Below are 72089 nucleotides of genomic sequence, written 5' to 3'. Positions count from 1 at the left end.
TGCCAGACCCACCTGGCCCACTACTTGCGCGACTGGTCCGCTCTACAAAGATCCCAAGCCAAATGAACTGAGAACTCCCTAGAGGGAGTGAATGGCCAAAATGGATGGTCAGGGTCAGAAGTTAGGTAAAAACCTGCTTGAAAAATGAAGTCAATCACTTCTTGGGGGAGGATTTTGAGAACTGTCGATGGAGGCAGAAGGCCGATCTTGCTTTGGAACCGGTTGATTTTTAGCCTACGCAGGTCAGGAGGGATTTGAATGCCTTTTATCTGGAGAAGGGGACCGAGCCCTATCCAATTTGAGCTCCATAAATTGCTCTCACCAAAGCCTATTTGCTGTTGTGTGGACGCTTCCAACAAAGGGACAAGTTGCTAGATTTTTTTTCCAGATAGGAGAGGCGAAGGCTAACGTATGTAGCTGGCCACAAGAATTGTGGTTGTGGTCGTATTTAGCCACAATGAAAGTACTCCACAGGCTGTGACTGTTTTTGATCTTGATGGCCCAGGCCATCTTGAGCCTAAAAGCCTTCATTATATCTATTAGCTTCCTAACTCCCAGGCTACCTTCCTCTTTGGGATGTGATATCATCTTCCAACTCCGCCAATGGAGTTTGTGTCTGTCGTCAGACCATCCCCATAGAAAATTCACCAATCACTTTTCCAGGGAGGATAACACCTGCAAAGGGAGATACGTTGCTGTAAGAGAGTGGACTAGAATACTGCCTAGGACATTTTGAATCAGCACCGTTCTACCAGCTTGAGAGAGAAACCTGGCCTGCCATCCCGAAATTCTGTCATCGACTTTATCAATGAGAGGCTGAAAGGCTGAGGCTTTTAGCCTACCGATCGCAAGGAGAACTCCGAGATAAGTGAATGGGGGGGATTCAGCTGGCTCTTTTAGCGATTCCGTTGGCTCTTTCGATAGTTCTAATTCTAGCTGGTGAGAGTGAGTTTACATAGACAAAGGAGCTTTTTTTAAAGTTGATGGTTTAACCGGAGGCCACCTGGTAGTCGTCTAGGAAAGCCTTCATGGCCCTAATCGATGCTAAGCTGCCATTGAGGAAAAGCAGCGTGTCATTTGCGTAGAGAAGATGAGTGATAATTGGTCATCCTCTTCTCAACTTGAAAGGAAGGACAATCACTTGGGCGATCAACGCTTTTAGCTCGCGGCTCAGGACTTTAGCAGCTAAATGAAGAGGGCAAGGGAGAGCGGGTCTCCTTGCCAAAGGCCCCTGGAAGACTTAAAGAATCCAGTCACCTCTCCATTAATCAGGACCGAGAACTAGATGCTGGCCCAGCAGTTTTCCACCAAGCCTACCCACTCTTAACTGAAACCGAACCGAAGCAACACATTTTAAGAAATCCCCAATCCACCTTGTCGTATGTTTTTTCCATATCTACTTTCATCACTAGATTTCCTCTTCGGATCTTTCGATTAATGTCACTGAATAGCTCCTGGGCTAGCGCAATATGCTCTGCTATGGGACGGCCTTGGATGAAGGCCCCTTGTTCTAGGAAAATCAGGGAAGGTAGAATAGTGCTCAACCTGATTGTTATGATCTTAGCGATGATCTTATAGAGACAGTTGCACAGACTAATCGGTCTAAAGTCTGAGAAACTTTTAAGCGTAGCAGACTTGAGAATGAGGCAAATGAGAGATGCATTTATTACACGCGGAATTGCCCCACCTTGGAAGACATAGATTACTGCTTGGAGGATGTCTTAGGCGATGATATTCCAGCACCCCGAGTAAAAAGCGCTGGAGAAACCGTCTAGCCCTGCTGCCCCATCTATGGGGATGGAAAGCACAACTTGGTGAACTTCCTGCATGGTAGGAACGACCAACAACTTGGCATTTTGCTGCTGAGAAATCAAATGCGGTATGACCTCCATCAGCAAGGGCTGATCACCACAGGAAACCACTGAAAACTGCTCAACAAAATGCTCCACTGCAAAACATTTGATGTTCTTTGGATTGGTTATAGGGTCCCCTGATTGTAGCCTATTACTTCTGATTTCAGCCCTTCTCTGCTTCTCCGTAGCGACAGCATGAAAAAAGCGCATGTTCCTGTCTCCCACATCCAACCAACTGACCCTGGATTTTTGCTTCCAGAAAGTCTCTTCCATGATCTCTAATTGGCTAAGCTTGGAAGAGATAGTCCTGAGATTCGATTGCAATTCACTCTGCATCGCAGCGTCATCTTGCTGGCCCTACATTCTGTTTTCTATCTCTGCCAGCTCCCTTTCAGCCCGAGCTACCTGCAAGGTGCAATCGCCAAACACCTCCTTGTTCCACTTTTTCAGGGCCTCCTTAACTCTCTTAAGTTTGAGGAGAACATTAAATAACGGGTGGGCTGAGGTCTTTGCTTTCCAGGCATCCTGAACCACCTGTTGGAACGAGCCATGTAGCAGCCACATACATTGAAAGTGGAATGGCTTTAGACCACTACGCAGCGTGGAAGGGAAATCCAGCAGGAGGGGCACGTGGTTCGAGTTCACATGGGGAAGGTGGCTTACGTGGAAACTAGGAAATGCAAAAGACCAGTCCGCATTGTTAAGCACCCTGTTAAGCCTAGCCCATAATGGGCCTGCCCTCCTTAGTTGTTGTACCATATGAAACGATTCCTTGAAAAACTTGCATCAATTAGACCGACAACATTTATAGCATCCGAGAATTCTCTCATGCTAGCCCTGTCTGCCATTCTGCAGCTTCTTCTTTCCTCAGCAGTTGTCATCGCATTGAAGTCACCACAAGCTACCCAGGGACCTTGAATTGAAGCAGAGATGTTGGCCAAAGAGTTCCATAGAGATCTCCTTTGGATCCTATCGCAGCTAGAGTACACCACTGTCAGATAAATCATCTGCTGAAAGTTTGGGATAGTAGCTGCAAAAGAGATTAATTGGTTAGTTGAAATAGAAACTGAGAGGGAAAGAAGGTCCTTGAAAGACCCAAAATTTCCCTCCATTTGCGCCATTGGAGAAGGAGCAGTGGAAGCCAAGAGAGAGGCCAGTTCCCACTCTCTTATCTTCTCCTATCATCGGTTCTAAGATGGCAATGATAAGGGGGTTGTACTTCTTTATCAGTCTCTTTGTGGTTCTGATAATGCAAGCATTGCCTATCCCTCGAGCATTCCACACTAGTATTTTATCCATCAGTCCCACATCTTGTGTTAACGGCCCTTCTGTTTAATCTCCTTAATCTACATTTCCATGAACCTTTTGAATATTGGATCTTTAGTCTTCTTCTGTGCGTACGATCGGGTTCCTTTGGCAAGGTGGACTACTCCTGGGATACTGTTGTCATAGAGATAGGTAAAACATGGCCCTGAATCGACTTGAGTTATCCACCCATTCCTAGGGTGATGTTAGATTTTGTTGCTAGCCTTGCCATAGTGTGTTCATCTAAGCTTTCATCCTGATCACTGGGAGGTCTTATTACCAGGGAGAAGTAGGGTGAGAGGTCCACTTCTAAGCATCATCCGCCTTGGTCAGGGGTGAGGATAGCTAAATCTGTTGGAGCAGGGGATGTTGGTGGACTATTGTCAGCTACAAGCAGGTGGGGGATTGAGGAGTGAGTCGGATCAACTTAGGGCTAACTCGACTTGATCTAGTTTTGAAATAGGCCTAACCCGAACTCAACTCGACTTAGTACTGAGTCCAACATGCGTGAACCGATCCGAGTCCGGGTCTGGCCTGGACTTGAGGGACCAAGTCCAACCTAGTCAAAAGTGTTACGCCCCAAACCCGGAAATCAGATTCACAGGAATCCCAATTGCCGAATCCGATGCTGACAGCCTCCGTTGTACCCCATTCTTGGCTCCTAGTGTCCATACGCCAGATTCTGATCCTAGGGTCCTACAAGGAGGGGTTTTTTTTTTGTACATTTAACTCATAATAAGCATAACCACAAAATTACCCAATTCACAAAGGCAACATCATCATCACATATCCATTAATATAATCATTTGAGTACAATGCTGAAAGGGAAATAAATAAATCGAAAATCAAGCACCAGAAGACCGCTGCACGCTCCAAGCTCAATGCTGTCATGACTTAACGCCACTCGCACGCATCTATCGTGCATAAGCTTATAGAAAGCTTAGAGGGTGGTGTAAGTGTGTGTACAAGGTAAGTGTCGAGTATTCAATATCAGAGTAATCAGATTAAGCGGAAGTACTGACAAGAGCATGAATTATCATAGTAAACAGAATATTAATAAGATCATAAATCATACGATAACAGAGTAAGCGAAAATATGGACAAGTCCATGAGTCAATTAATGTTAGAATATGTAATGTAGAACAACTATGCAAATGGAGAATCATAGATAGCCAAATATCAGATGCAATACAACATACATTCCTGATGAGTAACACAAATAGCGTCAGCCGTACCTAGGCCATATAAATGCAGAGACACAATAACCCAAAATGCTGTATGCTGCGGATGTTATGCAATATGCGGTGCGAATGGAATGACCATACTGGAGTGTGAAGTCGGGATGATAGTACGTAGTATCGCAGGCTATGGGGTCCATCACAAGGGACTTCTATCCAAACCAGTCCCATACCTAAATTTGGATAGGCAGATTCAATGTGGTAAACTCCTGATCTCAAGTTAGTCGTGCGCCCCAACCGAAATCCTGGTCATTGCGAAGGCACATGTAATAAATAGTTGCACACCACCAACCCGAGTGGATAGTGAATGAATGAATGCATGAGTGAGTATGTAACTCCTGCTCACTAAATCCACATATCAGTACAGTTCATCTCTGGGATCATTACCGGGGTTTAGTACACTCCAAATGGCACTGTCGCTCTCACAGCCGCACAATCCAAGTGAGCGTAAGAAACCTCACTATCCACCTGACTAATAGTCTGTCAATACCTATCCGGCACGTCGATAGCGGACCCATTCACGAGCTGGTCAAACTCAGCCTAGTATTGCCCCCTATCCTCGGGCGGGTAAGGCCACACCCCCTCCCAATCGACCACGACACAGTGGGAGACATAACCTCGTGGTATTCGGCACTCGGGCGCTCATGTATCTACTCGGTCTCGACGTTGGGGCGTCTCCTGACCACGGAGGTTTAGGAATTTTCACCCAGGGACATATATGGTGCCCGTATGCTAGAACTAAATATTTCCGGTGTCCCATTTGGCCATCCATGATATGCATGTGGAGGCTACGACCTTGGTGTCGCTAGGGTGTACAGTAATCATAATGCGAGATGTATGAGTCATACGATCCAGTCATGCATCAATCCTATGCATACCGCGTGCTCATGTGAGATAACCTCCGCCTATCAGGGAGTCTCATAATAACATGCTCAATGACATATGCAATGATCAACCACATCTCATGACAAACATGCGTATGGGCATGTATCACGATGCTAAGTTATCACATACTCATAATCGGTATTAACAACCGGCATCGACAATCGATCTCGACAATGTGGACATTTAACCAACATTACCCCCAAGGAATGGCCCACATAGAGTCAAACATATAATGATCCCATGGCCTCACACAAAGGCCTGATATACAACACAGTGGGTCTTACTCAAGGGCCACATATACACAACAGGCGGGCCCTGCTCATGGGCCTCAAATACACGACATGTGGGCCCTACACATGGGTCTCAAATACATCAAATAGGCCATGCATCATGGGCCATGAATACATCACAATGGGCCTTTCTCATGGGCCTAACATACATCATAATGGGCTCTATCGCCTAGCCTTCAAATGCATCACAATGGGCCTCATCACATAAGCCTTATATACATCACATTGGGCCTTAAACATGGGCTGAATACACATCACAACGATCTCAAATACGGGCCATATATACATCACATTGGGCCTCAAACACGGGCCGAATGCACATCACAATGGGCCTCAAATACAGGTCGTATATGCATCTCATTGGGCCTCGACAATCGGAATCGGCCTCAACAATTGGCCTCGATGATCGATTGATAATCAGAATCGGCAAATCGATCACGTCAATCGGAATTAGCAATCGGTCACGACAATCAGAATTGATCGATAATCAGAATCGACAAATCGGTCACGTCAATCGAAATCGGCAATCGGCCAGGATGATCGGGATCGATCGATAATTAGAATCGGTAAATCGATCACGTCAATCGGAATCGGCCACGACGATCGGGATCGATCGATAATCAGAATCGACAAATTGATTACGTCAATCAGAATCGGCAATCGGTCACGACAATCGAAATCGATCGATAATCAAAATCGACAAATCAGTCACGTCAATCGGTATTGACAATCGGAATCAATCGATAATCAGAATCGGCAAATCGGTCACGTCAATTGGTATAGGCAATCGGTCGTGACAGTTGGAATTGATCGATAATCAGAAACGGCAAATCGATCACGACAATCAAAATCGGCAATCGGTCATGGTAAACGGCCTCGATCGTTAATCAGCAATCGGTCAAGTCAATCGGAATCGGCAATCGGTCACGACAAACGGCCTCGATCGCTAATCGACAATCGGCCACGATAATCGGAATCAACAGATAATCAGAATCAGCAAATCGGTCACGTTAATCGGTATCGACAATCGGTCGTGACAGTTGGAATCGATCAATAATGAGAAACGGCAAATCGATCACGATAATCAAAATCGACAATCGGTCATGGTAAACGGCCTCGATCGCTAATCAACAATCGGTCAAGTCAATCGGAATCGGCAATCGGTCACGACAAACGGCCTCGATCGCTAATCGACAATCGGCCACGACAATCGGAATCGATCGATAATCAGAATCGGCAAATCGGTCACGTCAATTGGTATTAGCAATCGAGTCGATAATCGGCGTCAGCCTCGATAATCGACACTGATAATCAGTAGATAAACAAAGTGGGGTCCATAGATGATCAGCCAATCAACCATAGTATAAATATCGGCACTCAACCGTGGTTATATCAAACTTGATAGCACGGAGTCATTCGTCTACGGTAAATGGGGTCCACTTATTTGGGTTAACCCACGAAGATAATAGGTCTAACAAAGCCTAAGGGAAGGTCACAATGAGGACGTCTAACCATCATTGCCCCTCAATGTAGACATCTAACCAACATGGCTCCCGAGGAGTGGCCCACATAAGGGATTTATATGTAACGTAGCGGCCACACATACATCGCATTGGGCCTTAATCATAGGCCTCACATACATCGCATTGGGCTTCATACAAGGGCCTCAAGTGTATCATAATAGGCTACGCCCATAGGCCTTGAATACTTCACAATGGACCATGTCACATGGGCCGAAAATACATCACATCGGGCCTTGCCCATGGGCCTTGAACACATCACAATAGGCCTCGCCCATAGGCCTCAAATATACCACAATGGGCCTAATACACATCACAGGTGTGCCCTGCACATGGACCTCATATACATAACACGTGTTTTCCCTCCAGTCTATTCATAAGTCATAAGGACTTGAACCAACCTGATGAACAAATATCATATTGGTCTAAAAATCTTGTGACCCAAAAGGGTTTCAATGGTAGACGTCCAATCTCCACTATTTTTGGCAGTGTGGTCCACTCGATAACTAGATCTGTCTTATTTTGGTCTCAAGCCTTAGACTGAGCTCACCCTATGGATAGACGGTTTGGATGTAACACATACATTAAGCACGGGCCCATCGTCCAGCCATCTGGATGGTGTGATACAAAGCATACATCATGGTGGGGTCCCAAACCCCCTTGCTTACGTCCCTGGTAGTGGAACCCACAGAACTTGCAGTCGACAGATGGTAGTGGGTCCCACCATCAAAAACAGATGGACGGCATGTGTAAAACACATACATCATGGCTGGGATCCACTGTCCATGGGCTGGACGGTGGATGCAGCGCCTCATCCAGGTGGTCCCACCGTCATGATGGATGGACAGTTAGATATAATACATACCTGGTGACCAGCCCACCGTCCAGAGGTCTGGACGGTGTGGATTTGAGGCACATGCATCTTGCTGGAGCCCACTGCACCGTCCAGACATTCTGGACGGTGGTGATGGAGGATACACGAGTTGAAGTGGGTCCCACCGTCTGGACAGATGTACGGTGGATAAGACCCATACATATGCGGTGGGTCCACAGAAACTGGTGACGTACTCACCAGCCACACCATTTTTCTCACGCAGGTGGGTCCCACGTGGGGCCCACCATATATATATATATATATATAAAAGTTATTTTATTATTAGTATTATTATTATAATTGTTATTTATTTTTTTAAACTACCCAGCGTCCAGGCAGATGGACGCTGGATGAAATACATTCATCAATGTGGCCCACCGTCCGAGCCATGGACGGTGAGGATCCACACGTGCAGCCATGGGAAGGCCCACTGTATTATGAACGGTGTGGATGCAAACCACACCCCATGGCCAGGGCTCACCTGGCCTGCTGACGCTGCAGCTGCCAGCTGCATGCTGGCTACCGTCCATCAGACGGTCTGTCTGTATGAAAACAGATGGACGGTGTGGGTGAAATCCATACAAGTGGGTCCACAGAACCTGGTGACTCCAGTAGGGATGTACACCAGCCAATCCGATTCCCATGGTAGGTCCCATCTCCAACGTGTCCAGCCCACCATCCAGCAAGCTGGACGGTGCTGGATGGCACTCAAACTTCACGGTGGTCCCACGTATTGGGCCATCATATATGGATCAAGGTGATATGTATTTTCCCATTCATGCGGGTTGTGTGATGACCCGGTCATGCGGACCCCGAATCGGGATCAAGTGGCCCACTAGTTGGTCGGCATGGGTAAAATACACCCATCATAAGTGGGCCATTCATCATAGAGAAAGAGAGAAAGAGAGAGAGAGAGAGGAGAGAGACATCGGCGAGGACAGAGGGGCCCCGCCACTATGGGCCCTCTTTGATACAAAGCCTACATCAAGGTGGGTCCCACCATAAGTGGTCCTTTACATCACAAAATGATAAAGAAATGAAGATCCAAGAATACCCACATTTGATCTCTTCTTCCTTCTTCCGCCAACACGATATAGAGCTTCAGGGAGATGATTTCAACGGTCAAGATGTTCTTTGGATGGTGGAGATGGGAGGTAGGAAGTGGGCCACACAAGCTCTCTCCCATGGAAGTTTGGACGTGGGTTGCTTGGAGAACGAGGGAGAGAGAGATGAGAGAGAGTGGTTGTAAGAGAGAGAGGGATGGGTGAGTGATGGGGTGATGGGTGAAGTGAGTGATGGGTGTACTTTATGTAAGAGAATGTTGACTTTGAGGGTTACTTGGGGATTGGGTGATGTGTACTTGACATAAGGTGTGATTGGTAGGATTGATGGGACATGATTTGAAATCTTTCTCGGGTTTGCAAATGCGCGGTATTTTTCCTCGAACTGAACGCGGCCCCCCATCTCCTTTCCCAGGAATTGCTTCGGCGTGCGAGATGCGGCATTGAAACCGCGGCAATGGTGCGGTCGCTAGGGTACAGGTCTCGGATCAAGCCAAATCAGATCCACGGAATACGACTCAGGGTCGTGCGCAACTGCTGATAATAGATCGCGGGTCGCCGGAATTCGACCGGGAGGACCGCGGAGACCTACAGAACGGTATGGTTTAGGATACGGGTCTTACAAAAAGTACGGAGTCGGTTCGAGTTGTCATCGATTCGGATCAAGAGATAAGGGAGGGAGGGAGTGGAGAGGAGAGAGAGAGGAGGAGGAGGGTGGTGATGGTGGTAGGTGGCTATGTTCACACGCCAAGTATAAGGTTGTGATGTAGTAATAAACTCGGTAAGACCAAGGTCGAATCCACAGAGACTGAATCTTGTACGTAACATGAAAATAACTTAAATTAGAACTAGGGTAAGATGAAATCTAAATCAGGTAAAAGGAAGGATATAATTGTGAATTTATTTAACTAAGACTAGTGAAATTCAAAGGTAGGAAACTATGGTGCCAAGGATCCACTTGTAGCAATTATGAAATTATCTTGCATTGATTCAAGAACACAACTGGAATCAGAGTCCTATTCTATCCAATTGGTAGGAAGAGATTTGTCAGATCTCTGAACTTCTCATGGGTTTAATCATCAATAGATAAGAATGACAAAGATTTGGAAGTGATTCCGTCACCTAACCATGCCCAGGAGACTATGGCAAACAACAACAATTTACCAATCTCACAACCAATCATGAGAGAATTGTGAAAGTTAGGAAAGGCTCCATCACCCAACCATGCCCATGAGACGATGGTGAACAATAGGGTTTCCAAGTTCACAATCTCAATACATGAAAAGAGAATATCTCAAGCTATTGCAGATCTATTGTAATTTGAGTCAAAACAAACCGTTAAAACTAAAAACATTCCTTCTAATCAAACTAGAATCCATGAGAGTTCAATAACCATAAATCAAAGCAAAGCCACCTTCCTAATCACGCTTCAAGCTTCACCTCTTAGCCCTAGCTAAGAGGCTTAGCTTATCACAGACATAATTAAGCTAAAAACAAACAAATAAGAAAAAGGAAGAAGGAGAAAACTCTGAAATCAGGCCACGCTCCACATTGTGATCTCTCTCCCTCTCTCTGCCTACCCCACGCCTCCACGGCTGCCCGTTCCACATGCAAAGGATGCCTCTCTCTCTCTCTCTCTCTCTCTCTCTCTCTCTCTCTCTCTCTCTCTCTCTTTCCCACGTCCTTTTATAGGCAACAATAGGTCGTCTGGGCTGGAGTTCTACGCAGCGTAGAGAAATCGCGAAACCGCAGCTCTGTTTCTTGTTGTGAAACTGCAAAGACAGTCATGCGTGCGGTGAATAGTTTGGAAATCTGTGATCAGATCTACTTGATCTGACTTCTTGGGGACGATTAGGACTCCTTTTCCATTTGGACGGTCAAGATCGTAGATCCGATCCTAACCATGATTGTAGAACGGCCTGGAACAGCCGGGTTTTACGGACGCACGTTCCTGCGTAATAGAGTGCGCTGATGTGTCCAGTGGGCCCCACAGTGATGTTTCTGGAAGAATCCACCCAGTCCATTGAATTCGTGGCGAAAACACAGCCGGGAAGGGGTGGTTTTGGTCGAGTTTTGGTGCGGTTCACTGATACTTTTCTTCCGCCGTCCATCCTGCGTTTCCCAACGATCTACATGCGTATACGTGTATGGGCCAAAAAGGAAAGCTAGGTGATGGTCACGTCTCCACTCTGTACATAATGGACGTTCCAGATTGCTGAAATGTGAGATGGGTGGGCCCCACTACACAAAAACGGTCGGCGTATGCAAAGACGTTGTTGTGTCTTGAAGTTTTTTTAGAAATAGTCAGTCAGCCATCAGTTTGACCAGATCCCATGTCCGGTGTGGCTCGCGTGCGCATGTGCTATGTACACGCACGTGAGCATTTGGGGTCCATCGTGATGTGTATGTAAAATCCACTTCTTCCATCCATTTTTCCACCATATTTAAGGGGTTGAGACCAAAATTTAAATATATCCAGATTTCAAGTGGGCTCCAGATCAGAGTTTTATGGGATGATATATCCGTTGAGCCACTTTCACAAGGATCCAATTGCTAAAATTTTGTGTGTACGGTTAATTTGGGGTCCTCAGGCCAGATATAAATTTTCGAGCCGAGAATATGGTGGAAACCCTGTGATCTTGCATTCTGGGCGATTTTCGGGCCCGTTTAAACCCAATCACTTGATCTTGTTGAATTTTTGGCATGTAAATTCCTCGATCTTGGTCCCCGGGGTCAGTCCCTTGCCTTGGTGATTTTAGAGCATTAAATTCATACTTTTAATACCCTTTTCAGTCCAAGCTCTTTAAATTCACCTTGTAACAAAAATACGATTAAAATAGGACATTAAGCATTATTATGTTCATAAAATCAGGTAATAATTGGGGTCTAATGTACAATATTTAACCCTCAATATGCTACTAGGTTTGAAAAGGAGGGAGGTAGTGGAGAGGAGAGAGAGGAGAAGGGTGGTGATGGTCGTGGGTGACTACTGGGTTTGGAAGAGGATGGAGGGAGGGAGTGGAGAGGAGACAGGAGGAGGGTGGTGATGATCGTGGGTGGGCGGGAGTGGAGAGGAGAGAGAGGGGGAGGAGGAAGAGGAGGGTGGTGATGGTGGTGGGTGGTTGTCAAGCTTGGAAGAGGAGGATGTAGGAGGGAGAGAGAGAGAGAGAGTTTGGGATTAGTTCGGGGTTGGAGTTAGGTGTAACATATAGGATTTTATATATATATATATATATATATATATATATATATATATATATATATATATATATATATATATATATATATATATATATATATATATATATATATATATATATATATATATCCGAATCTGAGTCAAGTCGGTTTCGGATCGAGTCAAGTCTGACCGGATCGAGTTTCGGGTCGAGTCGGGTCAAGTTACTGGGTAACTCGAACTCAACTCGGTTTGAATTCAGATTGCACGAAGCCTACTCAGTTCGGGCCAACTCACCCATTCGGTTAAAGTCGAGTCAAGTCTGAACAAGTTGAACGAGTCGAGTCATCTCGTGCCCAGCTCTAATGGTGGACTCATTGTGATGTATGTCTTTTACATCCATACCATCCAACAATTTTTTTAGCTCGTTTTAAGGCATAAGTCCAGAAAATGAAGAATATATAATACTCAAGGGGACTACACCGCAACAAATAGTGAGAATTGGAGGCCTATAGTACGATTACTTCTTGAGCCACAGAATTTTGTAATGAAGCTGAAATTTGTGTTTTCCCTGCACACAGGTCTGTGTAACTTTACGAACAGGTTATTTAAAAATGAAGCAAATCTAATGCCTAAGTCGACCACACCACAGGGAATAGTGGAAATTAGAGGCTTATAGTACGATTTCTTCTTGGGGCCACCAAATTTTTTAATGAAGACGATATTTGTATTTTCCCGGTAAATATAGGTCTGTGTGACTTTATAAACAGGTTAGATGGCATGGTGGGCCCTATAAAGCTTTTACTAGTGACCATTCAATCACCACTATTTTTTGTAGTGTGGTCTAGTTGAGGCTTGTATTTGACTCATTTTTGAGCTCATGTCCTAAAATGATCCGAAAAAATAAATGGAGAGTGTAGAGATAATAAATACTTTCTGATTTTTTTAAATTGGGCTTATGCCCTGCAATGATCGAAAAAATTATGGAAGCCCACAGAAGTTTGCCACATTAGAATAGTCGGGACTTAAAAAGAAACACACATACTTCATGGTCAAGCTCGTAGATTTTTGCCATATTGACATAGTCTAGAAAGATTAAATACGTAGGTGATGAAACACAAAATATGTATGCATTTGGAGTTGATTTTCTTAAATTGGGCTCATGCCGTAAAACAATCCAAAAAAAAAATAAAAATGAATGAACGGTGTGGATATAACACATGAAGTTCATGGGAGCTCACAAAAGTTTGCCATGTCAGCATATTCGAGACTAAAAAGGAAACACGTAGGTAAATGACGAAACATGAAATATGTATCCATTTTGAGTTGATTTTCTTAAATTGGGCTCTTGCCGTAAAATGATTTGAAAAAATGAATGTACATGAAGGGCGTGAATATAAAACATATTTCATGGTAGAGTCCGTGGAAGTTTACCACATCAACATAGTCAAAGTAAGAAGAATAGTGTATGACAAAACAAGGGACACGGATTTCCTAGGAAAGCCTTTCTGCACATGAACCTTGTGGCGAAAGGCTTTTGCAGGAACTTCCTTGGAAAGGCTACCGAGGGAATCGGCTTCCATATGAGGATGGATTGTTGCGTTGAAGGCACCTGGAAAATTCAGAGTCATTGCTTGTCATTGGTCCACGTCATTGCCAAATAGAGTGCATGCTACACGACATGACTTTAACGTGTGGAACTTTTTTGGGCCCTACAATTATTTAGGTTTAAGATCCACCCTACCCATCAATTTTTACAGATCATTTTAGAGCATGAACCCAAAATGAGAAATCTAAATCTCAAGTAGACCACATCACAGGAAGCAGCGGTGTTGAATGACTACCAAATTAATAAACCTCCCTAGGGTCCACTGTGAGATTTATTTGCCATCTAACTTATTGGTATGGTCACAAAATCTTGGATGAAGGGAAAACACAAATATAAGCTTGATCAAAGCCTTCTGTGGCCTCAAGAAGTTTTCAATAGTTGACTTCGAATTTCCACTGTTTCTGTTGTGAGGCACTTGAGCCTTGGGTCTTTCTTGTTTTTTGTCTTTCCCTAACATAGTATGAAAAAAATAGATTGATGATGTGGATCTAATACATACGTTATGATGGTGCCTATAAATGCTCCACATGCCATCACTTCCTTTCTTTTTTCATGCTATCACTTCCTTTCTTTTTTCTTCTCTTTTCTCGGCTCCCAGTGTGCTGCACCACAGAGGCGGATTAGGTGAGACCCGGCCTCACCCAAGACAGTGCCGCACTTACCATGGTAAGTACTCCATTTTTACGTTTTCCCTGTTAATTTAGGGCATTATTCAAAAAATGAAGCAAATCCAATTAATACGTGGACCATACCATAAGAAACAATGATGATTGGCTAATGGGCCACAAAAGATTTAGATCAAGCTGACATTTTTTTTTTTTTTTTTTCCATTCATTTGGGCTTATGTGAACTTATCAAGAGATTGGATGGAAAATAAAAACTATGAAAACATTAAGGTGCATGCGAAGAAGTTTAATTTTAATGGTAGTGGAGTATGGTCTACTTGATAATTGGATCTTCTTAATTTTTAGGGTGGATAAAGAATACACACATCAAAGTAGGCTCCATGGCAAGGGCTGCACCGTCTGGGGTCTCACATAAACTGCTCCCCCGCACCACATAGCAAGCAACCAAATTTCTTGATGTGTGAAATTTACGTAGTGCCCTCAATGGTGTATTTCTTAGATCCACGCCAATTATCTGTTTTTTCCAATTATTTTAGAATATGCCCATAAAAAAAAAAAAAAAAAAAAAAAAAAAAACCTTTAAACTAAAGTGGACCACACCACTGCAAACAGTAAAAATTGATACTAATGTTGAAAGCTTCTCTAATCAAGCTGATATTTGTATTTTAACTTCATCCAGATATGTGTGATCTTATTAAGTAGTCAGATAGAAAATAAGCATTACAGTTGGCCCTAGGAAAGTTCAATCAGTAGTTTGTTCAATCGCCACTGCTTTTTGTGACATGATCTACTTTGTGCTTTGCATGTACCTGTTTTCTGGGCTCATGCTTTAGAATTATTGGGAAAAATTGATGACAGTGTAGATCTAAAACAAAAGTCACGGTAGGATTTAGAAAAGTTCCACCCATAAAAAGTTGTGTAGCAAGCAAGCTATTTGTCAGAGAAAAATCCCGCTTATTTTATTAACTGGAGTCATTCGGAAATGATGTGGACCACTGAGAAGCGATGGCACTGGAATCTCCTGTGCCTTTAACGATCAAAAAAATCATGTCAACTCATCCTCTGACATGTGTCACTGTACAGCAACTAAGATGGTCCAAATTGTGGGCCCTGTTGTGTATGAAGCATATCTCTACAAACAAGCTATAGCTATAGATAAATTATAAAATTTATCATATCTTCCGGGAAGCGAACTCTTCTCCAGACAATTTGGCCAGATTAGGTAGCTTGGTGGAAGAAACGTCTTATTTAGAAGCAAGGCTGACCTTGTAAGAGAGACTATGAGGTATCTTGGTTACGGAGAATGCAGTCGTAGCCAGTATTCATAACAGGTTCATTTGAGCAGCTTCTTGGGCATAGGGTTTCAGCTTAGAAGAGGCGGAGTCTGTCATATATAGCCCTGTTTCTCAGTATGTAATTAGCGTCGTGGTTGTCTTCATCTTGTTTATTTTATATAATTTTATTTTTAATTTTTTGGAAATTTTCCATATGGGTGTTATCTTTTCCCTGTGGACCAAAAACCTCCCGCTATTAAACTATTTCTCAGAACCCGGGCATAGTTTTCACCGCTAGATATTAAACCACTCTTAGTTACGTATACGAATGGAATACCGTATTTTGATATTGAAGAAACTATCCTCAATTTACCGCACCTACAATCTCCCTCGTTACGGCAGATTCACAGGCGCCACTCCGTGACCTTACATGGGGCCTACCTTGTTGTTTCTAAGAAATCCAAGCCATTCATCTGTTTTTCCAGCTCACTTCAGTTATGAGTAAAAAAAAAATAGAACCAGATTCAAATCACAAAGTGGACCCACGATAGTCACATGAATTTACAACGGTGGTGTTCATTCACCACTTTCCAAACAATTAGCTCACTAGAGCTTGGTATTGGTCTCATTTTTGGCCCGGTCCTTAAAATGATATGGAAAAACAGATGGACATGGTGGATTTCTCACAAACGTCTTATGACCCCACGAATATTTCAACACGATGCATTCAATTTCAGATGTTTTATGTTCGTTTGCCCGCTTATGCTCTCACGATTAGCCTCATTTTTTGTCCCACGTCTTAAATGAAGTGGCAAAACAGATGGACGGAGTGGATTTGTCACAAATATAATTATAACTCACCAATGATTGAGCAACTCTCACCCCATGGACCTACTGTTCACCAAACTTCTGGCTCTCACACACTGATTACCGTTGATTCCTGTGTAAACCTAACCTTAACCGTACGTGGGCCCACTTTTATGTTGTTAGAAATCTACCTTGTACATCTATTTTCTCAACTCGTTTTAGGGAATGGGTCAAAAAATAAGGCAGATCAATAGGTAAGAGTGGTGCCAGGATGGCCAGAAGATGTTTCAACGGTGGCATTTAATTCATACTTTACCATGTTCGTTCGGCCCACTTGAGATTTAGATCAGCAAAATTTTTAGGCCCATTCTGTAAAATGAGGTGGTAAAATAGACGGACAGAGTGGATTTGTAAAAAATATCATGGTGGGCTCTACCTAAGGTAAAGAACCTTTTGCCCTTTGGACTTAAATGTCCACATTGATTGACGTTGATTGTGGTGCCAACCCAACTCAACGGTGCTCTGTGGGCCCATCATGATGTACGTATCCTATCCACACATTTCATCCATTTTTCCAGAAAATTTGATGGCATTAGATAAAAAAATAAGGTAGATCTAAATCTTGTATGGACCTCTTTCTTGGTTGAACACTCACCATTAAAAACATCTTAGGGGCTAAAAAAGTTTTGGATTAGGCTGATATTTGCGTTTTCTCTTCATCCATGTATGCGTGACCTTATCAACAGGTTGGATGACAAACATTAAAGTGAGCGTTAGGAAGTTTTTAATGGGGGGCCTTCAATCATCGTTGTTTTCTTGTCGTGTGGTCCACTGGAGATTTGGATTTCCCTTTTCGGGCTCCTGCTCTATAATGATCTGAAAAAATAGATGGACGACTTCTATAAAAATGGATGGCCAACAGAGTACTATCAGTAGCCACTTGGCTATTCTTGCTGTCAGTACGCAATCCGCGTCACCCAACTCAGACCGTTCGTCGGGCCACGATTGATGGCTTTTGGAAATCCACCCGTTCCATCTGTTTTTTCAGCTCATTTTAGGGCAGGAACTCAAAAATGAGAAAGATGAAGCTGAAAATGAGCCTCGCGATGTCCCCAAGATGTGTCAACAACAGCCCCTGAATCTCACTTTTTCTATCGCGTGGCTTACTTGAAATTCAAGTCTGACTCATTTGTGGGCTTGTTCTCTAAAATTAGCTATATAAACAAATGGACGGAGTGGATTTGTCATAAGCTTATAGTGCCCCCCCTTACAGTCAAACCCACTACCTTAAAAAAATGATCAATGCTGACGGCCCTTAGTATTTTTCCGACGGCTAAAGGCCGTCGGCCAATTAGAAAATCCTCAGCATTTTTTAGTAGCGAACATTCAGTCACTACTTATTTACCTTTGATGTGGTCCACCTTAGATTTAGATATTTCTCTTTTTTTGCATCAAGCTCTAAAAGTATCTTGATAAATGGATGGATGGCATGGATGAAGCACAAACATCATAGTAGGGTCCACAGAGCACTTGCCACTACCCACCTAACTGGCTGCAGCGTCACGAGCCAAACCGCGTACGAAAGTGGATTGCGTCCTACCCCGTCCAAACGATGATTAGTCCGGGTAGGGCTCTGTGGGGCCCACCTTGATGTAAGAGTTTAATCCACGCCTTCCACCCATATTTAGAGATCATTTTAGTGTCTGACGCATAAAATTGTCCAGAACTCATGTTTAAGTCGACCACAAAGTGGAGATTGAATGCCTACCAGTGAAAACTTCTTGGTAGCTGCAAAAGTTTTGGATCAAGCTGATATTTGTGCTTTTACTTCATCCAGGTCTACATGACCTTATGAATAGGTTGGATCGTAAAAAATCATCATGGTGGCCCTTAAAAAAGGTTTCAACGGTGGATGTCATTATCAATGCTTCTTCCTTTGGTGTGGTCCACTGGAGCTTTGAACCTGCCTCATTTTTTTTCGTTTTTCTAAAATGATCTAAGAAAATGGATAAATGGCACGGATAAAGTCTTTAGATCATGATGGGCCCCACAAGCCCTGCCCAAATGTATCATTGTCCGGCGGGGGTAAGACGCAATCCGCTTCCCTCTTTTTAAGTAACTACTCCCCCCCTCCCCCGCAAAAAAACAAAAAAAATTCCCAAAACCGTGCGCTCTCTACCCCCAAGATCCAGATCTCTCTCGCTCCCACTCTCTCAGGCAATCAAATGATCACTGCCAAAAGCAGAGATCGCCCTATTTTGACAGCCGCAATGGTACGGCTGTTGACGCACAGTGGTCAACAGAGACGGAGAAAAAGGGGCCGGAGACGGAAGATTTGTTTTTGGGGAGGGGTTGTAATGGAGATTGCCGGTTTTGAGATGAATGAGTAGAGAGATTTGGGCCTCCGGTAGCGGAATGGCTTGCTGTTGGGCGGATTTCAGTTATCTAAAGAAGGTGTTTTTGCAACATAGATGTAGAGATGGGTTGATGGTGATGCAACGATGTAGAGATGGGCTTAGATGCCAAAACAGATCTGTTGAACCGGGTGGTTGGTGGCGGTTGCATAATATATTCTTCATGTTCGTAACCTGATTCCTTTTTTTGTTTTGTTTTTTCTTGTGAACCTTTGCTATAAACTTTTCTTGACTTTCCAAAGTGGGTGAGTATTGGGAGTAACGAACATCAAATTGGTGCTATTGTTTGGGCTATGGGTAATCCAAGAGGTGGTCCACTAATTGGACGGTTTGGATCCATAACAAAATACGCCAATAAAGGTTAATACCAGTTACTAAATGGTACTCAACGCTCCTAAACCTTATCTTAAGAAAACTAATCAGTAATGAAGAGTACACTTACTACACTGATGAGCATTTCAAGTTTCTACAGGAGCTGTGTCTGAGTTTTTTTTTTTTCTCCTACTGTTTGTCAGACCTGTTGCAAGTCCATCAGATACCCACGGTTTTGTTTTGAATTACCATTTGCAATCTTGAAATGAAACGAATTTCCTGCCATCGGGTCATAAATACAGTGATGAAAGAGCAACACCGGAATTTCACATTGTAAGGCTGAATAGCTGCTACTGTAGTTGAAAATCGACTCCATGGATTGAAAGCCTCCATTATGATTAGATAGATGGTGTGATGTGGTCCCTGTTCTCTAACGTTGATTTTCACATGGCTATTCTTATTTTTCCTTCATTTTGTGGAGCTAAACTAGTTATATGATTGAATCTTGTTATCTATCGCAGTTCTTTCAGTCCTTCTATGGCATTTAACCAAATTCTCCATTTTTGTTATATAGTTATTTAAAAAATAAAAATAAAAATCTGTTGAGCACAGCTGGAAAATGTTTTATTCAGTGCACTGGGTTGATATTGAAAATGTGGCATAAGAGTCCATGATCTAGACTGTCATACTCTGGGTCACATTGTGGATCGGCGACAAACAGAGAAATGTCATTGATTGGATGATCCTAACCATGTAATCGCTAACCATTCTTTTATAAGACAACAGGTCCTAGGAACATATTCTGCAGCCAAATGAGTAGCATGGATTCTATGCCTGGGTCCTCAGTTTGTGCAAGTGAGCCCCACAGTTCAGTCCAGACCATTGATCTGATAGGCATCACCATGAATGGTCCATGCCTCAAAATTTCAATGATGGGGCAATCCTAAACCTCCTTCTGGTGCCCTGCAAATAGAAGGTTCAGAAAAAAAAAAGGCAGCAAAAGATTCATTTTCAGTGGAGAATTGTCCAGAGAATGGATGGCTAGGATCTTCTGATTTGTTGGTTATTTGGGATATTGCTCATCCGTTCATTTTTTTAACGGAAGATTATTTTTTTCTTCTATTGTAAACATGTATTGTTGCCTTAGATGCATCAACATCACCAGCTTCAAGAGAACTTACCTCAGAGTTTGGTTCCTGTATTAATCCAGGTCTCACATTCGCATTTCGGTCATGCAGCTCAGCCCGCTCATTACTACCACAAGTAGGCCTTCAAGATGAGAGGCTGATGTTATTGCAAGTCAAGGATAATAGAATCAAGGTAACAAACAGTATTTACGTTTGTACAAGTCCCACCGTGGGAGTGATTCTGACCCTTTCTCATTGAGAACTAATCACCTACTGGCAATGTACCACAACCAGTGGTGTCATGTTGATAATTTTGCGGGCATATACCACTTGTGTAAAACATCAGTGCCATGAAAACATTAGGTGGCAAAATCATGTTATTCCACTCATCACGCATGCCACGTGTGTTGAATGTGGACCCTTGGCAATTTTCATCATTTCATGAATGTGGACCCTTAACATGTTCATGGCGTCCTCGCTCTTGAATATTTGCAAGAGATGCAGAGCTTTCAAGCCGTTCCTTTGTTGAATGTTCAACTGCAACTTTGGCCCTTTCCTTGTTGCATTCTTGCAAAAAAAATTTTAAGCTTTAGTTTTTCTTCTTTACAACAGTTAAAACTTAGCATACAACATTCTGATTAAGCCTTCAGTCTTATATAAGCCTTGACTTTTTGTTGCTTGTGAGAGAGTACTGTCTGTAGCTCAATCTCCAGTTCCAAGATTTTCATAGAAAGCTCTTCATCTCTTTTCATGTCACTGGCCTCACTTCTCTTTAGATTCTCAATATGATCAAGTGCATCTTGCAATTTCAATAGTTCATTTTGCAGCTTAGTTTCACACTGTTCTCAAATAAAAGTAACCTGCATAGCAATGGCTGATTCTTCAGTTTCTCTTTTCTCACAGGCTTGGATACTCTCAGCATCTGCTTTGTCTTTGTGTTCTTTTAAATGGGTCTTCTCTAACTCTTCCGTTTTCAATATCTACTCAGAAAGCCTGTAGGTAAGCACACTATGCTCATGCCACAACTTCATCAGCTCATCCTCATATTCCTGCAGCAATGATAACTGGGCAACTTGTTCATCCAACTTGGATCTAAGGACTATAACTGTGATTTCCAGCTCATCCCTACAAGACTGTAGATTATCCATCTCTTCTTCAGAACTTACCAGCATGCTTTTCAATTGTTCAATCTGCCTATGCTTCTCTCGACTAGCTTCAGCTTCCACCACGACTGCCATAGTCTTACAATTCTCGAGTTCAACCCGCATAGCACTTCTTTTATCCACGAAATCAAAAGCTCTCTCCTCTCACTGACATTAGTTTCCAACTCAGATTTCAAGGACTGGAGAGCCATAATCAATTTTGCATTTTCTTCAATGCATTGTGCTTCGCCAACCATGTGACCATTCAGCTTGGTCACTACATCCAGGTGCTTCAAAAGAAGATCCTCATTGCACCTCTCTGAAGAGCTTAGTCTTTCAAGAACCTCCTGCAACCTCTTCCAGAACTGATTTTCTACGTAAACAACTTCAACTTCAGAAACTAACAGGTATGCATGCATGGTTTCCAAATAAGTTTCCAGATCCATAACTTTGAGACAAAGGGACGAATCATCTTCATTCACCTTTCTTTGGCATTCCTCGCTGTGCAACAAGAGATTCCTCACTCTTGACTTCTCCAATTCCAGATCCAATAACTGTTGCCTAAGATGGACCAAGGACGCTTTCTGATCATCAGGAGATAGCATCTTCTCATGTTTCGCATTCAATTGGGTGGTAAGATCTCTAACTGCAGCCTCTAATTCATCTCTCAAGCCTCTATCAGACTGCAATTCATCATGCATGCGCACATCTCAAACTTTCTTTTAAGCCACTAACCAGAGTTTGAGAAGGTCATTATCATCATTGTGCCCTCTCTCATTTTTTTTCCCCTGGTTTTTAGTGAAAATTCATTAAATGTGGAATGGAACTAGTCTTTAAACCTATAGATATTTGGAATGTACAGGTGCAAAAAGAATGGATGGATACTTTAACATGGTAGTTTCCTTAATTACATGTTCTAACTGTATTTACTCACTCAAAAACAAAAATACTAAAAGAAGAAGAAGAAGAAGAAACTTAGCTTATTTTGTTTACATTTTTTGAGATAATGTAGGGAATGGACAATGTAGAGACAGATGCTTCTAACAGTGTGGTCTTGGATATGGTGACTAGTGTTTTTTTTTTTTTTTCGGGAGTTAGTTTAGGGTTATTATTCTTTGATCCTGTTTGTGTAACCACATGGATCGTTGCTTTGGATTCTATTTGTGTTTGCAGCCCACATGATGTGTTGCTATATATGCTTGTAACCACCCTTTCCTCATTATGAGGTGAGAAATTTTTGAGTTCTTTTCCATTCAATCTGTTTTGTGATTATTCGCAATGGATTCTTGCTCGAGGAAAGGAGCTTAATGTCTGGAATTTTAGGACTAAAAGCAGGATTCTGCAACTATTTTAATGAGTAATATCGTGTCTGAACGCTTCATGCACTGCACGCCAATACGTCTTATGGTAGAGGTTGAATGCGTGCATGGTGATCAGGACTATTGGTTTGATGAGCTGACAAAATGCAACGAGATTGATTGTGGTGGCCATCCATTAGGGGCCTGAATAATTGTGGGTTAAACCAAAATTGAGCAATGGCCTACATTCCACTTCAAACACCAAAAAGGCAGTCAAAGTTGTCTAATGGTTAAAATTTCTCTTATAGGTCATACATGAGGCAGCCCACCATATCAATGGTTTGAATCACTGTAAATGTTTGTCGCATGTATGATGGGGGTTTGTACTTCACATGTAGCTTATTTTTCATGTGGATCATAATTGCAATGCTGTCATGTTTACAACATTTTCCATTTCTTTCTATTCAAATTATATTTCCTGATCTTACGTATGAGAGGGTCTTCCAAATGCAACATGCACTGATTCAACATTCAGCATGCAAGTCAAACCAAATCAATCCAAATCATGGGCTCTCACGTAAATGCATCTTAAACCAAAATCTGCACTGATTCAGCTTTCCAACTAGAAGATTTGGGTCAGTGTTTTAAATAGCGGTAGCGTGATGCGTAGCGCTCAGCCCTTTATAGCATGTAGTGTAAATATGTAGCGTAAGCTACACGATACTTCTATTTTTTAATTTAAAAATAGAACAAATATAATAAATAGTGAAAAAAATAAAAATAAAAAAATGCCTAAAAGATGATTCATTTTATCAATTATAAGCATGTTAAAAAAAGTTATTAGTTATCATTTATCAAAAGCCAATCCACATATATAAGCCAAATCAAATAGTTATCACATCAACAACTTTCTAAGCAAACCACAAGTAACAATTATGAAAAGAAATAAAAATCCCATAGGTTAAAAGTATCGAGTACAATACAAGTGTCACTTCCTCAACATTAGAAACAAAGAAAACGTGAAAAAAATAATAAAAAATAAAATAGTAAAAAAATACATTGTAGCTTACGCTACAGACGCTACGACCCCTGTAGCGTACGCTCTAGGGGATTTACGCTATTTGGGACGCTATGTAGAGCTACGGCCACGCTACGCTACGTAGCGTACTCTACCGCTACGCTACGGGCGCTATTTGGAACACTGATTTGGGTACATTTAATGGATGGTTGAAATGAGAACTAATTAAAGTTTCTCATTGATTAACCGATCTGATGAACTAATCAAAGTTTCTCATCGATTAACCAATTTGATTTTTCTGTATGACCTATATCCTAGCTGTGTCAACTATTTGGATGGTTATATTTGTCTTAATGTATGTCCCATTCACAATATCTATTAATGCATGAGTGTCGACCATCACACTCTAGCAGAGTATCAAACTTGCCATCCCATGACCAGATCTGATCTCATGCACATGTGCCACATCATGCACCTTTCATTTATTTGTTTAGTTAAATGAGTTGAGTGAAGACTCAATCGATTCCTAACTGGACACCAAGTTGAGTTGAGAGTTTTTGGATTACCGAACTATGGTTTCTATACATTGGCTCTCAACACTAATGATTTCTCTCTCTTCATTATTGTTTTCTTTAAAAAATAAAAAAAATAAAAAAATTCAGGAACACATCATGCCTTTAACCAGACTATGTACCCTGTTTTTGTATATGTACGTTGTTGAATTGTTGAGTAAGATACAAATGTTAGTGATTTCATGCTTCCAATAGCATTTGGTCAATGGTTGAAAAATAACAATGTTTAGACATTTCTGATTTGCGAACATGGAAATGAGAATGTGAACTTTAATAAATGAATGGACTTTTCAAAGTCATTGAATTGCATTTGAGACTGGTTGTGCATTCTCCTTCCCCTTATAACCCTCACAGCAATAAGTCAATTGGTCTGAGTGAAAGTAATGCCAATCCATCAGATGGGCCACACCATAGGGAACAATTGAAAGGACATGCCCTCCCCTCCCAACTGCTCGTGCCCTCCCTTGAGTTATGAATTGGCCTGATTTTTAGGCACATGACCAAACGAGGTATGGTGTGCATGATGGCCGGAGTGGATGTCAAAAACACATCAAGGTGGGCTGCACACCAGTCATTTTTACTGGATCATGACCCATCATGCATAGCCTCCTGTCAAGGATCGTATAATCCCTCTTTCTTGTTTTATTCTCCTTCCAATCTATTTACATTTTGGGCATGCCCGAAAACCATCATGCTGGTTTGGTCCATGTTTTGGATTTTTAAAAAAATATTTTTTAATAATTGGTTTGGTGTCCTTTTCTGCTTTGCATTTGCAATATCAACTTGAATGGGAGGAGAAGCTCGCCAAGCAACAGATGGAGGTATTGAAATTGTTGAAATTCACGTTTTGAGATTTTGAGATGGGTGTCTCAGCTTACTCTAGAGCTTTAAAACTTTCTAGCTGCGTGTCCCCTGAAAACTGCAGGTTATGAATTCGCCTATGTATTTAACTTAAAATTCGCCTATGTATTTGACTGGTGCCAATTCAAGAGCACGGGTAAGAATTTACATTCTTCTATGGGGTGTGGACTTCATTACCGTATGTGTTTTACTTATTTTGAAGTATGTAACTTGACACAAAATGTGTATAGTCCTTTAACAAAACATGGGTTTTGTGGGACATGCATTCTGGAAGGGCTTTTGATAGAAAAATAGAAAAGCATGACTCTTATTGTGGCATATCTTCTTGTTCTTTTATTTTTATTTTATTTTTATTTTTATTTTTCAGATGTACCCTTAAGCTGCAGCAACATTCTTGCACCCTAACAAATGATGTTAACTTTAGACATCAGTTGTCATAAAGGATTTCATGGTTGTAGAAACTCCGGAGGTGCTTGTTTTGGAACAAGGCATACTTCATAATTTATTAAAAATCTTTTTAATATTCTTTACTTTAAGTAATTGGGTATTTGAGAAATCAGTACTCTATTATGAATAGATAAGGATGCCTGTAAATGGAGAAAGAAATCCTCTGGTATTCTCATACCAAAATGTGTTTTCCTTGTAACACTTCCATCTTTATCTCGAAACTAATGGTGTTTTATGGAAATAATACAAATTTTATGTTTGGAATTTGGATGATATATCTGATTTTGATTTTCCTCAAAAATATCAATTGATCCATAAAATGTATGAGATTTCTTAAAACTATTGATTACTCTGTATCTTTTTGCAGCCTTTTATGCTATTTCAGGAATCTTGAAGTAAGCCTTTGTTTATTGAAGCAAATGAAGCATTGCAGCTCATCTAAATGATTTTGTAGGAATTTTCTACCTGCCCCTGCTTAGATCTCATGGTTCTTTGCAGCGTCAGGTCCTAAGATTGCTTCTCTTCTCCTACTCTTTTGCTACTTCAGGTGACTAAGTTGTCTGAGATCTATCATTAATCTGATGGGCATAACTGTGTCCTGTTTTAGGGATATAGACTGCTACATAGGCACCTCTGATCCCAATTATTTGGGTTACTTTAGCACAGGAAAGCAAACGACAATTGATAGTTGTACTTTTATTGGAGTTTGATGAGCATCTCTGCCGTGCATGTGAAACATGGTTACAATTATTTGGACCTTTGATTCAATTATCAAGCAGATGGATGATTAGCCATGGCATAAAAGCTATGGTGGTAGAATTATCTTAGTTATTATATTAGTGTGTCGCAAATGGATGACTGAGTAATGATTGATTTGGTGGACAAAAATACCTCCATTGGATGCTTAGGATCACTTGATCTTCTTTTGTATAGGGGCACATTGGCAAGGGTGTTCATGGAATTTATGATTGTCTTATGATAGAAATGGATTAGGTGCATCACATGGTGATTATCAACACAAGTCATTGATGGAGTATTATTGAACATCTGTCCTTCGTATTATAAATTTAAGCATACGTTTTCGCTGTTGGTGTTTATTGCAAATGATGTTATTATTTCATACTTTGTTTCTTTCTATACGTCTTGCAGGGTGAGTTTCAGACTGAAAACTGATACAAATCTCTTTGAGATTGCAAAGTGCAAGACATCTGTGTCTGTAATTGAGGTATATCATGTACAAATTTCTTGAATCTTACTCTTTTGTTTTATATAGGAATTTAAATTCACTTCTTCTCGTATCCAGTTCTTCTTCTGCTTATTTAATCTGGTTTTAAGTCTGAATAAAAAAAGAAAAAAGAAAAAAAAGGAGAGAACAAAATGGAGAAGTGTGCCCTAATAAGTTTGTCATTTTGGATCAAGCGGCATTGATGAACTTTTTCTATAGTGTTAGTTTTCTGATGATCTTTAGTTGTTGGATTCCCAGGTAAGACTGTTTTCCTTTTTCACTTGGGGGATAAAAAAGGATTCTTTGAAGAATTCACTTCAATTAAATTGGATGACATATCATATAAGAGGATACCTTTGCTAGAATCAATTCTCATGGTCATTATTAAGATAACAAAATAAAATCTTTTGCAGCTCTTGTTCAGTACCTGGATTGAAAATACTAGTTTGAATTATTAAGATGATGATGATGAGAAAATATAAAATTTTCCATGAAAAAGATTACATGCTGCAGATCTCCAATTATTTACTTATATTTTTTCTTTTTTTTTTCTTCCCTCCCATTTACTAAGATCTCTTATTCAAATGCATATGGATTTCATTCAGGTTTCAGCTAGCAAACATAAGCCATTTAAAGAATTGACAACCCTGAGGACAAACTATTCTTGAATAATTTGCACAAGACCTTTTTCATTCTTAATCATTATTCTCTTTCTTGAATTATCAGTCCATCTGTTTTTACTAGGCTACAGTTAATTGGTTTTCTATGTTAGGTTACTTCCTACTTTTGAATCTAGTCCTAGATGAAGATCATATATTTTCTTAGTGCACCTGAATTCCAAGTTTTATATAGAAGCCAACTCCTATAAATTTTAGCTTTTGGGTTTTGGCTACAGGTTTCTAAATTGTCTTATGTGATGCATTTATGTTAGTTCGTATGATTCCGCTTTTTTTTTAAAAAGGCCGCACGTTGTTGTGTTGTTCCGCAGAATGCATAATTTTCTTTCTTTTCGCTTGCTTTCATGCCAAATACCATATCGATGGAAAAAGAATAGTAAAATATGATGGATTTGATGCAAAGGTGGCACCTATTTTACTATTCATTTTTTATCCTCACCACTTCGTAAAATGTCTACCATGTTTTTCTGCTAGGCTCAAGATGGGGCTGATGTTTCAGGTGTCTTGAAAGTAATGACTCTAGGGATGTAAGTTAAAACTGGTCATGTGTAATTTCCAACATTTACCGGATGTACACAACTTCGCGATAATACACTTTATGGACAGGTTTTATGCAGCAGTCGCTAAAACAACTTTCAAGGGTGACAGCCAATCAAGTTTGCATCATTTCTGGTATGTATGTTACATTCTCACTATGGTTGAGCTATCTTAAAAAGGTAGCTTGTTTGTCCATGTTCAGGTGAGGTAGAAGATGTTTTTCTTGAAATATAATATTCTTTTCAGATTTGGGTAATCAGAGTTTTTCCTCCTGATTCAAATTGTGCTACTTCAGTTATTACCTGAATACTTGAGAATTTCTAGGTCCTTTTATTTAATCTTTTGCTAGTTACGCTGTTTGTCGAAGATCCTAAAATTTGATATGGGTTACAGGTATTTGGCTGAGCTGGACATAAAGGGGAATGGGATTGATGATCTTGGGGGCAGCTTGCTAAGTTGCTTCCCTGAAAGCTTCACATCCATGGAAACATTGAATTTTGCTAATTTATTCATGTGCATGCTCATGCTCACGCTCATATATGTAAATTAACGGTCATGTTCATTTTATCTTTCATTCTGAAGGTCTCATTTGAGGTGAATTTTCCCACACTAGACATGCATCTTTGTCAACCTTCCCTTGTCATTCAGTTTTAAGCATAAAAATTCCATTTTGTTATTGATGCTCTGTTTATACATTGAGCTTCTATCTAAATGCAGGCCAGCGAAAAGATAGCTGATGCAAAGCTTGCAAAAGATTTCCAAGCAGTTCTGAAAGAGTTTCAGAAAGCTCAGCGGCTTGCTGCTGAGAGGGAGAGAACATATGCTCCTTTTGTTCCTCAAGCAGTTCTTCCTTCCAGGTAAAGTGGATTGGATAAAGCATTTTACCATTTAGTTTTAGGAATTTCTTCTTTGCATTTATTGTCTTCCAGGTAAAGGGACCAACCACTCAACATTCAGCATAAGGTCTGGCAGTTTTGTGAAATATCCATAAGCAATTCTTAGCTGTAGGTCTGATACATTTGCGATGCTGGTTAGATTCAAATGAACAACCCAAGTATCACTTGTTCTCTAGACATTTCAAATGCCCCTCTATTTTCCCCAGGTTTTTCCAGTGTTCTTGAATTTGCAGAAGTTGCCTGTATGATGCATACATTTAGAACCAATTTGGGTATTTTTACGCACTATGAATCTCTCCTAGACCAATGGAAAACAAAAAAAAAAAAAAAAGAAGAAAAAAAGTGTTGCTTTCTCCTGTATGGAGATTCCCAAATTAATGACCACGATATTGCTGGGTTAACTCTTTACCTATTTCTAGTTGTTTTTTCATTTTCTTTTTATTTATTTATTTCTTTTTCTTTTTTTTTCTTTTTTTTTGTCTCCGTGTAGTAAAGGTTAAACAGACTTTTTTTTTTATTATTATTATCTATTTATTTATTTATAAATTTGATTGATTCAATGTTTTGTTTGTTCTTCATCAATTTTTATTGGTGGGTTTATTGTCATGCACGTTCATATGATGGGGAATCATATATTATTTTTATTTTTCATGCACAACAAGCTTCTATGGTTAAGTAATGTTTTATCTCGCCATAAAATGGGAGATATCCTTGTTATTTCATCATGAATAATATGTCCCTAATGTTGTGGCGCTGCTCATCTTTATACAGTTATACTGTGAGTGAGAATGTGAGATAGACATACGTTCAGAAAAAAACTACTGAAGAGGGTGCCCTTGACGCAGGACGTGAATTTAAATATGATATGCAAGATTTCAGGCTTAGATCACACCAATTCAGAAACAATCACACAAATTCCACATCCCACATGAAAACCCAAACATTCAATTAAAGGGGAATCTATGCGGGTCCAAGCCGACATAGGCTAGGACTGGACCAATAAAATTATAAGCCAAACGATGTCAAAGGGAAATAAAATTAACTACTCATGCATAAAAATCAGTCCTTAATCCAAGGGATTCTCTAATTTCAATTCAAGGAACCCGAAGGTGATAAAAAAGGGCAAATCAATTAGGGATCATGTAATATAGGGTTATGATTCATGAAAAACGGCTATGAGAGGATAAAAGAGGATAAAAACCTGAGCCAAAAGATGATCCCGTGTGTGGACAACAACAATGGCCCAGACGGACGTGCGTGTGATCCCAGCCGCACGTGTGTGTGATCCCAGCCGCACGTGTGTGGGGCCCACTATTCAGAAAAAGGCCACCTTGGCCCTGGTCAGCCAGGGATGGACTCCAAAACTCCTAAATATCAACTCGATCCGATATACGGTTTGTGCGTGGTGCTTCGCTGAAGTTTCAGCTCGCCTGCGGGCCGAAATCTGGAAACCTGCTGTAATGAAGAAATCTGATGCAACAAAAGGACAAATTCGAAGTACGGATGGTGGAGGAAGATGGAAAAAAAGATGATGGAAGATGGGGGTGAATTGGGATCGATGTGGCTTCGCACCACGGTAGTTAGCCATTCGAAAAGGGAGGGCTTCGCACCCACTTTTGAATTTTTCCACAACTCACGAAGAAAGCAGAAAAATAAAACAGAAATTTTTTTATTAACTTCAATGAATGAAAAGAACTACAAGGGGTACCTATTTATAGGGAGAACCCTATACCCAAAAACTCGCACCATGTGCGACACCTATTACTTGGCGATGAAATAAACTAAAATAAAAATCAAACAAGGAAATCTAAAGCGTTCACGATGTTCTAAATAATAACAATAAGCAAAATATAAAATATAAAACCAATCCGACGAGTGGGCCACGATCATGAGATCCCATGGTGGGGCTGTTCTTAACTATCGGGCCACTTTTCTAAACAAAAACTTGACTTCTAGCTAGGATGCCTTCCCTGGATGTCGTCATTGAGCCAGATCGATGGTGGGGTCTTCCTTCTATGTACGTATGTGCGTAGGGGGGGCGGCGTGAGTGCACGTGATGTCCCCATCAGCCCTTCTTGTAGAATCTAGAAGGTGAGTTCTGCTTTTCTACATTTTCTTTTGTTAATATCTTTGTTGTTGGTTTTATGGGTGTCAATTGAGTTGCTTGCATTTAGTTTAATCAAGAGCAATTAACTAAAGTTAGTGAAGTTCCTGATGCTTTTAACGAGGAAGTGGCCATCGAATTGCTGTTACTTTTCTTTCATGTCTTCAATGGAATGTAACATAACTACAGTTTGGAGCCAAGACTCTCAAAATGAATGCTGAAAGTATGGTTTCCCCCTTTATTAGACTTCAAATGCAACTTGATACTTCAAACGAGTAGCACGATAAATTTTCTTTTTTTCTTTTTTCTTTTTTTGAAAGAGTAGCATAATAAAATTTCAAGCACCCAACATGTGACATGTGTCAATCTGCACATATGCTATTGCATACTCTATTTGCTGTGTAGACATAGTACTCAAGTTTCGACAGAACTTGCTACTTGCTGTATGAGATGGTCGTCTTCCGGATTTTAAATTTGTTGGTAGGTACCAAGGATGGTGAAAATTTCATGTTGCCTAAGCCACAAAATAGGTTTTTGAAAATCATGAGCGACAGGTTTGAGAAGAGTTCAGTTTTCACTTGAAAACTTCTTCAGAGGGCTAGATTTGGAATGGGCACCAAAGACATGCATTCTTGGATGCTAGCTGTAGGTTTGGACCACTGACAATAGAAACATCAATTTTGGGAAGAGAACTGTTATATACTATAGTCTCTAGAGTTTTCAAGTTACTGATTAGTTTTATTTATTACTGGTACACATATATATATGCTCTTCTATAAGTTAAGGACATTCTTTATCAAACACATACTATCCAAATTTTGCAAAGTCATGGTTTTTTGGACCCTTCTTTTCTCTACTCATTTGTCAGTTATCTTTGTTTCTTCTAATGCAGCATGTAACTGAAAGGTCTGGCCTTGGGTCAAATGTGCAGATGATGTAATGAGCCAAAAGGTTTGTTTTCCATTATGCTTTATACAATTTTCAGTTCACCGAAATGGGTCATCTTTATTCATTTACTCTTTATTGAACTGAACTTTTCAATCCATTTCCGTTGGACATCCAAATGAGCCTTAGTATTTGAAATGCATTTCTCATTAGGCAATAGACAAAATATGAACATTGATGATTTGATTTTGCAGCTAGACGTTAAGTTGGTTAATAGACGAATCGAAGATCTTATACACAGGGAGTACTTAGAGAGGGAGAAAGATAATACTAGTGGAATTAGATACATCACTTGAATTGTTATCCAAAATGGGCTCCACATAAGTGTACATAGTGATTTTATCAAGTGTTTTCATCTCAAGATTTAGGATTTTGTGGAGAGCTCCAGGATTTCCATTGTAGCAGCTGCGGTGTTTCTTAGTAAATTATACAAAAACTATCTTGGTATTATTAGGAGTTACGGAGGGAGTCTTGGTTCTCAATCATCTTCCATAAAGTGTCGTTTGTTGATAATGTGGGTTTGAAGCTCATCATATTGTGTGCATGATACCCAATCTGTCCATCACATTCGCCACCACATTTTCTTCTTCTATCCCAAAACTCAGGCCCATTCAAGACTTGGAATTCAACTACATTAATCATTTCGGTGGTTTAATCCAAACTGTCCAAAATTTATTTCTTGATCCAACTTTGCTTTACACTCCAGTTTGGATGTAATCATTATCTTAACTAAGAAAATTGTGAACGATTTTCAAATGGAAAAAAAAAATAAAAAATTCTAAAAAGTAGCGTCGAAATTGAAAAATTGCGACGGTTTTAAACCGTCCCTCACCTTTCGTGACACCCTATTTTAGGAACAGTTTAAAACCGTTCCGAAATTGAAAATTTGCAACGGTTTTCAACCGTCCCTAATTTTTTTGCGGTGCCCTCCACTATTGAAAACTATTTCTATAACATTTAGGAATGATTTTCAACTGTTCCTAAATAGGGATTTTGGTGTAGTGGTGGGCACCAATGCAAGTAGCCCAGATGAATCAATGTGGCACACGTGTGTGAGATCTAGGCTATTCATCAACTGCAGTCCACGGTGAACATTCCTTAGTGTAAAAATCCAGCTGGCACACCTGTTAGGTGGGTTAGAAGTGGAGGGGAAAAAGAGGATGGCTACATAGTGAGTAGAAGTGTTAACCAACTGTCTGCAACTAATTACATCCCCGTCTCGCCCAGTTGATGAGTGGACTTAATTCCAGGTTAGAAAGCATCCACTGCATTTGCCTAATGAACATCCTAGATTTTGTACGCGTGTGCCATGACGCATGTGTGGGGCTTGTATTCGAAGCATTCATTTGTGTGCTTCAAATAGCATTTCCCTGTCTTCATTGAGAAGCACTTGCTAACTTTATGCACTGAAAGCCTAGCAATGGTGATGCAATATAATCTCCAATATGTGTATTTTGGGAATGGTCCATGAAACATGATTGCATCTATGGTGCTTATAAAAGTGGCTTGTGCTTTTACATCGTTATCTCACATCTCACTGAGGAAATTCTCTCAATAGCTATAATGCAAGTCCAAGAATATGTAGTTGGCTTTGACTTATTTTTTTTGAAGCTAGTACAAGTAGGGTAGATTTTTTAGAGCTCCTAATTTATTAGATTTATTCCATTTCCCTTGCTTATAGGATTATGTTGCAACAAGATGGTATAGCCATCTTGCTCTTGAATTGTGTGGATCCTTTTTTTCTCTAAGGTCCATGAATTTTAGTTGGCCAAATATATGGAATCAGTTTGATACTGCACTAACCTTTGCTTGTATCCTTGCCGAAGTTATGTTGGCCAATTGGAGGTGTAAGTATCCAATTCAAGCTAGTGACTTGGAGGATTGCTTGTATCCTTTCCAAAGTTATGTTGGCTGCTGGTCAAATGTTGGGGTTTTGTGTTGAATTGGCTTTTAGTTGGTGTTGCACTGATATTTTATTTGAAGCCTTGTGTAGTGAGACTGGAGGGTGTGGTGTTGCATGGTTTTCTCTTATGATGTTTGGGGAGGTGATGGTTCTGTACCTTATTGTAGAGATGTTGGGGGTTGGTGCCTTGGCTGCTTGCATTGTGTTTACCTTTAGAAGTTTATGTCGGGTTTAACAAAAGAAGAAGGCTGATTGCTTCCTTCTCCTTCATGTAAGAGTAGAGTGATCAGGTTTGGGATTGGAAATTTGGAAATTTTTGTTTGGCAAGCAGCTCTCTCGACAGCCTTGCTCCTGATCAGCACATGGTAGCTCTACCCAGCTCCATTGGGGGACATTTGGATCGTAAGTTACTGAGGCTATTTATGCCTCAAGTAGCTTATCTTGATTTCTACTTAACTCGTTTTGGAGATACTAGTCACTTTTGTTTGACAATGGATACTTTGGACCTTAATACAATTGAAACACATTATTCATAGTTGGTTGTTGTTTTTGTAATGTTTAAGTGTTAAATAATCTCTTTTAACTTTTATTAAAGTTCCACTAGAAAATTCCACTATTTTCTTAATCTTTCCATAATATTTCTCTTGCCAATGAAGTCTTTATCTATATTAGCTTAGATGAGTTTCTATCAAGGTATGTACTAGCAATTGTAAGAGACACCATTATTATAATTTTTTTTTTAAAAAAGACAATGGCTACAAATATTAGCCGTAGCCCTAATTCTGGAAACCGTAGCTATTGCTAACTTCAACCATTGCTGTAGATCTTATTCTACTTTTCACTACAAAGATTATCCGTAGTTGTATGTACATTTACCTACAGAGAGTATAGATACGGATTAGATCTGTTGCCACTAATTTTATAGCTATGGATTAAATCTGTAGCCATCTCCTCAAAAGCAATAGCTAGGGTACCAATGGCTATGGTCGTGCTATGGACTAGAACCGTAGCCATAAGTTTTTAGCTACGGCTTTTATCCATAGCCTTTGGCCCTTTTTCTTTTTTTTTCGTAGTGCAATGTCTATTTTAAAAGCATGGCTGACCTTCCAAGAGAGACGAGATGTGTCTTGGCTATGGAGAATGCAACCATAGCCAATATTCATAACAGGTTCGTTTGAACAGCTTCTTAGATATAAGGTATCAGCTTACAAGAGGCAGAGTCTATCATGGCCCTGTTTGTCTTTAATTAACATTTGCCGTTGTTTATTTTATTTTATTTTTTATAGCTTAGACTTAGCAAGAACTCTTAAAATTACTCCAAAATGGCAGACAATCTCAATTGTTTTAGGTTCAATAGAGAAAACAAATCCATGATATATATCGATGTTTGAAACAAGTAAAAAATTAGTCAACTGGAAAGCCAGAAATATTTGAATCCATCCTTGGGGGGGGGGGGGGGAAGGAAAAGAGAATTCCAATTCCAATGCCTCCACCTAGTAAAAGAATCCTAGAACTTTACCACCCACGTTCTTCCTTCTGGCCATCTAACAAGCTTCTGAAATTTTTCAAAAGAGAAAGTAGCCATCTTACAAATTGGTATCGTTGCATGGTCAATTTCTCAAAAGAGAATCGACCTTCCAAATATATCCTGAAAGTAGCCATCTAACAAGCTTCTGAAATTTTTTCGGACCAATTTGCCCTTGCACACAAAATTAAGTAATGATGACGCAGAGAGGATGACGGCCGGAAGTCTTGTGTTGGATGGTATTCTCCTAGTTGTGGGCCCATTGTGATGTAAGTTTTCAATCTACACGGTCCATTAGTTGTGCAAGTTCATCATAATATATATCCCAAAATCTAAAGGTTACTTGCAGATGAAGTGGACCACATACACCATAATGAATAGTATGGGTTGCGCACAACCATTGAAAACTACCAGGTGGGCCATACACCTTACTAATAAGTATGATATTTCTACCATCTCTTTATAGATGTATATGTGATATAATGAATAGTAAAAGAAAAGGAAAAGAGAATTCCAATTCCAATGCCTCCACCAAGTAAAAGAATCCTGGAACTTTAGCACCCACGTTCTTCCTTCGAGCCTCTTCATGATCCATGATGCCCACAGAAGTTGTCAACACAATATAGCCAAACTGTCTAGAGGGGAGGAGACTTGTAGTCCAAGGCTCAATTTCTTTGACACCGACATCGAAGCAAGGACTGATGACGCCACATTTGTTCAATCTTCCATTCAATTCCACGACTATCTTACCAGACCTGTTGTCATCGACGTACTCAGATTCTCCAATAATCTGTTGTGGTTGTCTTCATCTTGTTTATTTTCTATAAAGTTTTTTTCATGGTTTTCACGATAGCCTATTCTTTCTGTGGTGCCTACTCGAATGTGTGCACATGCATCTAGTCTTTTTAACAAATTTATAGATGGAGTGTTCTTACTTTTCTTTTTTAAAATAATAATAATAATAACAAGAAGCTATACTCAATCGTGGCTGGTTCATTTTGGAGTTGGTGGGGAAATCAGATGGTTAATATTAAAATTTTCAGGGGATTTGGACCGTGTTAGTATCGTTGCATGGTCAATTTCTCGAAAGAGAATCGACCTCCAAATATTCCGAAAGTAGCCATCTAACAAGCTTCCTAAATTTTTTCGGACCAATTTGCCCTTGCACACAAAATTAAGTAATGATGACGCAGAGAGGACGATGGCTGGAAGTCTTGTGTTGGATGTTATTCTCCTAGTTGTGGGCCCATTGTGATGTAAGTTTTCAATCTACACAGTCCATTAGTTGTGCAAGTTCATCGTAATATATATCCCAAAATCTAAAGGTTACTTACAGATGAAGTGGACCACACCATAATAAATAGTATGGGTTGCACACAACCATTGAAAACTACCAAGTGGGCCATACACCTTACTAATAAGTATGATATTTCTGTCATCTCTTTATAGATGTATATGTGATATAATGAATAGTAAAAGAAAAGGAAAAGAGAATTTCAATTCCAATGCCTCCACCTAGTAAAAGAATCTTGGAACTTTACAACCGACGTTCTTCCTTCGAGCCTCTTCATGATCCATGATGCCCGCAGACGTTGTCAACACAATATAGCTAAACTGTTTGGAGGGGAGGAGCCTTGCAGTCCAAGGCTCAATTTCTTTGACACCGACATCGAAGCGAGGACTGATGACCCCACATTTGTTCAATCTTCCATTCAATTCCACGATTATCTTACCAGCCCGACCTATTGTCATCGACGTACTCAGATTCTCCAATAATCTGTCATGGTTATCTTCATCTTGTTTATTTTATATAAAGTTTTTTCACGGTTTTCACGATAGCCTATTCTTTTTGTGGCGCGTACTCCAATGTGTGCACATGCATCTAGTCTTTTTAACAAAATTACCAGTGGAGTGTTCCCACTTTTCTTTTTTTAAATAATAATAATAATAACAAGAAGCTATACTCAATCGTGACTAGTTCATTTTGGAGTTGGTGGGAAAAATCAGATGGTTAATATTAAAATTTTCAAGGGATTTGGACCATGCTGGCATTGTTGTGTGGTCAATTTCTTGAAAGAGAATCGACCTTCCAAATATTACGAGAAAGTACCCATCTAACAAGCTTCCGAAAGTTTTTCAGACCAATTTGTTTGCACACAAAATTAAGTAATGATGACGCGGAGAGGACGATGGCTGGAAGTCTTGTGTTGGATGGTATTCTCCTAGTTGTGGGCCCATTGTGATGTAAGTTTTCAATCTACACGGTCCATTAGTTATGCAAGTTCATCGTATTATATATCCCAAAATCTAAAGGTTACTTACAGATAAAGTGGACCACACCATAATAAATAGTATAGGTTGCGCACAACCATTGAAAACTACCAGGTGGGCCATACACCTTACTAATTAGTATGATATTTCTGCCATCTCTTTATAGATGATGTATGTGTGATATAATGAATAGGTTAGATGACATATAAACATCATTGTGGGCCCCACAAAACTGGCTTTGTAAGCGCATGTAGGTATAGTAAAAGAAGGCGGGTGAGAAGCCGGAGTGATTCACAATTCTCGATGCCCAAATCTAAGGGTCGATCCTATCATTTTAATCACGGGGTCCATTAAAATATAGATTTAATCCGTTAATAATATTCAAGGCTTACAATTTCCTTAAAAATATGTAATCGTCATGTCGTATCGAGCTATCTATGGCCCATAGTGAGGAAAAAGACCAATGGTTTGCTTGTACAATACCTACTATCTAGTTTTGTTGTGGGCCTTCAGATTCAAAGATTTTCATTATTCTCCTGACATTTTCCTTCTTTCAAATTATGAAGAGAATGGACGGATCAGATTTGATCAAAATCCCAAAATGAAACCTAGAGACGTTGCATAGAAAATATTTCATATAGAACAGACACCGTTACGGATTATTAGGTTTTGTGGGCCACAGAGAGATGGTGTCAGCAAGACGCTAACATATTCGTATAAAAGTAAAGGGCTTCGAACAAAATGAACGGATTAGATATATACATTACACTGGGCACAATGAAAACTTCCATCCAATTCATTTTTTAGGATTGAAATAACACGTGACTTCTTCTACCCTCATAACGGTACAACTACTGATCCAAGGACAAGGGCAAATTGATCTCAAAAACTTTCAGAAGCTTGCCAGATGGCTATCCTCATAATATTTGGCAGGTAGAATCTCTTTTGAGGAATTGACCACACAACCATTCCAGTACCATCAAAATCCCAATTTTCAGCCATGCTCCGTCCATAGTTAGGTCATCAATTTAAAATGTATGGACTACCATACACTACAAGAAAGTAGGCCTTTAGCCTCAATTTTTTAGCCTCGATTGAAAAAATGGAGGCTAAATGTGTTTTTTAGCCTCAGTTGCTAAGGAATTGAGGCTAAAAGTTCATTTTCCGCCTCAGTTGCTTTGGAACTGAGGCTAAAAGTCTACTTTTTAGCCTCAGTTGCATAGTAATCGACGCGAAAGGTTTACTTTTTAGCCTCAATTGTATAGGAACCGAGGCGAAAGGTCTACTTTTTAGCCTCAGTTACATAGGAACCGAGGCGAAAGGTCTACTTTTTAACCTCAGTTGCATAGGAACCGAGGCGAAAGGTCTAATTTTTAGCCTCAGTTGCATAGGAACGGAGGCAAAAAGTCTACTTTTTAGCCTCAGTTGCATAGGAACGGAGGCGAAAGGTCTAATTTGTAGCCTCAGTTGCATAGGAACCGAGGTGAAAAATCTACTTTTTAGCCTCAGTTGCATAGGAACCGAGGCGAAAAGTCTACCTTTTAGCCTCAGTTGCATAGGAACTGAGGCGAAAGGTCTACTTTTTAGCCTCAGTTGCATAGGAACCGAAGCGAAAGGTCTACTTTTTAACCTCAGTTGCATAGGAACTGATGCGAAAGGTCTAATTTTTAGCCTTAGTTGCATAGGAACCGAGGCCAGAAGTCTACATTTTAACCTCAGTTGCATAAGAACCGAGGCGAAAAGTCTACTTTTTAGCCTCAATTGCATAGGAACCGAGGCGAAAAGTCTACCTTTTAGCCTCAGTTGGATAAGAACCGAGGCGAAAAGTCTACATTTTAGCCTCAGTTTCATAGGAACCGAGGTGAAAATTCTACTTTTTACCCTCAGTTACATGGGAACCGAGGCCAAAAGTCTACTTTTTAGCCTTCGTTGCATAAGAACTGAGGCCAAAAGTCTACATTTAAGAATATTAAAAAAATTTGAGAATATTGAAAGAATTAATAATTTTTAAAATTTTTGACAATTGTGAAAAAATTGAGGATTTTGGAAAAAAATGGAGACAATTGGGGAAAAAATTGAGAATTTTGAAAAAAATTTTTGAGAGTTTTGAAAAAGATTTGAATTTTGAATTTTTTAAGAACTAAGAATTTTTTAAAATTTTGAGAACTTTTTAAAAATTAAGAATAAAAAAATGATAATTATGAAAAAGTATGATTTTTTTTTTTTAAATTGAGAATTTTAAGAAAAATTAAGAATTTTGAAAATTTTTGAAATTTTTGAAAAAAATAAGAATTTTGAATTTGAGAATCTTGAAAAAAATTGGATTTTTTTTTTTTAAATTTGAGAAATTTCAAATAATTAAAAATTTTGAAAAAATAAATTAAGAAATTTCAATTGAAATCGGACTTTTTAGCCTCGGTTGCAGAGGAACCGAGGCCAAACGTCTACTTTTTAGCCTCGGTTGCATAGGAACCGAGGCTAAAAGTCTAATTCTGAAATATAAATTCGACAGGCGCACATAAATGCTTTTTCCCTGTCTCCTTTTCTCACTCGCTGTGCGAGCGAGCGAGAGAGATCTTCGTTCTCTTTCTAGGGTTTCTGCTCTCGATTCGTAGATTTTACTCCTTTTTTTTTTCTCGTCTTCTTAGCTTCAATCTCTGTAAAAGAGTTGGAATCCTTCTTCGCCGCTCCTTTCTAGGGTTCCTGCCTAAGATTTGCTGTTTTGTTCGTTGGGTTCCTGGACAATACATTCAAGAAGGTTGAGAGAATGCAGCAGAGATTGAAGCAGCAGTAATAGCAACAAGCCCTGATGCAACAAGCGTTGCTACAGAAGTAGCAACTCTACCATCCCGGCATCCTCACGGCTGCCATGTCACAGGTACCATTCTAGTATCAGATTTCCCCCCAAATTTCTCACTTTTCGTGCCTAATGCATATCTGTGTCATGATTTGCTCAAAAATGCATTTTCTAAAAATCTCGTTTTGTACGTTTTGATTCTCATAATAAATTCCATTATTTCGCTTTGATATTCCTTTTTGGGAAGAAATTCCCAAATTTGACCCGAAAATTGTGTTGAATGCTGTTTTTTTTTTTTATAATAAAAATCTTAGTGTATGATATCTGTTGGCGATAACATCATTTAATATTTTTTCCAACCAGTTTTGTAACTCGCCTTTTCATCATTAGATGTGAATAATTAAAAGGTTTGAAGTTGATTCTGTTTTTGCGTATCACAGTCTATTAGTATAGTTTGTTGGGGTTTTAATCCATTAAAAATATGCTTCTATTATTCATGATGGATGAATGTATCTACCCGTTTTGGTTATTTGTTCAATAGCTATTATTGCTACATTTGCTCTTAAAAAAGTTATTATTGCTACATTTCATTTGTTTCCTGTGGCGGAGTTCTATCTTTTCTCATCCTTTCGGTAACGGTAACTGTTCACCTCTAAAACTCTCTCTTCCAAAGGATGCTATGTCATGATTTTCCAATTAATCATATCTAAGGCCATTTCCTAATTTGAATTATGATTGGAATGAATACTAGATTCATTGGAATGTTTGTGTGGATATGAATCCTAAGGAGTGATGTCTGACTAAGTGTAACAGAACTTTAAAGTTTGTTCCCTTGTGTTCAAGTAAATTGTAATCACTTTCCTTAACATTCAAAAATTGAGGGACTAGGCTCAAAAATGCAATAATGGTACTTTCGAGTTGGACTTGGAAGATATAATTGAGAAGACTCAATATATAGATAATAAGTAGGGTGTCTAACTTTACCCAACTTTTTTTAAAAAATAAAAATAAATAAAGATTTCCAGGCTCCAATACCACAAACAAAAGGTATCATCAGGCAGGGTGCAACTTGCTAGATCAGAACAACTCATCCTTACTTACTGTGGCATAAATACATGCCTGTCTTGATCATCCAAATCATGTTGGTGAAAACTAAGAGGAGCTGAAAGCTTTTCTGTATTTGAGGCAACCCAATGAGGTTGAATATATAGAGATTACAACCATGTATACAAGGAAAACAATAAACTCAGAATCCTCTACCTATGGAAATAAACTATACAAGGTATACAAGTTATATAAGGTATGTGAGCTGTCTAACATCCCCCCTCAAACTAATGCTGGTCATCGGCAAGTAATAGTTTGCCAACTAGAAAAGAGTGACGTGTAGAAGTGAGGGACTTGGTGAGAATGTCGGCAATCTGATCATGGGATGCAACATGTGGAAGAGAAATGAGACCAGACTGAAATTTTTCACGGATAAAGTGACAGTCAACTTCAATATACTTCATCCGTTCATGAAAAACCGGGTTAGAGGCAATCTAAATGGCACTGAGATTATCAACATGGAGTGGAGTAGGATTCTATAGAGGAATGCCCAAGTCTGAAAGAAGTCCATGTAACCAGACGAGCTCACTACACGCAGCAGACATCGCCCGAAACTCGGCTTCTGTGCTTGATTTGGAAACAGTGACCTGCTTCTTACACTTCCAAGAGATGAGAGAAGTGCCGAGAAAGACACAGTAGCCAGTGGTAGATCTTCGTGTGAGAGCGCAACTAGCCCAATCAGCATCCGAATAAGCATGAAGGTCCAGAGTCGCCGTGGAGGAGAAGAACAAGGATCGATCTAGAGTTCCACGAAGATACCGTAGGATGCGCAACACCAAAGTCATATCAATAGTCCGAGGAGCAGAAAAAAACTGACTGATGACTTGGACAGCATAGGCAATATTAGGGCGAGTCATAGTAAAGTAAACCAGACTCCCAACTAAACGGTGGTATAAGTCGGGTTGTGCAAGTAGATCACCATCGTCACGGCCATAGTAAACGTTAAGTTTTAAGGGAGTCTGAAATATCTTCTGATCCGTCAATGATGTCAAGGCGAGAAGATCCTTTTTATATTTACGCTGGCTGACCAGGATCTCACAGTTGGAACGTGAAAATTCAAGTCCAAGAAAGTATGTTAGATGGCCGAGATCTTTCAACTTGAAGGATGATTACAGAACTTCCTTTAAAGCCAAAATGCCAGTAGCATCGCTACCAGTCAGGAGAAGGTCGTCACCATAGACCAGAATAATGACAATTCCATGAGCAGTGGTGCGCAAAAATTAGGATGGGTCATGACCACTTTGAGTAAAGCCAACACCCGTAACAACATCGTGAAAGCATTGGAACCATGCTCGAGGTGCCTGTTTGAGGTTGTACAGGGCTTTCTTTAGGTGACATACCTTATTGTCAGGGATTAAAGAGCCACGGGGATGTTTTAAATATACGGTTTCTTGGAGGTCTTCATGAAGAAATGCATTTTTCATATCCATCTGAGCGAGTGGCCATGAGCGAATAGAAGATATAGCCAAAAGAGTACGAACAGTTTTTATATTGGCCACGGGAGTGAAAGTCTCATCATAATCAATTCCGTATTCCTGTTTGTATCCCTGAGCGACAAGTCGAGCTTTATATCGATCCAATAATCCATCAAACTTGAGCTTGACAGAATAAATCCATTTGCTACCAATTAGCGATTGGTCAGTAGGTCGAGTAACAATGTCCCACGTATAATTATCATCCAATGCTGCAAGTTCTTCTTCCATAGTCTTCTTCCAACAATCATGAGTGACTGCCTGAGAGTATGAAGTAGGAATAGAAATAGTATCCAGAGTAGCATTCATGGTAGACATAGAGCATATCAAACGATCAGGCGCTCGATGTTCACGAGTGGAACGACGTATCGAGGTAGGTTCGGGATCTGCAACATGTATAGTAGGTTCGGGTTAGGTAATAGGTAGTGGATTTGTATGTGGTCGACGTGAATAAACATACAACGGATGAGGGAGAGTACTTGAGACAGACAGATTTCAGGAAAGGCAGTTAGACCAGGAGAGTTTGGAGTGTGCGGAGGAGGAAGAGATGAATGAAAGGCAATGTGTTCAAGAAAAACAACATATCGTGAAACCCAAACACGACGAGAAACTGGATCATAACATCGAAAACCCTTCTCAGTTTTCCCAAATCCTAAGTATATACATTTGACTGATTTTGGAGATAGTTTGTTACATTCACGTGAAGCCAGGTAAACATAACAGATACAATAAAAAACACGAAATGTGGAATATGCAGGAGGTAATCCGGTGAGAACAGAGTAAGGAGATTTATTGTTTAGAACTTTGGTTAACATCCGATTAATTAAGTAGATGGAATGTAACATTGCTTCCACCCAGAAAGAATGAGGAACACTCATAGTTGTCATCAGGGTGTTGGCAGTTTCAACAATATGACGATTTTTTCGTTCAGCCACCCCATTCTGTTATGGAGTATCAGAACAGGTAGTCTGATGAATAATTCCATGACCCTGAAGAAATGTATAAAAATCGGTTGAGAGATATTCCCCTCCTAAGTCAGAGCAGAGAGTTTGAACTGGAACCCGAAATTGAGTCTCCACTATAGAGTGAAATAAGTTAAATTTTTCAAAAACTTGTGACTTCAATTGCAGAAAGTAAATCCAAGTGTAACGTATGAAATCATCAATGGATATAACATAGTATCATAACAGAGAGAGACATAATTGGTGAAGGACCCCAGACATCCGTATGCACAAGTTCAAACATAGAAGATGATTTTGTAGTACTTAGAGAAAAGGGAATATACTTACTTTTTAAAAAGACAACAGGAACAAGAATAATTCAAATCATTTTTATTAAGAGAAATATTCCCTAACATGCCAGACGAAATTAAATGAAGTAACCGATTGAAATGTGGATGACCCAGGTGAAAGTGCCACAGTTTTCACAATTTATTTACCAAACAAATATCTGATGAAGATTGAGAAAAGAAACAATGATCCAGAGTGACAGATGGATCAAAGTCTAGCACGTACAGACGACCATGCCACCTACCCATCCCAAGTACCTTCCCCGTTGCCATATCTTATACAAAACAACAGTTTAGAAGAAATATGACTAAGCAGTTATTAGATGTGAGTTGAACAACTGAAATTAAATTGGAGGAGAGGTTAGGGACATGAAACACATCACAAAGGGTGAACTAGCGATGAGCAGAAGGAGAGAAAGTCAATGATCCAACGGAGTGAATAAGTAGTTTAGTGTCATTCGCAGTAGAAATAGCCTGATTGCCGGTGTAGAGACGAATGTCACGAAGATAGGATACATCACCGATCATATGATTGGAAGCACCCGAATCGAAGAACCATGTAGAAGATGGGGATATACCTGACATATCGGCCGCAGAAAGGGCCTGAACGATTTGTTGGAGCATCGCAGGAGTCAATGGAGATGAAAGACCTTCAGCAGAAATACTAGATGTAGAATCACTAATAGACGGCTCAGAAGAAATAGTGGCAGCAGTAGCAGAAAGAGCAAAACCACGACTACCACGTCCATGGCCGAAAAAAGATGTATAGGCACGTGTATGGCAGTCCTTAATACCATGACCAGTTCGTCGACAATAAGCACACTATTCCTTGCATTGAGTGACAACATGACCCACCTTTTTACACCCGCAACAAGTCAAAGGAGAGGAACCAGAACCATGTATTAGTGGAGTGGTGGACACAGCAAGCACCATATCAGATGAGCCCAGAGTTGAGGAAGGAAGAGAGAGAACTTTCAGTTGTTGTTCCTCAGCTAATAAATCATTAATAACCGAATTCAATGAAGGAGTAGGGCTACGGTTCAAGAGAGCAACCCGATAATGCTCAAATTCCGGACGTAGCTTCATAAGGAATTGATGAACTTGCGTACTCTTGCACATAGTTTGGAATATTTTAAAGTCATGAGGAAATGTTGGATCCATCATAGCCATCTCTGTCCAAATTGTGACAATTTTGGAGTAAAATGATTGAATACTGTCGTCACCCTGAGTAAGGTTGACAAGATCCTATTCTAGGCAATATAACCAGACCGCATTACCCTGTTGATAAATCGTCTGGAGATGTTCCCACATCGCCTTGGTAGTGCGATGAGGTGTGAGGCTAACAGTAATGGAGCGATCGACCGAATCGAGAATCCAAGTAATAATCCGTCCATTGTTCATTTCCCAATCAGCTAATTTGTCGGCCTCTGTGGAAGTGGGGATAGTAACAGATCCATCCAGTAGTCCCTACAAACCACGACCCTTGAGGAAATTCTTAAAATGGATGGCCCATATAGAATAGTTGGTACCATCAAAACTATAACGTGGGGCCTCTGTACGAGATTTGTCCATTGATCTGAAGTAATGGAAAGCACAGAAAAGGGTCTTAGATGTACCATACAGCAGGAGATACCCAAGGGATTGTAGTTTCTGAATCTGGCGGAGTAGCAACAACAATAAGGGCTCTGGATTGGGAAAAGATAGATCGGAACAGAGAGGCGTTGGATGTGGAACAGAGAGTATTGAATCTGGATCTGGAACAGAGGAGCACCGGATCTAGATCAAAACAGAGGAGCACTGGATCTGGAACAAAGGGGCGCTGGATCTAGATGAGCAGAAGAGCAGAAGGGCAAGAGCACTGGATCGGACGAGCAAAGAGGTCGGACGATCGCAGGTGCGCCGGATCGGACGAGCAGAGGGGCCGGTGTGCTGGATCGGACGAGCAGAGGTGCCGGACGAGCTCAGGTGCACCGGATCTGTACGAGCAGAGGGTCAGGAGTGCTGGATCTAGACGAGCAGGGGCTGGAAACACAGGGGGTGGCCGGATTTGGCAGGAGGTAGTACCGGTGACGAGGGGGTGGCCGGATTTAGATCAGTAGGGCTCTGATACTATGAAAATAGTGAAACCAAAAGGTTTTTTTATATTTGAGACAACCCAATGGGGTTGAATATATAGAGATTACAACCATCTATACAAGAAAAATAATAAACTCAGAATCCTCTACCTATGGAAATAAACTATACAAGGTATACTAGTTATATAAGGTATGCGAGCTGTCTAACAGCTAGATGTGGAGAGTGGCATGAAATACTCTGAGCAGATGAGCCTTACCCTCAAATTGGTGGCTATTAAACAGATGGGTTCAATGAAAATGTTCAGATCCAAATTGCAATGGAAAATTTCAGCAGTCTTGATTGTGTATTTATTGTGTATTTCATGATCCCATCTCATTTAATTAGCATTTGAAGCTGACTTTTATTTACCATTTGTTATTTGAACTTTGTCTAGTGATCTTGTTATTCTTATCTTAGCTGTCAAAAAGGTTTTTAAAGGCATGAGGCCTAGTTGAGGTAGCCCGTCCCTTTGGGGTGGGGCTTATGCCTTGATGTGTGCTGAGGTGCTACATGGGCTACTTACTTCTTATTCAGTTCATTGGAAAAGATAACAAATCAATAGCCTGAAATTAGTAGCAATACCAAGTATCTAGATTATAGTGTTTGTCGCTTCTTTTTGTTCAACTTATCAGTGATTTGACTTTTGTAAGTGCGGTGTATGAGATTGAATCCAATCATCAAGTAGGCTATACCTTGTATGGACCATACTCAAAATAAAAGAAAAAACCTTGACAATCCTAACCATTCTATTGGAGGCGCTTGTATGTGTACCACTTGTACAAAAAGTGAATCACAATAAGTTAAGTGATAGAAACTGACCAACAGTCTAGCTTTTCTTGTTCCAAGCACAGTTCATCAGTCCTTGTGCATCTAGCATAGAATTTTTTGCAATCTAAACATGCTATCCTAACATTTATTGATATGATTTTGCTTGATTTTTGCAGCTCCCAACACAATATTACATGGCAATGGTAAGACATCGTATAAACAATTTTTTTTTGTTTTGACATTTGACAATCTGTGAATCCTTATTGTGAGGAAAACATGAATGTTCTGCGCTCTGTACCTATTGCGTACAAATGAGGCAGTAGGTTTGGTTATTAATGCTCTGTACCTGTTTGATCTCTTCCTCTCTCTATCTCTTTCTGTCGCTCTTTCAAATTTCATGCATGCTAGTAACTGTTTCTTTCTTGATCTACCGATTTCAATTTGTTGTTTTCTTAGCTTCCGTTGCCATATATGATTGCTGAATCTAGTGAATTATGGAATATTTTAGTTAAATTTTCAGATTTGTCTGTCTTCTTTTACTGTCGAGTTCATTCAAGAGGATGAAATTGCAGTTTTCAGCTACACCCTTTCTTTTTCTTTATTTTTTGCAGTACATTCTTCTTTTTGGTAGCAAAGTAGCACCAATGTGTACTTTTGTATTACTAAAAGTTGAGAAAGGGTGTAGCTATCAACCAGGAGGGCATAAATACTGGCCACATAGAAATTTTGTATTGTAAACATTTCAACTGAGATGGTGATAAAGAGGTCAGATCCTCATGCAAACGTTGTAGACAGAGCTCTCTCTACAACTCTCTGTTCACATGCGTGTTAAGGTTATTAAAGTTAGTAAAATGTCATTAACATACCTAGAGCTTATTCACCAAGGTATAAACTTTATTCAACTAGTATGTGGGTCCACCATATTGTATATATGCCATCCAAATCCCAATCTAATGAACTGTACCATGATGATGTGATGCCCCAAAAGTAAGGTCTATGCAACCATTAGATAGGCCATGCGCAGAAAGCAATGGACATCCACCCAAAAACTTTGAAATTCTCATGGTAGGGCATGCGATTGTTGAAGCGGCCTTATTTTTTGTACATCTCACTTTCTTGGTGAAAAGACATATGGACAAGTGGGATTCCATACACAAACAACAGTGGGCCCCTCGGGCAAAGTTGTAGAGAGAGCTATGCCTTCAAACATTACAGAGGACCTGACCTTGTACAAACATTGGCCACATTATACACATGCGTCTTCTTTGTGACAGTTACGACCACGGTCAATAAATCCTTACTGTTAGATTATGCTCAAAAGTCTCTTTGTCAAGTCTTAGTGCATGTTTGGATGGTGAGAAAAGGAAAACAAAAAATATCATGATTATTCAGTGATGATTTCTTAAGACTTTCAGTAAGAATAAATTCTTATGAATTATAACATTTTTAGTTGAAAATAAAATTCTTGTGAATGGATTTTGTGATCCTATTAACTATTGTAAGCCTTTTCAAGACTATTTGTTGTGTACTCTCCTTTAATTAACACATTTTTCCCTTTTACTATTGCAAGTTTCCAGTGGGACTAGTTTTTAAGATACATATGCCCTTCTGAACTTGTCATACTCATGTGATTAGGTGATTACTCATCTCTCTCTTCTCCTTGAATGTGGTAGCTAGAGCCGTAGAGCATAAATCCTGAAGTTTTATATAAAATTAATTCACGTGCAGTGTAAGGAGCCAGTTCCAAAAATGTAGGCTTGTAGCCCAAATAACATACTCGTTCATGATTCACATGGGTCACACTAATGGAAATAGTTTTGAGGGCGAGCATTGCCCTATACACTGTTTCCACTCACGTGGTCCACCTAAGTCACAAATGGATCTAACTTTTGAGGCTTTGGTGTAACATGGGGTGACACACCTATTGGTCATGGTGGATTCCACATAAACATCATGATGGTGGCCCCCGAACAATAGACCCATTTGCTTGTATACACAGTGCAATGACAACTATGTTGATTAATGAGTAGCTTTTTGAAAACTTTTTTGAAAAAGGTTATTGAAATGTAAATTTATATCAATTAGGCAGTTTTTTTCTCTTTCTAAAAGCTACTATGGCCTCATACCTTGATATTGTCAAAATGTGGCATTTTAATCTTTTACTATAAAAATTACACGCCTTTAGTGAGAAAACTATTTAAAACTAAAATGATTCAATTAAGTTATTTAGAAGTAATTCAATTCATCCATTTTACATTCAAAAGAATTCAAAAGAAAAAATCTATTTAATATGAAATTCATGTTCCGCTAATTCTTTAAAAAATATTGAATCATTAATTAATATAATTATCATTCCACAACTTTCTATCCAATTTCTTTAACGATCAAGTGAGTGGGTGTGCGAGCAAATGTGTCAGCTGCTTAGGTGGGCCCCACTATAAACATCACGTAAACTCCAGGGTTTTTCTCCTACCCACTTTAATTAGGAATTGCCTTGTAAAAATCAATAGTGGATGTCGTTAGCTTAATTTCTGAGTATGAGACTAAATTGGAATTACATGATTTAGCATATACATGGAGCAGCCAAAAATCAAGTCCCAACGTCCCTGACATTTGCAAGGGCCCACATGTTTACTAAGATCCATTAGCATCATTATATGTTTATTAACATATTGGACTTAGATACATAATATAGGCTAACTTGAGATTTTGTAGACGGCATCAAATCAATGGAACAGTTGTGAGATTTATCCAACCTTGAATTTTTAGGACCCACCGTGATAATTATATAAAATACACCCTAACAATTATATTTTAAAGAAAAATTAATCACATGAATAAAGTACCATACTCGTATTTGATTGAGTGGGCGACATTAATGAAAATAGATTGGAGGGTGAGCATTTGCCTGTACACTTGTTTCCAATCCTGTAGTAAATTTTGCGAAAAAAGAGTAAATTTGGAACGAGAATTTTAACGATAAAAGCATAGAATCTGAAAATCTCATTATAAATTCTCGGGCCGAGAAATTTACGAGAAATAGATTGGGGTAGAGCCGTAGAGCATAAATCATGAAGTTTTATATAAAATTAATTCACGTGCAGTGTAAGGAGCCACTTCCATTTTTAAAATGGTTAAACAGTACTAAAACACGAGTATAGGCTCTTCAGGGCTTCCATGCAGTTGGCGTTTAAAAAGAGAGGAAGGAGTTGAAAGAAAAACAACACCAGAGAGAGAGAGAGAGAGAGAGAGAGAGAGAGAGAGAGAGAGAGAGAGAGAGAGAGAGATGGACAAAAACCTGTGGATAATAGTTTCCATGGTGGTGGGAATGATCTTCATCGTGTTGGAAAGACGACGAAGGCCAAAATCAACAATGAAATTGCCGCCGGGACCGCCTAAATTGCCGATAATTGGGAACTTGCACCAGAACCTGCGCCAGATCGGTGGTGGTGATGAGTTGATCCACATCACCTTATTCAAAATGTCACAGAAGTATGGTGGGATTATGACAGCGTGGTTAGGCACGAAACCGACGATTATCGTAAGCGATCATGAAGGAGCTTGGGAGGTTCTTGTAAACAAATCCGCGGATTATGCATCGCGACTGGTTGCTTACATCCCTAAATATATCTCTGCTAACTGTACAACGCTTTCCACCTCCGATCATGGCCCATATTGGCAATCCCTTCGAAAAGGTGTCCAGGGCTATGCTATGAATCCATCAGCCATCTCTACTCAAACACTATCTCAAGAAAACGAAGTGATTGCCATGACACAAACAATTCAAGAGCAAGCTATGATCAATGGTGGAATTATCCGCCCCTTGGTCTACATTCGACACAACACAATACGGGTGGTTGGGCGCCTTTGTTTTGGCCCTGAATTCAACAATGAGGCATTTGTTATTGGCATAGACCCTCTTATCGACGACATCATCAACCTATTTGCTATTTCCCGTTTTTCCGATGCTTTCCCTTTCATTCGCTACATCCCAGGCTTGTGGGGTTCATTTAGACAAGCAGTTGAAATTCGCGATCGTGTCGTGTCGACGGTACAGTCAGAAATCACTCACTACCAATCATCAAAATCGCCATGCACCACTTGTTACTTGCACTTCCTCCTCTCGCATGGCTACCCGATGGAAACCATTATCTCTATCTTATTTGAGATGTTCTTGCTCTCCGTTGATAGCACATCGTCTACTATTGCTTGGGCTCTAGCATTCCTTATACGAAACCCCGAAATCCAAAAGAAGCTATTTAAAGAAGTAAGCGGAGGAGACGAGAAGAGAGAGAGGGTGACTGTATATCAAGTGAATAAGATGCCATATCTTCAAGCTGTAGTGAATGAAGTGTTTCGTATGAAGCCGATTGCACCTCTCGCCATCCCCCACAAGACAGTGAAAGATACTACATTGAAGGGTTGGAAGATCGACAAGGCTACTGCTGTTATGGTAAATATCTATGCTGTCCATCACGATCCAAAGGTCTGGGATCATCCAGAGCAGTTCATGCCAGAGCGGTTCCTGAATGAAAATGCACGTAATGTCAGCGTGGCCATGGAACGGTCTTTTCTTCCGTTTGGAGCAGGTATGCGAATTTGTGCAGGAATGGATCTGGGCAAGCTTCAGGTGGGCCTCACCCTGGCTAATCTGATTAACAAGTTTGAATGGGTTGCCGCTGATGGGGATGGCCCCGACATGACTGATGATTATACTATTATTCTTAGGATGAAAGAGCCCCTCGTGGCAGGTATCAAGCTTCGTACTAACCTTGGAACCACCCTCTCTTGAAGGTTCTGTGACCATGGATGCCGACGGCCCGTAGGGATACCGCCCAATAATAACCTTTTTCTGTTTTAATAAGTTGATTTTTCAACTTTAAATAAGTTTGGTCAGCACGTTATAAAATTTACTCATGTGATGAAAGTTATTTATGCAGATAAGTTTTTTTTTTTTTTTTTTTCAACTTTTCTACTTCTCTCCCTCCCCCATGTGATGGATGGTCCATATCAAAGGAGGCTCCACATGATGGGCAGTCCACTTAAGAGGTGGGGTGCACATGATGGACTATTGATATCAAATGCGGGGCCCACATTATGGATGACCCACGTCAAGTTGAACCCACGTAATGGATTATCCACATCAAAGGTAGGCCCTTGTGATAAATGGCCCACATCTAAAGCAGGCCCCACGTGATGGATAGCCCATATTGAAAGGTGGGACCCACAAAATGGATGGACATGAGGGGTTGTGGGTATGGAAGGTGGTCCCATGTGACAGACAATAACATTTAAGGCAGGACCTACATGATGGATGACCCACATCAAGGTGTTCTCCACATAATGGACAATCCACATCAAAGGTCGACCCCTAAGGATAAATGGCCCATGTCTAAGGACGGCTCCACATGATGGGCAACCCACATCGATGGTGGGGCCCACACAATGGATGTCCCACATCAAAGGTGAGCTCCACATGATGTGCGGTGGATATTGAAGGTGAGCCACACATGATCACTAACTTATTTGATGGTGGACCCCAGGTAATTTTTGGCCCATGTCCTAAAATGATCTTAAAAAACAGATGGACAGGGCGGATCTCTCACAAACATCAGGTTGGGCCCCACCTAAGTTTGGAGGGCAAGAACTTCCTGGGAAAGTCTCTAGCAGGAAATCCGTGTCCGAAACAAGGAGCATAGATTTCCAGCGAAATCCTTCTGCAGGGAGTTCCTGCAATGGGATGCCAAGTGAGGTCCACTGTGATATTTGTTAGAAAGTCAACCCCATCCATCCGTTTTGTGAGGTTATTTTAGGACATGTGACCGAAAATGAGGTGAATCCACACGAGAGGCAACAGTGGAAATTCTGTGACCACCGTTGAAACATTTTTATGGCCACAAAAGTCACCTATCAAGATAAATTTTGTGTGTTTTCACTTCATCCCAGTAGGAATTACCTCGTGAATGGTTTGGATGGCATATAAACATTAAGATGGAGCCCAGGAAGTTTTTAACGGTAGGAAACACTTTCCCCAGTTTTCCCACTCCTATGGCCCATTGGATTTTTGGATACATTCACTTTATTTTTTTTTATTGCATATCATAAAATGACCCTGCAAACCCGGATGGACAGGTGGATTTTTAACAAACATCACGGTAGGCCCCACATGACATCCAGCGCAGGAACTTTGAGCCATAGGCTTTTGCAGGAAATCCGCATACATATGAGTACGGATCACGTCTTTGCCAATGACTCTAGCTGACAAGATACGCCCGATAGACTGCGTGCTACACATGACTCTAACGTGTGGAACTTTTTTGACCCCAAAATGATTTATGTTTAAAATCCACACCGTCCATCAAATTTGAAAGATAATTCTAGAGCTTTATCTCAAAAATAAGACACATCAAAGTCTCAAGTAGACCGCACAAAGTAGAGGTATTGAACGAATACAGTTGAAACCTAGGGTCCACTGCAAGGTTTATTTACCATCTAACTTCTTCGTAAGGTCACACAAACCTGGATGAAGGGAAAACACAAATATCAGCTTGATCAGATCCTTTTGTGGCCCTGAGAAGTTTTCAATAATTGGCATCCAATTTCCTCTGTGAAGCCCACTTAAGCCCGGATCTTTCATAGTTTTTGTCTCATTCCCTAAAATAATATGGAAAAATAGATGGATGGTGGGAATTTGATACATGCATTATAATGGTGCCCAGGAAAGCTCCACATGTCATCACTATTGGATTTTCCTCTCCCTCCCAATGTGCTCCACCATGGAGCAGATTAGGCAAGACCTGGCCTCACCCAAGACTGCGCCACTTACCGTGGTATCCACTCCGTTTATCCGTTTTTCCCTAGGGCATTATTTAATAAATGAAGCAAATCCAATTAGTAGGTGGACTATACCATAGGAAACAATGGTGATTGGCGACAAAAGTTTTAGATCAAGATGATATTTCTTTTTTCCATTCATCGGGCTTACGTTAACTTATCAAGAGATTGGATGGCAAATAAAAACTATGAAACATTAAGGTGCATGGTAAGAAGTTTTTAACAGTAGTGGAGTATGGTTTACCTAATAATTGGATCTTCTTAATTTTTGAGACCAGGGTCTAAAATAATATGAAATAATGGAGGAATAGGGCGGATATAGAATACACACGTCAAAGTGGGCCCTATGGCAAGGGCTGCACAATCTTGGGTGAGGCTTGGGTCTCACCTAATCTGCTCCCCCGCACCACATAGCAAGCAACAAAATTTCTTGAGGTGTGAAATTTACATAGCCCTTTTTGACTTCATTGACGCGATTGGTATTTCTAATAGAAGCGCCGGTAAAAATAAAAAAGCGCCGGCAAAATTCTATCCAAACGCCGACAAAAGTATGGTTTCTGGACACTTTTACTCACGGAAAAGCTCCGACAAAGGTCTATATAAGTGCCGGTAAAAGTCTTTATATTGATTTGAGAGGCCCGAACGCAGGCCTATATATATATATATATATATTCAATTGAAACATGTATTTTTTTAATATTTAAAACATAAAAAATGTTGCAATACAATTTATACTGAATATTAAACAAAATTTATATTATGTCACAATAAAAAAATATAATATTTACAACAATAAATTGAAAATAGTCTTGAATAAAAAAATAAAAAAATTAATTAATTTTTTTTAAAAAAAAAAAACAAATCCTCTATGTGGTCTATTCCTAGCGGCCTAAATTTAAGCACAATTGATTAAAATCCTGTATACAAGGAAATAGAAAAAAGAAAAAAAAGTCAAAAAGTAGCATTTAACAAATTGATGCATGGAAAACAATAAATCCTTTGATCCTCTCTCTTTAAAAAGTCAAAAACTATCAAGGCAACAAATGTTGTAACTTGAATTCCATTACATCTATTGGCCCCACATTGATGCATGTGTTTTATACACGCCTGTTCATCCATATGCACCCTTCACGCGTGACATTCAAGTGTACAAGTGACCGATATCAATTGTAAATCTGGTTCATTGATTACAATTTTATGATCTACCAAATACCAGTTTTACATAATTCAATATTTTTTCATAGGAAGAATATGATCAACATAAAGATTGGATGGTCAAAATACCATAATATTTCCATACTTGCAATTATTTTGTGATAAGAAAAGAAAGAAAGAAAGAAATTAAGAAAAGAGGTGCGTGGTTGTTATATTCATGCCCATCGCTATAAAGGACACTTATTTTCAATTGGAATAAGCTGTGTAAGCTGTCTTTTGTTGGAATGTGTTGATGTAGGACCTGCTAAAGAAGATTTGCTTTTTGTTAGAATGTGTTGATGTAGGCACTACCAGAGGAAGCTTACTTTTCGTGCAGGTGAAAGCTTCCAATCAAATAACTTTTCATAAATTTCAATGGTGTCCTGTTTGAGGAAGGTTGGACATGCTCTCAACAGAGGCATGTCAAGCTAATAACACGTGGTGGGCCCTCCCCAAGAGGAGTTAAATGTAATAACATGTGGTGCAATGGGCCATATATCAGATATTAGAGCTGATGAGAATAAAAATTGCAATCTGCCATAGTGAGCAGAGACTGGTCTGATTTTTGGGCCATATCATCTTTGTGCATGAAGACTTTAGTATACATATAATTATGATCTATAAATCATGTTGAAAGCATAAAGAAGAGCACTTCAGTAAGATGCTATAGCATCACCATTTTTCACACTTTCAAGGACAAGTACACCATCTGGAAACAACTTAAGATTCCCTTATAAGGGGTTTAATGAAACAAGAGACTGTAATAAGGTGAGATGACTTTCATTTTATGCACATTAATGAGGAAAATTTCATGCAAAATGAGCTTAAACTTATCACCCAGGATCCTACAATCAGTGCGACAGATATCTCTGAGATTTTGTACATCTCGCAATATCATCTCAGAATTTTGCTCAAAAATATTATCGAATAGCATCAGGAGTTTCAAAATCTCACCACTTTTTGAAAGCTGAAATAAATCATTTTAGACCTATATTTTCTAATCATTAAAATCATTTTATTAATTTATAATAAACAGTTAATCCTAGAAGAACTATTGTGTGTATTGATCATCCAAGAATCCCTTCCAAACAGGAGGAAGAAAAAAACCAAAACCAATTTCAGAAAATGAAAGGAAGAAAAAGTTGTGGGTCTTTTTACTCATAGACAGATTCTGGTCCAAAATATGGGGTTCACAAACAACTTTGGCATCCTCAATGCTGCAGCCTCTTCTATCTTCCTGGCCAAAGGTTCTCCAATGTTAGTAATTTAAATGCAGGAATTCTTTTTATATGAATGTACGCCAGGAATTATTTGAACTTTGCCTGAGGCAGATTCCTTTTTCTTATTTTTATTTTTATTTTTTTATTTCATATAAAAGAAAAGAAGACAAAGAAGAAGAAGAAAATGGATGAGAGAATAAACTAATAAACTAAATTCCATAAGACTATTACATTACAAAGATGTTAAAGAATTGCAATATAAGAAAATAACATAAACAGTTAGGTAATAAACTAATATATAATTAAACAAGTGGCACGACTGAGATTAATTTCTGATGAGGAACCTTTATCTTTCTCATGATAACGATTTTCTGGGAGATTCTGGTTGAAACTATGATGAAAATAAGTTTTGTCAATATGTGGCTGGAAAAAAAATAAAAGAAAAAGAAAGAAAAAAACTTTGTGACCCTCTGGAACCTAGACACACACATACACTTGCACATGTATATATAGATATATCCCATGTGTATCAGGTTTGGCTGACTCTTCTTTCCTCATAGCAAGCATCCACAGTACAACCTGGCAACATAACATAATATAAGTTAACCTTGCACTGAACCATACCAGAACTCGATATTAGACTGTGAATCAAATCCTAGGCCCTGTTTGGTTGCCACTTAAAACGACTCAAAATACTTTATTTAGAGATTTTGGTAATGATTAAAAGTAATCTTGATAACCCGTAATTAAGTTTCTAGAACAAGCATGATCATACAGAAATCCAGAACCTAGGCCAAAGTATCTTATTCAAAAGAAAATGAGAGGTTATGGTTCCTTAAGAACACAACATCAAATAAATGAAATAATGACCATGCTTAATGCTTCTTACCTCAATAGCATGTGATTCTGCAAGCCAGTCCAGCCTAAGGCCCTGAGTAGTCTGGTCAAGAAATTGCGTCCAAATTTTCCATTCAGAAAACGAGCAATCAGTTGCTAAATAGCTCACCTGAAACACAGCAGCTCACTTGATCATTCGCAAGATTATGCTGTCAACCCAGCACTAATGTCAGAGATGAAGGAACCCATGAGAAATACCCATGTCATGAAACCCTCATTAAGCCACAAATGTATCCACCATTCCGTTGTTACAAGATTTCCAAACCATTGATGTGCAAGTTCATGTGCTACAACAATTGCAACCTGCAGAGAAAGATAGCCATGATGAAATAGTTTGTGTAAACTTCGAGTCAAACTACCAGTGCAAATCATATTGTGGCTTTAAATAGTGAATAGCATGTAGCGTAGCGTTCGTCCCAGTGATGCGTGACGCATAACCTACATGCCACTTTTAGATATTCTATTAAGGTTGCCCTTGGTTGAACCAAATATCATGAAGTTTCATTGCACCAAACTAGATTGATTATTAATGCAATTTAATGAAACGTGATATTTGATGTAACCAAACACAACATTAAACAATAGGAAAAATATTTGATGCAACCAAAGAAGTCAAGCAAAAAAGATCATTTGGATCCAGATTAGGCATAGAAGAAGACGTGGCTTCCCCATGAAAACGCTAATGAGTATAACTCGTATTAAATCCGTCACACACGATATAATCGTATGCTTCTTGTCGAGATACACGGAAGTTGTTATTGTAGTTCTTACATGGACGTAGGATCCTCCTCTATCACTTGTATTTGTAAATGCAAAGTCAAGGAATTCCGTAGCTTCACTTGAGTATGCATTACTTATCCTAAATCATTCAATGCAATTGGAGGACATATCAAACAATGCATCTTAACCATTGGGCCACAACAACTGGAAGGAGAAGTTACTGAGATACCTTGACAAATTAATCCAATTCTTATCCATCGCTATGTTCCTCGGCTAATTCGACAAGTTAGTTGAAATACAACGTGGGCCCGACAAAGCTTCCTAGGAGAGATAAACTAGAATGGGTATAAGAGAAATTCAAGGAAGAGTATTAAAGAGACAAATTACAATGAAACAAACATCATTATTGCTCACCCCACAAGCAATGACGACTTAGGGATTCATATAGAATCTCTAATGGTATCTTTAATTGACTGACTAAATTAGTCATCCATCTAAGACTGGATAGATTGCAATGCTTTCATGTTCCCATTTAAATGTCCACACCAAAATTCCGGCAGCATCTCCCCACACCTCTCCGGATACGTTGATCTTGCATTTGATTTCCACGTCAAGTATCTATATAATGTGAGGATATTTGACATTAAAAATAAATATAAGAAACATAACCAGAGAGAAAAGGACAGATACATCGCAGAACTAGCATGTGCATTTAAATCAGGGAATCGAAAGCATTCTAATCTATCCAACCTTGAATTGTCCAAACGTGGGACAATTTGAGAATTTTTATGCCTCCAAAAGCACACTATATCTATGCTTGGCCACATAAAAATTCTCAAATGGGCAACTGATTGTCCTATACTTAAACAATTACATAATCTCAATTCACATTGATCATCTAGCTAACTAATAATAGAATGTATTTTAAACTAAAGAAACAAATTTTGTTTTGATAAATTAACCTAGTAATATCTACTATATACTAGTAACATATAAATAATATCAGAGCACCATACTATAGGCTGCAAGAATATCATGTCCCCTTAAAAAATAAATCCTCCAAGGATACCATATATATATACACACACACACACACACACACACACACACACATATATATAAAAGTTGTTTATTGTCCTTCTCAATCACAAGTATCATTCATTATGCATTATGGTTAAGAATACAGAGGTCAAGTAATGCATTATGCAACATATCCAATTGCAACATCCCATTATTTATCTGTCAATACAAGAAAAATTACTAGTCAGTCCAATAAACTATAAAAGCCAAGCCAAAATTACCACACTGCAAGTCTTCTAAAATTAAATCATGATTTTAGAAAGAAAAAAAATTGGTACTTCTTTTTGTACAGCTTGGAGATGAGAAACTTTTACAGCCTCAACTGAATGAACAGACTGGTGAAACACAAGAATCTAGTGAGGCTCAAGTGTTTGATAAAATTTGGTAATAAACTTTAAAGTACAAATAATAAGGTGCTGGAAGAAGAGAATAAGATGCTAAAAGAAATTACAAATCAAAAAAAAAAACACAAAATCATGAGAAGAGGAGTTCTCATGATTGTAGTACAACTGGCTGCAGGTTAACTTAACCTTCAACCCATTTAAAAACCTTTTTCCCCGAAAAATAGAAGAGGAATTCTCACCTTTAACTGGTTGTAGGTTAGCATAACACACAAACTGTAAAATGTGCCAACCTAGCACATGTTTGTATCAATGGTATGGTCTTCCAACCATATAGCCATATGGGACAATTCATCGATAGAGAAAGAATGGGCCTACAAGTGAGATCTATACAAAACACTCTCTTTTTGAGGTAATTCATCCAACAGTTGGTATGCATGATGTACAACGCATGATGTACAACAGGTATTAGGCAATGTTTTGTATGAAGGATTACAGAGTACTATTTCAATTTTCAGTTTTTACAAGCAGGCTTAATGTTCAGTAACCCAAAATGCTGACATTGTGGTCCCACTATGAATGGAGCACCAAAAAGATGAAAAGGTGGCCAGACTTGCACAAACTGAAAATAAAGGGCAATAACATAGAGTAAACAAAAAAAAAAAGTTAAAGGGGCTATATTATAGTTGACAGTATAGAGAGAGAGAGAGAGAGAGAGAGAGAGAGAGAGAGATTTGACTGTCTAAAAGCCCCTTGATACTGTCTAAAAGCCCCAACATTAAGGAAGGAAAAATCCAATCTTGTTCCATTTGGCTGAGAGATTTATCATTGCTACAACCAAATAATGCAAATTATTCATGGAAACTGAGCATAAGTAGCACATGGAGCTAGAATTGCATTTGAACTGGCATGTTAACATTCTTCTTTTATTCCCGACAGAAAGAAGATTTTGTGCAATATAAAATTTATAAGATTTTGTGCAATCGAGTTTCATATATCAAGTTAACAAAATTTACTGCCTTGTGTATATAGTTTGAGTAATGAGAACTAACTTGTAAATGATGTGTTGCTTAATCCTAGAAAAATAGCAGATAAAGAATTCAAATGAGCAGATGTTAGCTAGATTGGATCACAATTAAAAATAGAATGCAAATATGTCAACAAAACTTGATGGAATACTGCATATGCACTACTCCAAGTAATTCACAGCACGAGTATACCAGATAAAAGAAGATCAGCAGCAAAAACATCTTCCCTAGCAGGGGAGGAGACTTGTAGTCCAAGGCTCAATTTCTTTGACACCGACATCAAAGCGAGGACTGATGACGCCACATTTGTTCAATCTTCCATTCAATTCCATGACTATCTTACCAGACCTGTTGTCATCGACGTACTCAGATTCTCCAATAATCTGTTGTGGTTGTCTTCATCTTGTTTATTTTCTATAAAGTTTTTTTCACGGTTTTCACGATAGCCTATTCTTTTTGTGGTGCCTACTCGAATGTGTGCACATGCATCTAGTCTTTTTAACAAATTTATAGATGGAGTGTTCTTACTTTTCTTTTTTAAAATAATAATAATAATAACAAGAAGCTATACTCAATCGTGGCTGGTTCATTTTGGAGTTGGTGGGGAAATCAGATGTTTAATATTAAAATTTTCAGGGGATTTGGACCGTGTTAGTATCGTTGCATGGTCAATTTCTCGAAAGAGAATCGACCTTCCAAATATTCCGAAAGTAGCCATCTAACAAGCTTCCAAAATTTTTTCGGACCAATTTGCCCTTGCACACAAAATTAAGTAATGATGACGCAGAGAGGACGATGGCTGGAAGTCTTGTGTTGGATGTTATTCTCCTAGTTGTGGGCCCATTGTGATGTAAGTTTTCAATCTACACGGTCCATTAGTTGTGCAAGTTCATCGTAATATATATCCCAAAATCTAAAGGTTACTTACAGATGAAGTGGACCACACCATAATAAATAGTATGGGTTGTGCACAACCATTGAAAACTACCAAGTGGGCCATACACCTTACTAATAAGTATGATATTTCTGTCATCTCTTTATAGATGTATATGTGATATAATGAATAGTAAAAGAAAAGGAAAAGAGAATTTCAATTCCAATGCCTCCACCTAGTAAAAGAATCTTGGAACTTTACAACCGACGTTCTTCCTTCGAGCCTCTTCATGATCCATGATGCCCGCAGACGTTGTCAACACAATATAGCTAAACTGTTTGGAGGGGAGGAGCCTTGCAGTCCAAGGCTCAATTTCTTTGACACCGACATCGAGCGAGGACTGATGACCCCACATTTGTTCAATCTTCCATTCAATTCCACGATTATCTTACCAGCCCGACCTATTGTCATCGACGTACTCAGATTCTCCAATAATCTGTCATGGTTGTCTTCATCTTGTTTATTTTATATAAAGTTTTTTCACGGTTTTCACGATAGCCTATTCTTTTTGTGGCGCGTACTCCAATGTGTGCACATGCATCTAGTCTTTTTAACAAAATTACCAGTGGAGTGTTCCCACTTTTCTTTTTTTAAATAATAATAATAATAACAAGAAGCTATACTCAATCGTGACTAGTTCATTTTGGAGTTGGTGGGAAAAATCAGATGGTTAATATTAAAATTTTCAGGGGATTTGGACCATGCTGGCATTGTTGTGTGGTCAATTTCTTGAAAGAGAATCGACCTTCCAAATATTACGAGAAAGTACCCATCTAACAAGCTTCCGAAAGTTTTTCAGACCAATTTGCTTGCACACAAAATTAAGTAATGATGACGCGGAGAGGACGATGGCTGGAAGTCTTGTGTTGGATGGTATTCTCCTAGTTGTGGGCCCATTGTGATGTAAGTTTTCAATCTACACGGTCCATTAGTTGTGCAAGTTCATCGTATTATATATCCCAAAATCTAAAGGTTACTTACAGATAAAGTGGACCACACCATAATAAATAGTATAGGTTGCGCACAACCATTGAAAACTACCAGGTGGGCCATACACCTTACTAATTAGTATGATATTTCTGCCATCTCTTTATAGATGATGTATGTGTGATATAATGAATAGGTTAGATGACATATAAACATCATTGTGGGCCCCACAAAACTGGCTTTGTAAGCGCATGTAGGTATAGTAAAAGAAGGCGGGTGAGAAGCCGGAGTGATTCACAATTCTCGATGCCCAAATCTAAGGGTCGATCCTATCATTTTAATCACGGGGTCCATTAAAATATAGATTTAATCCGTTAATAATATTCAAGGCTTACAATTTCCTTAAAAATATGTAATCGTCATGTCGTATCGAGCTATCTATGGCCCATAGTGAGGAAAAAGACCAATGGTTTGCTTGTACAATACCTACTATCTAGTTTTGTTGTGGGCCTTCAGATTCAAAGATTTTCATTATTCTCCTGACATTTTCCTTCTTTCAAATTATGAAGAGAATGGACGGATCAGATTTGATCAAAATCCCAAAATGAAACCTAGAGACGTTGCATAGAAAATATTTCATATAGAACAGACACCGTTACGGATTATTAGGTTTTGTGGGCCACAGAGAGATGGTGTCAGCAAGACGCTAACATATTCGTATAAAAGTAAAGGGCTTCGAACAAAATGAACGGATTAGATATATACATTACACTGGGCACAATGAAAACTTCCATCCAATTCATTTTTTAGGATTGAAATAACACGTGACTTCTTCTACCTTCATAACGGTACAACTACTGATCCAAGGACAAGGGCAAATTGATCTGAAAAACTTTCAGAAGCTTGCCAGATGGCTATCCTCATAATATTTGGCAGGTAGAATCTCTTTTGAGGAATTGACCACACAACCATTCCAGTACCATCAAAATCCCAATTTTCAGCCATGCTCCGTCCATAGTTAGGTCATCAATTTAAAATGTATGGACTACCATACACTACAAGAAAGTAGGCCTTTAGCCTCAATTTTTTAGCCTCGATTGAAAAAATGGAGGCTAAATGTGTTTTTTAGCCTCAGTTGCTAAGGAATTGAGGCTAAAAGTTCATTTTCCGCCTCAGTTGCTTTGGAACTGAGGCTAAAAGTCTACTTTTTAGCCTCAGTTGCATAGTAATCGACGCGAAAGGTTTACTTTTTAACCTCAATTTTATAGGAACCGAGGCAAAAGGTCTACTTTTTAGCCTCAGTTACATAGGAACCGAGGCGAAAGGTCTACTTTTTAGCCTCAGTTGCATAGGAACCGAGGCGAAAGGTCTAATTTTTAGCCTCAGTTGCATAGGAACCGAGGCGAAAGGTCTATTTTTTAGCCTCAATTGCATAGGAACTAAGGCAAAAGGTCTACTTTCTAGCCTCAATTGCATAGAAATTGAGGCGAAAGGTCTGCTTTCTAGCCTCAGTTGCATAAGAACCGAGGCCAAAAGTCAACTTTTTAGCCTCAGTTGCATAGGAACCGAGGTGAAAGGTCTACTTTTTAGCCTCGGTTACATATGAACCGAGGTGAAAGGTCTACTTTTTTGCTTCAGTTGCATAGGAACTGATGCGAAAGGTCTAATTTTTAGCCTTAGTTGCATAGGAACCGAGGCCAGAAGTCTACATTTTAACCTCAGTTGCATAAGAACCGAGGCGAAAAGTCTACTTTTTAGCCTCAATTGCATAGGAACCGAGGCGAAAAGTCTACCTTTTAGCCTCAGTTGGATAAGAACCGAGGCGAAAAGTCTACATTTTAGCCTCAGTTTCATAGGAACCGAGGTGAAAATTCTACTTTTTACCCTCAGTTACATGGGAACCGAGGCCAAAAGTCTACTTTTTAGCCTTCGTTGCATAAGAACTGAGGCCAAAAGTCTACATTTAAGAATATTAAAAAAATTTGAGAATATTGAAAGAATTAATAATTTTTAAAATTTTTGACAATTGTGAAAAAATTGAGGATTTTGGAAAAAAATGGAGACAATTGGGGAAAAAATTGAGAATTTTGAAAAAAAATTTTGAGAGTTTTGAAAAAGATTTGAATTTTGAATTTTTTAAGAACTAAGAATTTTTTAAAATTTTGAGAACTTTTTAAAAATTAAGAATAAAAAAATGATAATTATGAAAAAGTATGATTTTTTTTTTTTAAATTGAGAATTTTAAGAAAAATTAAGAATTTTGAAAATTTTTGAAATTTTTGAAAAAAATAAGAATTTTGAATTTGAGAATCTTGAAAAAAATTGGATTTTTTTTTTTTTAATTTGAGAAATTTCAAATAATTAAAAATTTTGAAAAAATAAATTAAGAAATTTCAATTGAAATCGGACTTTTTAGCCTCGGTTGCAGAGGAACCGAGGCCAAACGTCTACTTTTTAGCCTCGGTTGCATAGGAACCGAGGCTAAAAGTCTAATTCTGAAATATAAATTCGACAGGCGCACATAAATGCTTTTTCCCTGTCTCCTTTTCTCACTCGCTGTGCGAGCGAGCGAGAGAGATCTTCGTTCTCTTTCTAGGGTTTCTGCTCTCGATTCGTAGATTTTACTCCTTTTTTTTTTCTCGTCTTCTTAGCTTCAATCTCTGTAAAAGAGTTGGAATCCTTCTTCGCCGCTCCTTTCTAGGGTTCCTGCCTAAGATTTGCTGTTTTGTTCGTTGGGTTCCTGGACAATACATTCAAGAAGGTTGAGAGAATGCAGCAGAGATTGAAGCAGCAGTAATAGCAACAAGCCCTGATGCAACAAGCGTTGCTACAGAAGTAGCAACTCTACCATCCCGGCATCCTCACGGCTGCCATGTCACAGGTACCATTCTAGTATCAGATTTCCCCCCAAATTTCTCACTTTTCGTGCCTAATGCATATCTGTGTCATGATTTGCTCAAAAATGCATTTTCTAAAAATCTCGTTTTGTACGTTTTGATTCTCATAATAAATTCCATTATTTCGCTTTGATATTCCTTTTTGGGAAGAAATTCCCAAATTTGACCCGAAAATTGTGTTGAATGCTGTTTTTTTTTTTAATAAAAATCTTAGTGTATGATATCTGTTGGCGATAACATCATTTAATATTTTTTCCAACCAGTTTTGTAACTCGCCTTTTCATCATTAGATGTGAATAATTAAAAGGTTTGAAGTTGATTCTGTTTTTGCGTATCACAGTCTATTAGTATAGTTTGTTGGGGTTTTAATCCATTAAAAATATGCTTCTATTATTCATGATGGATGAATGTATCTACCCGTTTTGGTTATTTGTTCAATAGCTATTATTGCTACATTTGCTCTTAAAAAAGTTATTATTGCTACATTTCATTTGTTTCCTGTGGCGGAGTTCTATCTTTTCTCATCCTTTCGGTAACGGTAATTGTTCACCTCTAAAACTCTCTCTTCCAAAGGATGCTATGTCATGATTTTCCAATTAATCATATCTAAGGCCATTTCCTAATTTGAATTATGATTGGAATGAATACTAGATTCATTGGAATGTTTGTGTGGATATGAATCCTAAGGAGTGATGTCTGACTAAGTGTAACAGAACTTTAAAGTTTGTTCCCTTGTGTTCAAGTAAATTGTAATCACTTTCCTTAACATTCAAAAATTGAGGGACTAGGCTCAAAAATGCAATAATGGTACTTTCGAGTTGGACTTGGAAGATATAATTGAGAAGACTCAATATTTAGATAATAAGTAGGGTGTCTAACTTTACCCAACTTTTTTTAAAAAATAAAAATAAATAAAGATTTCCAGGCTCCAATACCACAAACAAAAGGTATCATCAGGCAGGGTGCAACTTGCTAGATCAGAACAACTCATCCTTACTTACTGTGGCATAAATACATGCCTGTCTTGATCATCCAAATCATGTTGGTGAAAACTAAGAGGAGCTGAAAGCTTTTCTGTATTTGAGGCAACCCAATGAGGTTGAATATATAGAGATTACAACCATGTATACAAGGAAAACAATAAACTCAGAATCCTCTACCTATGGAAATAAACTATACAAGGTATACAAGTTATATAAGGTATGTGAGCTGTCTAACATCCCCCCTCAAACTAATGCTGGTCATCGGCAAGTAATAGTTTGCCAACTAGAAAAGAGTGACGTGTAGAAGTGAGGGACTTGGTGAGAATGTCGGCAATCTGATCATGGGATGCAACATGTGGAAGAGAAATGAGACCAGACTGAAATTTTTCGCGGATAAAGTGACAGTCAACTTCAATATACTTCATCCGTTCATGAAAAACCGGGTTAGAGGCAATCTGAATGGCACTGAGATTATCAACATGGAGTGGAGTAGGATTCTATAGAGGAATGCCCAAGTCTGAAAGAAGTCCATGTAACCAGACGAGCTCACTACACGCAGCAGACATCGCCCGAAACTCGGCTTCTGTGCTTGATTTGGAAACAGTGACCTGCTTCTTACACTTCCAAGAGATGAGAGAAGTGCCGAGAAAGACACAGTAGCTAGTGGTAGATCTTCGTGTGAGAGCGCAACTAGCCCAATCAGCATCCGAATAAGCACGAAGGTCCAGAGTCGCCGTGGAGGAGAAGAACAAGGATCGATCTAGAGTTCCACGAAGATACCGTAGGATGCGCAAAACCAAAGTCATATCAATAGTCCGAGGAGCAGAAAAAAACTGACTGATGACTTGGACAGCATAGGCAATATTAGGGCGAGTCATAGTAAAGTAAACCAGACTCCCAACTAAACGGTGGTATAAGTCGGGTTGTGCAAGTAGATCACCATCGTCACGGCCATAGTAAACGTTAAGTTTTAAGGGAGTCTGAAATATCTTCTGATCCGTCAATGATGTCAAGGCGAGAAGATCCTTTTTATATTTACGCTGGCTGACCAGGATCTCACAGTTGGAACGTGAAAATTCAAGTCCAAGAAAGTATGTTAGATGGCCGAGATCTTTCAACTTGAAGGATGATTACAGAACTTCCTTTAAAGCCAAAATGCCAGTAGCATCGCTACTAGTCAGGAGAAGGTCGTCACCATAGACCAGAATAATGACAATTCCATGAGCAGTGGTGCGCAAAAATTAGGATGGGTCATGACCACTTTGAGTAAAGCCAACACCCGTAACAACATCGTGAAAGCATTGGAACCATGCTCGAGGTGCCTGTTTGAGGTTGTACAGGGCTTTCTTTAGGTGACATACCTTATTGTCAGGGATTAAAGAGCCACGGGGATGTTTTAAATATACGGTTTCTTGGAGGTCTTCATGAAGAAATGCATTTTTCATATCCATCTGAGCGAGTGGCCATGAGCGAATAGAAGATATAGCCAAAAGAGTACGAACAGTTTTTATATTGGCCACGGGAGTGAAAGTCTCATCATAATCAATTCCGTATTCCTGTTTGTATCCCTGAGCGACAAGTCGAGCTTTATATCGATCCAATAATCCATCAAACTTGAGCTTGACAGAATAAATCCATTTGCTACCAATTAGCGATTGGTCAGTAGGTCGAGTAACAATGTCCCACGTATAATTATCATCCAATGCTGCAAGTTCTTCTTCCATAGTCTTCTTCCAACAATCATGAGTGACTGCCTGAGAGTATGAAGTAGGAATAGAAATAGTATCCAGAGTAGCATTCATGGCAGACATAGAGCATATCAAACGATCAGGCGCTCGATGTTCACGAGTGGAATGACGTATCGAGGTAGGTTCGGGATCTGCAACATGTATAGTAGGTTCGGGTTAGGTAATAGGTAGTGGATTTGTATGTGGTTGACGTGAATAAACATACAACGGATGATGGAGAGTACTTGAGACAGACAGATTTCAGGAAAGGCAGTTAGACCAGGAGAGTTTGGAGTGTGCGGAGGAGGAAGAGATGAATGAAAGGCAATGTGTTCAAGAAAAACAACATATCGTGAAACCCAAACACGACGAGAAACTGGATCATAACATCGAAAACCCTTCTCAGTTTTCCCAAATCCTAAGTATATACATTTGACTGATTTTGGAGATAGTTTGTTACATTCACGTGAAGCCAGGTAAACATAACAGATACAATAAAAAACACGAAATGTGGAATATGCAGGAGGTAATCCGGTGAGAACAGAGTAAGGAGATTTATTGTTTAGAACTTTGGTTAACATCCGATTAATTAAGTAGATGGAATGTAACATTGCTTCCACCCAGAAAGAATGAGGAACACTCATAGTTGTCATTAGGGTGTTGGCAGTTTCAACAATATGACGATTTTTTCATTCAGCCACCCCATTCTGTTATGGAGTATCAGAACAGGTAGTCTGATGAATAATTCCATGACCCTGAAGAAATGTATAAAAATCGGTTGAGAGATATTCCCCTCCTAAGTCAGAGCAGAGAGTTTGAACTGGAACCCGAAATTGAGTCTCCACTATAGAGTGAAATAAGTTGAATTTTTCAAAAACTTGTGACTTCAATTGCAGAAAGTAAATCCAAGTGTAACGTATGAAATCATCAATGGATATAACATAGTATCATAACAGAGAGAGACATAATTGGTGAAGGACCCCAGACATCCGTATGCACAAGTTCAAACATAGAAGATGATTTTGTAGTACTTAGAGAAAAGGGAATATACTTACTTTTTAAAAAGACAACAGGAACAAGAATAATTCAAATCATTTTTATTAAGAGAAATATTCCCTAACATGCCAGACGAAATTAAATGAAGTAACCGATTGAAATGTGGATGACCCAGGTGAAAGTGCCACAGTTTTCACAATTTATTTACCAAACAAATATCTGATGAAGATTGAGAAAAGAAACAATGATCCAGAGTGACAGATGGATCAAAGTCTAGCACGTACAGACGACCATGCCACCTACCCATCCCAAGTACCTTCCCCGTTGCCATATCTTATACAAAACAACAGTTTAGAAGAAATATGACTAAGCAGTTATTAGATGTGAGTTGAACAACTGAAATTAAATTGGAGGAGAGCTTAGGGACATGAAACACATCACGAAGGGTGAACTAGCGATGAGCAGAAGAAGAGAAAGTCAATGATCCAACGGACTGAATAAGTAGTTTGGTGTCATTCGCAGTAGAAATAGCCTGATTGCCGGTGTAGAGACGAATGTCACGAAGATAGGATACATCACCGATCATATGATTGGAAGCACCCGAATCGAAGAACCATGTAGAAGATGGGGATATACCTGACATATCGGCCGCAGAAAGGGCCTGAACGATTTGTTGGAGCATCGCAGGAGTCAATGGAGATGAAAGACCTTCAGCGGAAATACTAGATGTAGAATCACTAATAGACGGCTCAGAAGAAATAGTGGCAGCAGTAGCAGAAAGAGCAAAACCACGACTACCACGTCCATGGCCGAAAAAAGATGTATAGGCACGTGTATGGCAGTCCTTAATACCATGACCAGTTCGTCGACAATAAGCACACTATTCCTTGCATTGAGTGACAACATGACCCACCTTTTTACACCCGCAACAAGTCAAAGGGGAGGAACCAGAACCATGTATTAGTGGAGTGGTGGACACAGCAAGCACCATATCAGATGAGCCCAGAGTTGAGGAAGGAAGAGAGAGAACTTTCAGTCGTTGTTCCTCAGCTAATAAATCATTAATAACCGAATTCAATGAAGGAGTAGGGCTACGGTTCAAGAGAGCAACCCGATAATGCTCAAATTCCGGACGTAGCTTCATAAGGAATTGATGAACTTGCGTACTCTTGCACATAGTTTGGAATATTTTAAAGTCATGAGGAAATGTCGGATCCATCATAGCCATCTCTGTCCAAATTATGACAATTTTGGAGTAAAATGATTGAATATTATCGTCACCCTGAGTAAGGTTGACAAGATCCTGTTCCAGGCAATATAACCAGACCGCATTACCCTGTTGATAAATCGTCTGGAGATGTTCCCACATCGCCTTGGTAGTGCGATGAGGTGTGAGGCTAACAGTAATGGAGCGATCGACCGAATCGAGAATCCAAGTAATAATCCGTCCATTGTTCATTTCCCAATCAGCTAATTTGTCGGCCTCTATGGAAGTGGGGATAGTAACAGATCCATCCAGTAGTCCCTACAAACCACGACCCTTGAGGAAATTCTTAAAATGGATGGCCCATATAGAATAGTTGGTACCAACAAAACTATAACGTGGGGCCTCTGTACGAGATTTGTCCATTGATCTGAAGTAATGGAAAGCACAGAAAAGGGTCTTAGATGTACCACACAGTAGGAGATACCCAAGGGATTGTAGTTTCTGAATCTGGCGGAGTAGCAACAACAACAAGGGCTCTGGATTGGGAAAAGATAGATCGGAACAGAGAGGCGTTGGATGTGGAACAGAGAGTATTGAATCTGGATCTGGAACAGAGGAGCACCGGATCTAGATCAAAACAGAGGAGCGCTGGATCTGGAACAAAGGGGCGCTGGATCTAGATGAGCAGAAGAGCAGAAGGGCAAGAGCACTGGATCGGACGAGCAAAGAGGTCAGACGATCGCAGGTGCGCCGGATCGGACGAGCAGAGGGGCCGGTGTGCTGGATCGGACGAGCAGAGGTGCCGGACGAGCTCAGGTGCACCGGATCTGTACGAGCAGAGGGCAGGGGCGGTCGGATCTGGCAGGAGGCGGTGCCGGTGACGAGAGGGTGGCCGGATTTGGCAGAAGGTGGTGCCGGTGACGAGGGGGTGGCCGGATTTAGATCAGTAGGGCTCTGATACTATGAAAATAGTGAAACCAAAAGGTTTTTTTATATTTGAGACAACCCAATGGGGTTGAATATATAGAGATTATAACCATCTATATAAGGAAAACAATAAACTCAGAATCCTCTACCTATGGAAACAAACTATATAAGGTATAATAGTTATATAAGGTATGCGAGCTGTCTAACAGCTAGATGTGGAGAGTGGCATGAAATACTCTGAGCAGATGAGCCTTACCCTCAAATTGGTGGCTATTAAACAGATGGGTTCAATGAAAATGTTCAGATCCAAATTGCAATGGAAAATTTCAGCAGTCTTGATTGTGTATTTATTGTGTATTTCATGATCCCATCTCATTTAATTAGCATTTGAAGCTGACTTTTATTTACCATTTGTTATTTGAACTTTGTCTAGTGATCTTGTTATTCTTATCTTAGCTGTCAAAAAGGTTTTTAAAGGCATGAGGCCTAGTTGAGGTAGCCCGTCCCTTTGGGGTGGGGCTTATGCCTTGATGTGTGCTGAGGTGCTACATGGGCTACTTACTTCTTATTCAGTTCATTGGAAAAGATAACAAATCAATAGCCTGAAATTAGTAGCAATACCAAGTATCTAGATTATAGTGTTTGTCGCTTCTTTTTGTTCAACTTATCAGTGATTTGACTTTTGTAAGTGCGGTGTATGAGATTGAATCCAATCATCAAGTAGGCTATACCTTGTATGGACCATACTCAAAATAAAAGAAAAAACCTTGACAATCCTAACCATTCTATTGGAGGCGCTTGTATGTGTACCACTTGTACAAAAAGTGAATCACAATAAG

The 72089-nt window shown here is 39.5% G+C and overlaps 3 protein-coding genes and 1 long non-coding RNA gene across 4 annotated transcripts; 3 read left to right on the top strand and 1 right to left on the bottom strand.

Moving 5' to 3' along the window:
• Positions 1-26083: 26083 nt before the first annotated feature.
• Positions 26084-29845, top strand: LOC131217429 (sodium/hydrogen exchanger 8-like). The gene is made up of 6 exons (XM_058212351.1): positions 26084-26936; positions 28088-28140; positions 28220-28285; positions 28544-28691; positions 28868-29007; positions 29818-29845. The coding sequence occupies exons 2-6, from the start codon at positions 28127-28129 to the stop codon at positions 29843-29845; spliced, it is 396 nt and encodes a 131-aa protein (XP_058068334.1). The 5' UTR covers positions 26084-26936; positions 28088-28126.
• A 2155-nt stretch (positions 29846-32000) lies between these two features.
• Positions 32001-32591, top strand: LOC131257387 (uncharacterized). The gene is made up of 2 exons (XR_009177353.1): positions 32001-32101; positions 32290-32591. It is a non-coding gene; the product is annotated as an uncharacterized LOC131257387 (long non-coding RNA).
• Positions 32592-50427: 17836 nt separating this feature from the next.
• On the top strand, positions 50428-52297 carry LOC131258172 ((S)-canadine synthase CYP719A21-like). Its single transcript, XM_058259287.1, has one exon. It carries the CDS (start codon positions 50625-50627, stop codon positions 52128-52130), a length of 1506 nt encoding a protein of 501 aa, XP_058115270.1. The 5' UTR covers positions 50428-50624; the 3' UTR covers positions 52131-52297.
• Positions 52298-56303: 4006 nt separating this feature from the next.
• On the bottom strand, positions 56304-60880 carry LOC131258170 (aminopeptidase M1-B-like). Its single transcript, XM_058259285.1, has 4 exons — positions 60677-60880; positions 57682-57786; positions 57476-57592; positions 56304-56603 (listed from the first exon to the last, which is right to left on the bottom strand). Exons 2-4 carry the CDS (start codon positions 57688-57690, stop codon positions 56418-56420), a joined length of 312 nt encoding a protein of 103 aa, XP_058115268.1. The 5' UTR covers positions 57691-57786; positions 60677-60880; the 3' UTR covers positions 56304-56417.
• Positions 60881-72089: the final 11209 nt, after the last annotated feature.

This window comes from Magnolia sinica, chromosome 10, assembly GCF_029962835.1.
Source record: "Magnolia sinica isolate HGM2019 chromosome 10, MsV1, whole genome shotgun sequence".
Taxonomy (NCBI): Eukaryota; Viridiplantae; Streptophyta; class Magnoliopsida; order Magnoliales; family Magnoliaceae; genus Magnolia; species Magnolia sinica.
This window is presented reverse-complemented; position numbering and strand designations above follow the sequence as displayed.

Bases quoted from the DNA above. Each gene is read 5' to 3' on its own strand.
- LOC131258172 (XM_058259287.1), top strand. From the start codon at position 50,625: ATGGACAAAAACCTGTGGATAATAGTTTCCATGGTGGTGGGAATGATC.
- LOC131217429 (XM_058212351.1), top strand. The intron at 28,286-28,543 runs GTATGTATGTTA...TATGGGTTACAG, and splicing joins TCAAGTTTGCATCATTTCTG to GTATTTGGCTGAGCTGGACA. The intron at 28,692-28,867 runs GTAAATTAACGG...ATCTAAATGCAG, and splicing joins TCATGCTCACGCTCATATAT to GCCAGCGAAAAGATAGCTGA.
- LOC131258170 (XM_058259285.1), bottom strand. The intron at 56,604-57,475 runs GTAAGAAGCATT...ACCTTTGGCCAG, and splicing joins CAGAATCACATGCTATTGAG to GAAGATAGAAGAGGCTGCAG.